This window comes from Plectropomus leopardus, chromosome 12 (assembly GCF_026936395.1).
Source record: "Plectropomus leopardus strain MGB_pleo_1.0 chromosome 12, ASM2693639v1, whole genome shotgun sequence".
In the NCBI taxonomy this organism is placed as follows: domain Eukaryota; kingdom Metazoa; phylum Chordata; class Actinopteri; order Perciformes; family Serranidae; genus Plectropomus; species Plectropomus leopardus.
The window spans coordinates 14,356,577-14,413,341 of NC_142187.1; the positions used below are offsets into that span (position 1 = coordinate 14,356,577).

The 56,765-nt window shown below is 42.2% G+C and overlaps 1 protein-coding gene across 1 annotated transcript; it reads left to right on the forward strand.

Annotated features, from left to right (window-relative positions):
• Positions 1-2,940: 2,940 nt before the first annotated feature.
• Positions 2,941-46,885, forward strand: ephb3a (eph receptor B3a). The gene is made up of 15 exons (XM_088085203.1): positions 2,941-3,512; positions 12,602-12,666; positions 17,527-18,199; positions 20,261-20,416; positions 24,358-24,693; positions 26,882-27,006; positions 28,933-29,089; positions 29,295-29,403; positions 29,686-29,738; positions 31,729-31,851; positions 32,540-32,787; positions 37,557-37,772; positions 38,030-38,179; positions 42,681-42,874; positions 45,184-46,885. The coding sequence occupies exons 1-15, from the start codon at positions 3,449-3,451 to the stop codon at positions 45,293-45,295; spliced, it is 2,781 nt and encodes a 926-aa protein (XP_087941329.1). The 5' UTR covers positions 2,941-3,448; the 3' UTR covers positions 45,296-46,885.
• Positions 46,886-56,765: the final 9,880 nt, after the last annotated feature.

The following is a 56,765-nucleotide window of genomic DNA, read 5'->3' on the forward strand; positions in this document are numbered from 1 at the left end:
TGAAGGGGAGCCTTGTCCCCGAGCTGAGACTACCAGCCAGCACACACACACACACACACACACTGACACACACAGTCTGTCTCCGCTGCAACCCACCAAGGGACAAAAGACTGTGTGGGTGTGGTGGAAAGGGACCTAAGGAGAGACTATGAGACAGAGACCACGAAAAGGTCAAAGTTTGACATGAACTAATGAGGGCAGGCAGTCTGTCAGACACTTTTTGCACTGAAGATATCACTTTGATGACTAAAACTGTGTCTTCTTTCATAAACTCCCTCAAGGGAAACCTGCTATATGTTCCAGAGGTGTTCCTGTGTGTCTGTGCTGTTTTCGTCAGATCTATATATAGACTTTTATTGTGGATTCAGGATTTCCACATATTTTCATGGACAAAATTTCAGTACTTTTCCATGACATTTCAAGGACACAAAATATATTTTTTAAGGTTTTTCATATAAGATAGACATATAAGATTCAATCTCTTTCAGACGTAATGCTAGTGTCCTTAGTGATGGGCTAACCCTTTTCTTAAATTTAAAAAAAAAACAGAAAAAAAACATTTTCTTTCAGTTTTCTATAAAAATTCCCAAATATGTTTTAAAAAAGGAGAAAAAGATTGCTGATTTTTGTTTTAAAGAAAACACACCAAATTGCCAACATTTTCAAGGACAAAAAAAAATCGCTGAAAAATTTTACAGAAAAACCCCCATACAAACAATAAAAAAAAACTGGCGGTTAAATAAATACAATACTTAGCCGGTTAAAGTTGTATGCCCCTCACCTAAATCAAAATGTGCTTAAAAAAAGTTATTTGAAATGCCTAGTGGGTGGACATGAAGGGAGAGACTGACTGTAGGAGAAAAATGAAGAAACTTTTATGATTAACAAATAAACAATAACAACCAAAACTTGTCATATGTCGACACAAAGACAGAAAATAAATTTATGGTTACGTCACATAAAAGTCATTCCATTTATTAAACACAACACATTTCCATATTTTTCCCCCAAAACATTCAATGATTGCTATTAGTTCCATGAATCTCCCAGGCCTGGAAAATGTAATTTTGACGTTTATGACTTTTCCAGGTTTTCAATGACCGTAGGAACCCCGTGAAATTGATCAAATGATGCTAAAATATTTGTGTGATATTAATTTGCATGATTTAATGGGTTTGCTTCAAACACCAAGAGTAATCACAGATGGTTATTATGCAGCATCAGTCTCAGAGGCCACTCACTAACCCGCGGGAGGCGCTGTCTGTCCATTGTCATCGCAGCTCACATAAACGTCCTCCGCCACTGAAACCAGTCCCTTTAATAACACCATTGATCGGTATTTATCGGCGGGGAGCGGAGCGTCCAGGACGGTGTTACCTGCTGCCAGGACGGACAAACACTGCGGGCTGGTGGCCAAACAAGCAACCAGCCTCCTCCTCCCACCTCCTCATCCTCGCGCCCCCCGCCAGCCGCGTCAAGCTACACAGAGAGGATCAGAGTGAAACCGGAAGTGTAGCACCTTTTACTTCAAAATAAAATGTCGGTAGGAACCATTTTAAAGAATAAATTAGCAGATGATTACTATCGAGCTCATTACCCAGTCAGTGATGTCAGAGCAGGGCAATTTGGCAGGTGTTCAGACGCACCTGCTACTATGATATCACTGGTCAGGATGAGGTCATTTTATGACCAGTACAATAGCTGCAGTCTCCGACCCGGTGTGACTCACCTTTGGATGACAAATTATTATTGATCTGAGGTGTAAAAACAAACAATGTTTCACAAATGAATGTTGTGACCACAGACTGAAATTATATTGTGACAAGAGCCATAAGGATGGTGAGATAGGCTTAAAATATTTGCTGGTCTGAATTAAAATAAGGTAAAATAAATAAGATGTCCAATTATTAGTGTAGACAGATAAGTAATTAGAAATTATAGAAAAACTCAAATACTATATACACACTAGAATACAATATTCAGGCAATATTATACATGACACAGGTCATGAAAAAAACATAAGTATACACCAAACATAGAAATTAAAAATAATAAAACTATTAAGAATTAATACAATGTTTACCATATTGCAAATACTGAGTTAATAATAGAATAGAGATGTAAATAAATAAACAACAGTATTAAAAATGATAAGATATTATAAGGTAATTCTTTATTGGTCCCACAGTGGGGAAATTTGCATTGTTACTGCAGGAAAAGGGAGTAGCGCAAAAACTGATAAAAAACAAACAAATAAACATATAATCAGTGAGTTTACAGAAATTGTTGAATGGCTGAATTCAAACTATTACATGCAGGAAGTATAGATATTTCTCAGAAAATATTAATGATAATAATAATAATAATACTTTTTAGAATTATGTTCTTTGCAGTTTCTGGCTATGATAAAATGAGTGATTTTAGATATTTTTCAAAAAAACACATCTTCAAAAACCATTTGCAGGTTTTAGATTCCGAGGGTACTAAAATGAAAACCAAATACAGGGCACCCACTGGTTCACCTGGTAGAGCGTGCACCCCACGTACAAAGGCTGTGTCCTCAATGGCCACCTGTGACCCTTTTGCTGCATGTCATGTTATCCTCTCGCTCCCCCTTTCATACTGAAGCTGTCCTATACAATGTAAGCAAAAGCCAAAAAATAATCTTTAAATAGCCTAAATAAACAAATGAATACAAAATACAACCATTTGAAATTGAATGCTCCTCCTCTACACCTACCTCCTCTCACAAATAACAAACACTCCCTAAGAAGAAGAAGAAGAGCTAGAAATTATATAAAATTCGGCTTTGGCTTTTTCTGGCTGAATCTAGCACATTTACATCGCATTGTTTCCAGGTGGTCTATCTTTAATGAATAGAAGATAACGCACAGCATGCACTCTTATTGTGAAAATCTTGACCGGAAGCTTGTTGTCCATTGTTTGTGCCTTGCCGCCTCTGAGTCCCCAGCCCCCTCTGTGTCTCTGTCCCAGTGTTGCCATTCCGACGCACATCCCTCACAGAGGAGCAACAGCCACACGGAGTTGGACAAAGTGGACTAAACGGACCTCTCCGCGGACAGAGACGCCCTCGCAGCCGGGTCTCCCTCCTCTGGCGGCGGGCAGCAGCCGGGAGATGCGCCCCTGGATAGACGCTCGCAGTCGGTAAAGTCACATAATGAGACTGAGAAAGGGCTCCTGTAGCATTCACAACTCCGGGGGAATAACAAGGACCTGATTGAATGCGAAATAAAGAAGCCCTCGGTTATTTTTGTTTGATTTATTTTATTTTTTTATGGTAATGGGTCGGAGAGAGCCCCCTCACAACTGAAGACATGAGAATTGGGAGAGGAACAAAAAGCTCGGCTGCGGTGCTCTGTGTGTGAGTCTCCATCCATCCGAGGGGTCCAGTCTGCACACCTTTCTTCATGTTGCAAACGCCTGGTTTATGACAATGGATTACTTGCTGTGGGTGTGCAGCCTCATTGTCCCCGTGGTGCTGGCTGTAGAAGGTATGTGGCTTCATATTTTTGATCTACTTTTGTCTCCTGTGGATGAACAATGGACTGTTTTATTTGGCACATTATTGCCACTGAGGGGAAAAAAATGAAGAAAAAAAAACAGTAAGGTGTATTTTATCTGACAGTTTGAATCATATTTGGGTCAGTCAAACCAACCAGTTTAAACATTTCATCAGTCATTCTTGCTTAAATTAGATCCGTAAACCAGACTCCGTTCATGTTTCGGCTAATTAAAGCTGTTAATATAATGTAGGCTGCTAAACAGGCAATTCCTCTGAGTATCAATTTGCTCTGTGATTGTAATCCATGTACACATGCATCAGCACGCCCCGTTCCCTCAGTGTGTGGTGCCCAGTGTTCCCATTGCGGCTGAAGGACTGCCCTGTTGCTATTGTCCCTGTTGTTGTCACACCCACAAGCTGAATGAGGATACCCACCTGCCCCACCTTTCCTCCTCCACTCAGAGGTACACAGGGGCGGCCCTCCACTGAAACGCCTCATATGATGCATGTCTAAAGGTTTGGAATCACAGCGGATCAATTCGGGGCCCCTGAAGCGCCACACATGTGAAACACATTAGATGGCAAGTGTGAATTAAAGGTCAGTGGCTTAACAAGTGTGCTGCAGCCCCCGAAGCTCCCTCCATCACCGAGGGATGTGTTGCTCAGGGAGAGAAGCCCACCATACCCACCCAGCCTCTCTGAGCTACATTTCTCTGCCTCGCCTCCCTCCCCGTCCAATCTGCCTCTCCTGGACCGTGGCCAGCCTGATCCCTCATCAATTCTGGTGTCAGCAAGTAAATCAATGCAGCGGCAGCAGCCCCTCCAAGTCCCAGCGGGCTCTCACGCCGCGATGATCAGCCCCGTCCCCCCCGCCCCAACCGGACCGCTAACTGTTACTCAAAGCTCAGGGGTTAACAAATGTTTGTCCTCTGAGGATAAACATGAAGGGCAGATCATCGCCGGGTTTAAACGAGGCCCCCTTTTTTTTCAGTTGCATGTCGTTTTATTGAGCTGCTTACTCAGTGGATTTCAACACATGGCTTGAATCTGGAATTTGTTTTTTCAGATTGGCAAGTGTTTGCGCATGGATGATGCAAAGCTGGACTGCAACTTGAAGTGCTTATTTACAAAAGCTACAGTGATGACTTATCTCCGATTCTCACCAACAGACTGCAGTAAAAGCCTCAGCAACTGTGACATTTTTATGCCGTATTACTCTCATTTACAGTCAGCGTTTACTGTACTCTTATTTTAAAAGCTCGTAAACTAGATGGATGACCACTCAGGAAGCGTTTTATAAACTAATCTGCGGTGTGTGCGATTGTGGGAAAAGCATTAAGCGTCAGGTTTGCTGATGAGTTTCACATCGATAAGAGAGCTTCATTCGCATTTCTGTACGTCAGAATATAAACAAGAATAGTTATTTGTTGACCTGTGATGGCAGATGCGAGCAGCCCCGAGGGGAGATTGAATTAGGTCAGCTTGACTTGTTCAGAAAGTGCTCAAACTGAGTTTCACACTCCGCTGTGATTCTATAGAGAGAGACATGCTCTCAAATACAAATGAACTTTGGCTTTGAAGGAGCCCAGAAGTCACATTTTTGGAGCCTGTTTTTTTGCACCTATTTATAGCCACACATTTGATACTCCTCCGATCACTGATGATGACGTTAATATTTCATATGTTTGCTTGTTGGCAGCGAGTGTCAGTGTAGTACAAGGCGAGGCCTCCCTTTCATGATGCACCCGCTCTCACAAAGTGAATAAAACATTAGCATGTGTGAGCTCCCAAAGCGCACTGGGAATGCAGAGTTGTGTGGCATTTTGGCTCCGGCGGGCGATCAAAAAAAAGAAAAAAAAAAAAGTTAAATGCCACGGGTGGTGATGCTCTAAAGTTCCCACTGCAGCATTGTTTTCTTACCCCAGGGGCAGAATGACTCCAGCGCTGCTGTAGTTTTATGGGAGATGGGGGAGATTTCTGGATTTGAGTTATAGCAGCGAGCTGATCTCAGAGGCACTGTAAATTTACCAGGGAGGGGGGGGGGGCTGTGGAACAAATGGGATCTTTTTCAATCTTAACTGGTTTCTAGGATTTAGTGAGTTGAAGATAACACACTTTGGTGAATAAAGTTGTTGGCGAACGATGTTCATGCTGGGATTTTAGTATTAGAGCCGGGGCGGCAGTAGCTCAGTCTGTAGGGACCGAGCTGGTTCAAGCATGGACAAAGTATGGATTGAGGACTGGTAGCTGGAGAGGAGCCAGTTCACCTCCTGAGTCCTGCCGAGGTTCCACTGAGCAAGGCACAGAACCCCCAACTGCTCAGGGTGCCTGTCCATGTGCAGCCCCTTCGTTCTGACATCTTAACCCTTTGAAACTTGACAAATATTGATTTCTTTCAAAACATGGAAAGAAGAAAATGAGCAACTTAACAAGAAATGGCCCAAAAATGAACGAGGAATTAGTAAAAAGTTAAAGAAAATTATGGGAAAAAAAGAAGCCAATAAGCAAAAGAAAACATTGAAAAACAAAGAAAACGACCCTAAGAAATTGCTAAAATATATATATTTTTTTCAGTAATATAATTTTAAACATATAAAGATTATAAATATAGTTTTCTGGAAATGTTCCCTCTTTTTTATATCTAATAATCCACCCACAGCTAATTTTAGAGTCAGTTTCTTGTAACCTTTTGCCAATTAATTTTTGCAGTGTAACGGACATTTCTTGCTCCATTGCTGATTGTCTTTTCCCCATGTTTTCAAAAGACATTTAAACCAATTTTCTCAGATTCCAGAGGATTAAATGCTTGTGAAAGGAGTCTGAATGCAGCTCAACAAAACTGAGGTAGATCCACAGTCTAAAGGGTTAATACTTCAGGCCCTGTTGTCGGTTTTGGGTTGGGGTTGATCCTCACATGACTAATAACCATCTCAGCAAATATCGTAGTGTCACGATATTACACAGTTATCATTATTATCCCTTTAACCCTTTAAAACCTGGAGTGACATCACTTTTCTTGTGCTGCTTCAGGACGCCTTTCAGAAGCGTCTAAACCTGTGAACTCGTTGCAAGAAATTAGTAGATTTTGAAAATTATTTTTTAAAAAAAGAGGGAGGAAAAAAAGAGAAAAGCTATGGAGAAACTGTATTTATTATTATCATAATCATATATTTAAAATTATGTTTCATTTATTATAATAATTTTAAAGCGTTTCTTTCCAGGCCATTTCCTTTTTTTATTTATATTTTTTAAAGTGTATTTATTCATTTATTTTATTGAATTTTGTATATTTACTTGTAGTTTTTACTTATTTCCTGCAGATTTTTGTGTCACTTAGTTTTTATTGCTCATTGAACTCCACCCATGTCTTTTAAGATCAAACTGATTTGCTCAAGTTTGTCCAAAGGGTTAAAGGAATGAAAACAGGAGGAGTGTTTGTGTTTTGGAGGAATTCAGTTTTTTGATTGGACACTCTTTACTGAACCATTCTTTTAATGGCGTGTGTGTAAAAAGTCTCCCTTTTAAAAATAACTAATGAAGGTGAGATTCTCCCTCTGGTTGCACTTTCCCCCTAATGATCACGCCACAGTACACTTAGAAACAGATATACTGTTGTAACCAAAGCGTTGGGTAGTTGGTAGTGGTCTTGGTATCCTGCACCGCTGGCACAATTTGGCCATTGTCGACTGTTGTTGGACAGATTCAGCATGTTGAATCAATGATGAGGGAAATCACTGTGATTGGCAGCTCGGCTCAGCGCACAGGAAGAGAGGCTGAGTGAGGAAAGCAAACATGTGACTGAAGTCAAGAGCGCGAGAGATTGAAACAAATGTGTTTCATTCATGGGCTGAGACATGGGGGCCCCAACATGCAGAAGGCCCCCACCACCTCGCCTAAAGGAGAACGACAGACTTTTTGGTGTCTTAGCATCTGTGATGTTGCTGCTGTGCATCTCTTTCTGTTGCTTTGTGTGTCTTTATGGTCATTTTGTATCTCTTTGTAGTTATTTTGTGTCTCTTTGTGGTTGTTTTGCCCCTTTTTGTTATCCTGTTGCATCTCTGAAGTGTCTGTTTCATTTTGCGTCTCTTTGTGGCTGTTTTGCCCCTTTTTTTTGTTGTTTTGCATTTCTTTGTTGTTGTTTTGTGTCTTCTGGTCTTTATGTGTTGCTTTGTAGTCATTTGATGTGTCTTTTTGGTAATTTTTTTTAAGCTGTTCTGTAGTCAATACGTGTCTCGTCAAGTGACATTTTGCAGGCAAAGGCCAGAAGGGGCCCCTAAAACTTTGGGTCCCTGGGCCTGTGTCCGGTAGGCTCATTGAGTAATCCCTCCATTGGTTATTTAAGTTAAGAGTTTTTTTTAGCCAATGAGCCCCTTAGCTGTAACAGTTTGTAATTGTTTGTGTTATTGTTCACTAGCACACGGTAAATATCATATGTTCTTTCATCATCAGCTATTGTTGGTAATGTGCTAACTGGCTAACTTACGTACTGAATCCTTCCTGTCGTTCTTTTGTTTTCGGTTTTTGAACGCAGACCACCACCGCAGGCTGCTATGCAGAGTTATTTCATCTCATGCAAGCACTGAGCGCACATGCCAGTAGGCCGTCGGCTGTATTTGTGATGTGTTCAGGTGTAACTTTTTGGCTGAGACACAGGCGACATGAGGCAAAGCAACGCTGCTTTCGTCACCGCTGATGCCGGTTGGGTGTGAGTCGGCCTTTATTTGTAAAATAACATAGTGAAAAAAAATTGAATTTCACCTAAAGGGACTAATAAAGGAATGCTTCTGAGCAGCACGTGTGCAGGGCGCAGATGTTCAGCTTGAGGATGTACATTGTCATCCACTCCTGCTGGCTAATAACACTTTTTGTAAAATGATTTTTTAAAAATCCTTGTAAAGAGATTTTGTCCTCTCTTGCTCCATGGGGAGGTCAAAGGTCACACTCGGATAGCAGAGCACCTCTCAAGCTGTTGGGGATTCAGTATCTTGCTCAAGAATGCTTCAGCAGAGAGGAATCCCGCTTTCACAGGGGCTTGAACCCGGCTTTTCTCCAGATGTAGGACGGTCAACCTGCTGCTGCCGCTGCATGTGCATAGCATGAGGTGAAGCTTGTTTAAAGGAGCATCAGCTCCGGCCTGTGGTTAGCTGAGGCTGAGTAATTCTGTCTCTGTTGCCCCCGGGGGAGACGAGGGACGGGGCGACGCACCGGATCAGACACCCAAGGGACGGGTTGGATCAGCGGCGTGTAGTCCGGGAGCGTTCACTCAGGCGTGTGCTACGGAGGGCAGAGTGTAGCCAAGCAAAGACAACAGCCGCTGATTTCCCTGATTAGTTCCCCCTCTCTGGCTCAAGTCGTGCTAATCAGTAAAACAACCTTGTTCACAATCGTACATTTGGGCTCGACAAGCGCAGTTGTTAACTGCCGTCGCTCACAAGTACAGAAGACCGAGAAAGCTTTCACAAATTAATAACAAGGCTCGCTTTTGTATTTAAAGCCCTGCCAGTAAATATACATTTTTGTTTGAGCATAAATATAATTCATTAAATATTATGCAGAGGAAAAAGTGATTTCCGTTGTCAACAAAGACGAAGCACTTATTTCTCTCTGAATTCAATTATTTTCACATTATGCAGCATCTGCTTATTTAAACTTTTCATCTCTTAAAACACTGTTATCTGCATGTAAAAGTACCCCAGCTACAAATCAGATGCTTCACTAATGCTCACCATTAAGAAATAATCAAGTGACCATGAGTTCGCGTAATTAGTTCATTGTTAATGGATCGTCACTTAATGATCGTTAATTCAAAGGGACTCCATTCTCTAATTTATTTGCCGCCAAATTAGCTGGAATCCAGTTACAGAAAGACTCTTCTCAGAAACACGCGAGTGATCCGCTCGAAAACAGAGCTGCACCTGTTCCCATAGAGATACGAAGATGTTTATATCAAACCCACAAGTAAACATGTTGCTGCGTGACAGCGAGAGACGATCCATTAAGAATTAACGAATTGTAAAATGGTGGTTTCATCGTTTCTTAACAGTGATAAACAGGAATTCATTATACATCAGGCATTAATATACGTCATACATCGACAAACCAAGTGTGGGACTCATAATGCTGAAAGGATACTGAAAACATTTTGATAAATGTCAATCTAACTTTAAAAAATAAACAACGTGGAATGAAAAATAACTCAAAAAACAGCTTCACCCAGTTATGTTGTTTCTTAGTCTTTGTTGTAGCTGCTTTTTCTTTTCTTTGTGTTAAGTTTTCCATCATATTCTGCCTAAATCTGCATAGCTTGTGACTTTGTGGTGACCCACAGCTGTCCCCGGTGGGAAACCTGCACTTGACCCACGTGCGCACAGTTTGATTGACATTTAAAAACAGCCCAGAGACGTCAGCCTTCCCTGCTTTCTTCACAGCCATCGGATGGGTCAGCCAGGGATAAAAATGCTGTGCAGATTGCAGATGCATAATAGGGTGAACTGTTCACCCTATTATGCATCATGCTATAGTTCGTATTACCTAAAGGACAGTTCAACATTTTGGGAAAGATGCCCTCATGTCTGGCCAGAGATGAGAAAATAAACTTCTCTCATAGAAGCGAAAAAACTAGCAGCTGGCTACCTTAGCTTAGCATGACTGGAAACAGGGAAATAATACTAGCTTTGTCAAAAGGCAACAAAATCTGCCTGTACTCTTACATAAACCCCCATAAAACTGTGACTTGTTTTTTTACACTTTAATGTTTGTACAAATTAAATAACCATAATGTTTGTCAGTGAGCTGTAGAGGTAGTTAGCAGATGTTAGCTGTTTCCCTCCATGTCTTTATCCGGTGATAGGTTAGCCGGCTCCTGGGATTGTTTCATATTTAGCAGACATGACATTGGTTTCAGTCATCTCAAGAGTGTTTTCCCAAAAGGTTGAAATACTAAGCCAATATGTCACAAATCTGATGTATTTAGACTCAACATAACAAAAAAAAGACTTGCAACTCGTCCTAGGCTGAAACAACAGTGACTTGTGACTTTACTCAGACATTAGCCTTTTGAATTGATAATAATTGATACCTCCCCCAAGCCCAAAGATTAAAAAGTGTGTTATGGAAAAATCATTAAAATTGAATGAATTTCTCTTGGTTTCCTGAATTAACTAACATTATGGCGGTTCATCCCCAGCAAGTCAATATGTAACTCCTCAGATCCACCTGGTTTAAAGTGAACTAACAGCATCCGGTCAAGATAAAGAGAGAACCATGAAGAACTACGGGCTACTTTAGTGATCGTAGTTAGAAAAAATGATACCGCAGATAATTTCGTTCACAACAAATTTTTAAAGGCAGACGTGATTTTTGTAAATATAATACAAAGTATATTATTACCACTGTCTTGCTATTATTGTTAAAATAGCATCACACTTGGTGAAGAGGGCACTATGACTTGGTTAGGACTCAAATTTAAAGTTTAAGACTTGGGTCTTACTTCTGACTTACAAAACAATGTAAAATTTATTTTATTTTTTTAAATCACATTTTCACGCTGTTTCACAATTATTATTATAATTACTAAACCAGTTTTTATGCAAGTATGCATAAAAAAAGTCCCCAGTTTGAAAATTTATGAAGGTGAGATTCTCCGTACAGTTGGATCTTTTTTCTCAATAGATAAGCAAATGTACATGGTATCATAACCATCCAGTTTCATATCATAGTATGAAGCGGTTGCACTCCTGCAACCCTATTATTGGGTATTTTTTTTTAGCCTTTTGCCAAGGTGGACCATGAACTGTTAACTTATTTTAAAGGAACAAAACAGTCTGAGAACATCCCATAAAATCACCAGTGCTCAACAGCCAACTTCTTTTCCATTTACATACAGATAGGCTAAGTTACATCCAAACTAAGAAGTCTTACCATTGTCCTTTGATCTCGTCTGTAGCTGCAGTGTGAACGTGACCACATGGTGCCCTACTGGAACACCACAGATGTAATCTGTCCTGTTGGATGCACAGATCACTATCTGTTATCTCTCGCCCTCTAAAAAGAAGAAACGCCATTGTGGTTTCTCTAATGAACACGCAGCACAGACTGTAAACACTGCGCATTTCTCCAGCTCAGCAGCCACAGATGGACCACTGATCTCTCCTCTCAATCAAACAGCAACACTGTACTGTAACTGTCTTTAAAGCAAAATGTCTGACAACGTTACGGTACCACATCAGCCATGTTTGTTGGAGAGAGCGCTGTTGTTGTTCTACACAGGTCGTGCTATTTGTTTACCCTCTCACACCCTCCCTCGGCTCCGCTATCAACGACTTGTGAGCAAATGGTGCACAGCAGGCGTCGTGTCGTTGAGTCTCCATGAAGAAAGTGTAATTGTTTTAGTAATTATGTGCTAACAGCAACAGAACAATGGGAGTCGACGTGGTCACAGCTGCATATAGAGAACCTAGAGAGGAGTTGCGTCTTCTGAGGTGTAATGAACTCGCTGGACCGCCAGTCAGGTGACGACTGATTGACACAACAATGCTCATTGATCCTGCTGTTTATTCTCCGCCTCTCCTGTGATCTTCTGCCCGGCTCGCAAACAGCTAGGTGAAGAAAACAACTGCTCGGATCACCTCAGATTTGTCAAATCTCAGTCGAGTGCCTTCACGCTCGCTGGTGTCTGGAGTGAAAGCCTATTAAACATCCCCATGCTTATATGACCTCTCTGAACCGCCGCAAGTTAATGGAATATTTCCCATCCCAAGGCATCTTGGGGGATGCTTTGTTCTTAGTTCCACAAATGAATATTGAAAGGAGTGCATTTGCGGGTGCCAAACACACACAGCGAGAAAGCCTTAATTAGGCGGCATCACAGATATGCCATGATTGTCAGTGCTTTCAAAAACTGAGTGCATGTGGGTGGAGGTTATGAAAAAGAGGGAGAGCGAAGTTTTACCTGTGTGCTTTTGTCAAGCAGAGGGAACCTGTGTGTGCTCCTTAATGCTGTGCAACAATTTGGTTTCTCCCCCTCCTCACACTGTTTAATTCAGCTTTGTCAACCTTCCTCCTACTCTTAATCTGCAGAAACCCTTATGGACAGTCGGTGGGCAACCACAGAGCTGGCATGGACCACGTTCCCAGAGAGCGGGGTGAGTTCTTGTGTTGTGTGTTCCCTGTTTTCTCTCTCTCTCTCTCTCTTCATTTAACATTTGTTCCATTTGCTTGTTAATAGAGCCCAGTCTGCCTTGAACAGCACACCTCCTACTGTTTTATATCTTTGTTTTTGCAGTGTATGTTTGCTTTCCTGGATACTAAAAAGCTAATGAGAAACACACTGTGTGACATTATGTGTGTGGAAGAAATCAGAGATTTCAGTATTTAGGGAAAAAAAAAAAAAGCTTGATGAAGGAATATTGTACTTTAAACAAACAAATGAGCAGAAACACAGAGCAAATCCCCACAGTTTGTAAAGGCTACCAGGTAGACTCTACCTTGCATGTCTCCCCAGGATAGAGAGCTTTATAATTGAAAGCATGTGTCTGTGTCTTTTATAATATGGGCCCAAGAGCGCATTACAGGCAGAAATTAAGGTTTTCGGTTGATACCCCCTATAGGAATGGTGAGAAAATAAAACAACATGAATTTGACCCCAGGGCTAACAGCCTGACAGACCTCCCCCACTCCCGGCCAGTGTAATTTGTCTTCGCTACGTGAGCGCAAAGTCAGTCAATGGAAATGGTGGGTTTCCATGGAAACGATCTTCGGCAGCCCTCCTCCTTCTTCCCTCTCCCCCTACAAGGGCCGGCTCTGAATGTCCTAGCATCCATGAAGTCATATGTCACGACTGGCGAGGCAGCCCCTCTCCTCGCTCCTGACAAGCCCATACGTTCGGAGGCCAGCAATTATCATATTTGTCAGGTAGTGCATCAACGTGTTGCTGGTGATTTACGACATCTAATGCTGACTCTTGGGCTCATCGTTTGGGAATAAATTGCACAGGAGCCTCAGAGACGTGAGATGAGTTATGCATTATTTTCTTCCAGTTGAAATAATCAATTTAGGGGACGCTCATTTGTTATGGAAACGAAGCATTCTGTCCAAGAGGGAATTAGGAAAAAAATCAAAAAAGATTGACTCCTCACAAGGTTATTTCCTAATGGACTAAATTTATTGACCAATGAAGTCATTTATCATCACCTGTAATGTTAGTTACCATGACCAAAAAAACCAAAAAAAAAAACAGTTTAGTTCTAACAACATATAAAACTCTGTACTGATGTGATTTTGTTCTATATTGACACACAGACAGAAGTCATGTTCATGTTACCTTAATCCTTGAAGCCGGGGTAGGCAGAAATCTGGAAAAGGCTAAAACAATGGCAGTATTTGAAAATACAACGTCCTCCTGCAGCTGTCCCTTCTTTGTCCTAAGCCCCTCCCACCAGACGACCATGGTCACATGCATGCACTTCATACAGTAACACAGTGTTTCCCATACATTGATTTATTTAATCTTACGTCACTGTAAAGTTGCACACGGCTCATTCCCTCAGCCCCAGCCACTGTTGCCAACTTTTTCACTATATTTAGCAACATTTCAGACTCTCCTTGCGACTTAATTTCTAACAAGCAACAAGCAACTAATGTAACCACTTATTCAGACCATCGGGGGGAAAAAATAACAAAAATATATTGTGATTCATTACCATGCATGTTGCTCAGAGTAATTGCAGTCCACGGCTGTTTAGTGCAGTGGGTCGGTGACAGGCTGGAGGGGAGGAGACGCCACTCTGACCGGAGTTCAGTTGTCGTGAATTTCCATGTTTAAGGTGAAGCTCTCGCTCTCTGCATTACAAGTGCGAGAAAGTGTTGCACTTTATTGTAACCGCCATAGCTCTCATGCCATTTAAATGGTTTCTTAGTATTTTTCTGTTGATTTTAATTCGGCAAAGTTTTAGGGCTTCCATTGATGCATCATGACATCATCTAGCGACTTTTGAAACTAGTGCTACTTGGAAAAGAGCTGGAGACAATGGCCCCTGCTTATCTCTGTCTGTTAATCAGACTACAGATGAGACAAGAATTAGCAGCTAGCCACCCAACAGCCTCCCGCCGCTGCGGACTGTCTCCGTAGGAGCAGCTCGAGAGACGCAGCTTTGGTTGGCGGCTGAAGCAGCTCAGATCCAGCCAGTACAAACCTCCAAGTGGTGCTGGTGTCACAGCGGGCTGGTAGCCAGTGGTAACGCAGGCTCTAACAGGAAGTTTACGGATCCAGCAGGGAGTCGGGGCTGTCTCCTGATTTCCGGAGCTGGGGTTAGTGCCGGCTGGATTTGGGTTGCTGCAGCGGCCGCTGACTAAGGGTCTTTCTCCAGAGCTGCTGCCCGCTCTCGTCTCACTGAGGTGATTTGTAGCAGCAGGGAGCGTGGTGTAGGACACACTGTGATTCCAGGCTCTCGCTAACGTAAGCCACATAAACCTGAACTTGAAACTGCAGCAGTGAGCCTTTAGCTCCAGTTAGCAGCAGGCTAAACTATATGTGTAGTGGCTATATCACCATACAACAGTTTCCAGGCCACTTAGTCTGCAAGGTGTCTCGGTTTTCACTGGCGTCCCTGCTCCATTTTGTAAATCCAAATACTTACGTGGGGAAAAAAAACTTTGTTTGTTGAAAAGACTTTAACGAGGTTTATTTTGCAATGCAGAAAAATACAGAAAAACACAGCAGGCTTCCATAATCACATCTCGTCTGGTCCACTACAGACTTGATCTGCTATTACTCACAAAAAAAAAGGTAAAACACATTCACGATAAAGCACGGTCAAAAACTTATATAAATCAACCCCTACGCAGTCTTCTTTTCATCTTCTAGCACAATGTCATCCTGTCCTCTTTTGTCATGCGTACTGCCTCACATATAACTTAGCCTGCATTTTAACAAAAATAATACAAGTAACTAAAGTTTAAGATAACTTTAGTTTAGTCTACAACTACGCAACATTCAAAACATACAGAAACCTTTGGAAAAACCTGAATATCTAAACCTATATATGTCAAAAACCAACATTAACATTTTCACCGAGAATAAAATATGTGATTAAGTGGCTCTTAGAATGTGCAGCATTTCATGTCGATCTCTGACATGCGTCGCCTGTAATGATGTGTTTTTTGTTTGGTTGGTTTTTTTTTTTTCATTTATTGTCAGACTCTCTTTTTATTGATAAGTCCATCTTTCTTTTTTGGCTTGCTTTGTAGTGTAGGCAGTGGTTTCCAACCCTGCAATAGCAACTTTTTCTGCAGGATTCTGTGACACTGAATCAGGCTTTCACCATCCGAACAAACATGCGTCTGCATTTGCTGAACAACCAATAGGAATGCCCTCTCTCTGAAATTACCTGTGATTGGCCAAAGTCGAGTTTGGCCAATCAATTAGATTTTCTAAAACCTGAAAACTTAGGATGTCTCAGCATGTCATTGGTATCGGCAGATATTGGCTTTAAAATAAAATATCGGAATCGAACAACATGCTGATTTTTGCTGATATGACAAACCTTTTTTTTTAATGAACAAACTGAACAAACATAAAACATCAACCCTAAGTTGAAGTTTGTTTTTTTTTCACAATGAATGAATTTTACATACTTCAAAAAACATTGTATTTTATATTTCTCCATCTGCTGGTGAGCCATCACGTGAGTATGCATTATTTGATGTTAATTACATCACAAAAGAGACTTAACAAGCCCTAAATTAAGTGGCTGTATTGATATTATTATCGGTTATTGGCCAAATGAGTATTTATATATTGGCATATCCAACTGCAAAATAAAAAATCCAATATTGTGCATGCCCACTGAAAACAGAGCCAAGAGGAGGTGCAGAAGTCTTGTGCTCTCTCAGACCACTTGGATTGCAATGTGCTCAATGATATTTTTGCCCAGTGAAGCCAAAATCAAACTGCCTACTCCAGCTCTAAATGATCATTTTCAAAGCTACATGGTGCATAAAGACATAAGTCTACCAGGTATATTAACCACAACAGATGCAAATATCTGCTCTCAGGCTTAATGTGTAGGCCTGGGAAATATATACAGTATATAATATATTCTGCATTATAACCTGAAGTGCTCAGGAGTGCTGCCATAGAGCAATCACACTGACAGCATTGCATTTAGATGGCCATTTTAATAAATAACTCACTGTTTGCATTATAGATATATGGGGAAAGTTTCCATTTAAAGTGAACAGTTTTATGCTCTCATCTCTCTCCTCGCTCAGATAACACATTTATATGATATAGAAACCAAATCTCCTCTCGGGGCTATTTCGATTGCTCTGCAGCAGGTTTAACTGCTGCTGCTTCCTATAGGTGTGTGCGCAGACTTTGATAAATGCCTATCGGACACATTCGTGATGATCTTAGCCGCAAAACATCCATCTTTTTTTACAAACCTGATCAGCATCATGACTGTTAGTCAAACAGGCATAATGCGTGAAATGTGTTTTAATGGGAAAATGTTTTCTATTAATAGTCCCTAATGATTGGAATTTTCTGAATGATTCATGTAATTAGAAGCATTTTAGCTGCAAATTATTCCTCACAGGCCACATGCACACGAACGCACTGTGGAAATGTGTGTGTTAGCGTGCATGATGTGTTGCATTTTGATATTCTGTTTATTGCAGGCATCACTTTGCTGTTTCGGATGCCCTCTATGCTTGAGTGGTTTGCATTAGGATGCACCGCGTTTAACATAGCTCAATTTTAATTAACAACATATTGGATAAGGGAGTTTCTGCAGCTCAGTTGTTGCTGAATGAGAAATAGAACCATTGTCGCATTAATAAAAAGAATTAGATAATCAATTCGATTTAGCCTCATTTTATTCCTAAACCTGCTCTTCTCTGCTTTGTCTTTATCAGTCGTCCACAGTGCTCACAGTATTTAGCTGCTCCAGACTCCCTGCTGTCATCTCTTCCTCTGTCACACTGTCTTCCTGTTGTCTCCACAGTGGGAGGAGGTTAGCGGCTACGACGACTCCATGAGCCCAATCAGAACCTACCAGGTGTGTAATGTCCGACAGCCCAACCAGAACAACTGGCTCAGGACGGACTTTATCCCCCGCAAGGGCGTGCTGCGCGTCTACGTGGAGCTCAAGTTCTCCGTCCGCGACTGCGCCAGCATCCCCAACATCCCCGGCTCCTGCAAAGAGACCTTTAATCTGTTTTACTACGAGTCGGAGGGGGACACGGCCACAGACACCAGCCCTCTGTGGAGGGAGAACCCTTATGTGAAGGTGGATACTATCGCCCCAGATGAGAGTTTCTCTCTGCTGGAGGCGGGCAGGATCAACACCAAAGTGCGCAGCTTCGGCCCCCTCTCCAAGGCCGGCTTCTACCTGGCGTTCCAGGACCTAGGCGCCTGCATGTCTCTCATCTCAGTCAGGGTTTTCTTCAAGAAGTGCTCCACCACTATCGCCAATTTCGCAGTCTTCCCTGAGACCGCCACGGGGGCAGAAGCCACCTCCTTAGTGATCGCTCCCGGGGCATGTGTGACCAACGCTATGGAGGTGTCCGTCCCTCTGAAGCTGTACTGCAACGGAGACGGCGAGTGGATGGTCCCCGTGGGCTCGTGCACCTGTGTCGCTGGCTTTGAACCTTCGGCTGACGGCACTCAGTGCCAGGGTATGTGTGTTTAACAGACATTTGGACTTTTATTTAACCAAACCTCCTTTATATGCTCAGTGCAAGTCACCTCAGTCTGTGCCCTCTTCTCTGCATTTATTGTGTGGCTCCTGAAAGGGGGTGAAGGAGGGTGGAGGAGAGTATGAATTAATGAGGTGTTGCAGAGAGGAGCAGCATACAAATATTGCGAGTGCAGGACGGGAGGGAGAGAAAGATAGGAGGAAGGCACAAAATAGAGAGCCGATAGATTTGTGCGAGGAAAATGCAGATAATAGAAGTCCAGAGAAAAGAGATATTAACAGAGAAAGGGAGATAGTGTGAGTTAAAAGGTGTGAATTGCCAAAGATGGGATGGCAACAGCAGCCAAAAAGAGAAGAATGAAAAAGGAGGGAGGAGAGGGGGGGGGCTGCAGGAAGTCAAAGACAGAAGAGCGAAGCCTTCTCTCACCTGGGCGTGAGAAATAGTGTCTAACATGCGCCGTAGAGCTCATTCGTTGCCATTTGGCGGCTCAAGGTTAAAAGCTTGCCGCCAGCGTCTGATAAAAAGCCCTCCAGGGCTTCAGCCAGCGGTTTGCGATGAGGAAGTGTAATTTCCTCCACGGCCTCCCGTTAGTTAATCTACAGGCGGCCACACTCATTAACACCATTCAGACCAACGTGAGCCAACACTGCCACGCTAACATTAATCACTCAGACATTTCATTTCTTACCTCAGTCTGGCCGCTCGCTCCGCAGCCAAACGCCGCATGAGATGGAGAGAAGAGGAAGAGGAGGAGGAAGAGACAATAGAGGAGGGGGGGAAACATTAGTGTATCGAAAACAGGAGAATCATCGTGCCCTCCAAAGAGGTTAATGGATTGAAGCAAGACAGAGGCGTGATTCAGCAGCCTCTCAAAAACAGGCTAGGAAAACAAACAAATAAAAGAAAATGATGATGCAGTGTGTAATAGAAGAAAAATAAATCAGATCACAGAGTGTATAGAGCCTAAAGGTCTTGGTGAATCATAGGAGGGAAAAAAAAATCATCTTATTGTCTTTTTATTGCAAGGTTTTAGAGCTACAATGCGGTGGCCATTAGCTGCGCTGATTTTCCCTAAAAGTGCCATTGTTGGGAATTAGGGTGGAACTTGTGTTCAAGCTGAAAGACCACTTAGCCTAACTAGTTAATCACACTCTATCTCTGGCTGGCTGGGGGTTTTATGAGCCCGCACGCTGACAGGACAGATGTTTGCCAGAGACCCCGCTTTTACACCACCAGTTAGGAATGTGGCAAACAGTGAAAAGTGGGGCTCTGGAGGCGGATATATCCAGACCTTTTGCTGCTAATCCCTTTTATCTGAATCCTTCTTTAGTGCGGGCTTATGCTGGTTTATCCTTAAGACTCGATATCAGCCAACCTTCAGCGTGACACTTTGGAATTCAAATTAATCGCTTGGACACATCGTCTAAAGATTACCCCACTTTGTATATTTTTCTGATAACTCTCCTGAGCTAATTTACGTCCGCTCTGATGTCCCCTTCATTTGAATTGATTTATTGGCTTATTATGGAGCTGTTTTGCATGCATGCGGAGGCCTTGTTTGTATGCAGCCGTGTGGTTTGGAGAGCTGAGGACACCACAGACACTGATTGATGGGTTTAGGGTGTATCCCTTTTCTCCCAAGCATTTTCCATCCCTGTTTGTCTGACAACAGCAATCTCCTGTCAGCGGTCTATCTTCATCTTCATCCTCCTTTTCCTCCTCTTCAACATGAGACTCAGCTGTCATCCCGGCTCTCTTTTTTGGGGGAGATTAATGTCACCCGGTGGAGGGAACGAAAATGAAAAGAGCACATGCAAATATATAGATAAGACCTTAAGTGTTCGCCATCTCTCACGCACGAATCAGCGTTTTCTGCATAAATATTGAGCTCCGCAGGTGCTTCACAGGAGCAGTTTTTGTTCCGTGACAGACGTGACAGCCGCTTGTCTTTTAGATAAGTGACAGCGCGGAGTGCCTTTGTTTTGTTTTGTTTTGTTTTGTTTTTTATTGTCCTTTTTGTTTTCTCTTCCGCCCATCCAGCTTGCATTCCTGGGACCTTCAAATCCAAATTCGGGGAGGGATCCTGCGCTCCCTGCCCATCCAACAGTCGCACCAGTGTACGAGGCGCCAACATTTGTCCCTGCCAGAATGGTTTCTATCGCTCTGACAGCGACCCCCCTGACTCCGCCTGCACCAGTAAGTCATCCTCCACTGCACAGGCTACACTCTTCAACTTGTGCTGAGAAAAGTCAGAGTAGTAGAAGTAAGATTCGGCAAATAATCAGTGCCAGCTTGCATCTGTCATCGTCTGTAAAGGAACATTTCAGCCACATCCATAAATTTCCTCTTACCTGCAGTGCTATTTATCTATCTAGATTGTTTTGGGTGTGAGTTGCAGGGTTTTTGTGATATCGGCTGAAGAGATGACATTTAGCTTGTGGTGCTCAAAGTTCCCCAAAAAAATTACATCTGAGAAACTTAGTAAAGGTACAGAATACCAGCCCTACTCAACAGCAGTGTCTCTTTTCAAAAACCATGCATCTACTGCTAGCTCAGCTAGCACCACTAAGCTAGTTAATGTTACAGCTCAGCCAAGGAGGACTTCATTAATGTTACACATCATGCTGTCACGAGCACGAGCCTCTCGTCAGATGCACGTTTCCTTCTGTGCTGTGATACGGTTGGCAGGTGTAGTTTGGTCGAAAGAAAAAAGTTTCTTCATGAAACTGCTCACAGCAAGGTCCATTTGTTATCTTTAATAACTGGGTCATGGTTTCTGGAAAGAGACATTGCTGTTGTTTTTCACATGTATTTTTTGGCGCTTTGAGCATCACAAGCCGAGTGCCATCTAGTTCCATTTTATTTTGAAAGAGGGCAGGCATCTTTACAGCTGATATTGCCAACACGTGGCAACTTATAACAAAATAATCTAGCCTTATAAACAGACTACAGGTAAGAGGAAAATATTTATTTTTGATTTGGGAGTGAACTGTCTTTTCGAAGTCCAACTAAAATCAAGATTTCACATTTTTGCTAAGAAAGCAGCACAGATGTCCCTGGTGTTTGTTTGTCTCTTCAAATAAAAACTTTAGTGCCTAGTTTTAGAAAGCAACAAACAAATAGGGCTGATTGAAATTAAATAAACGAACAAATTTAAAGCAGCTATAATTGATATTTTTAGACTAATAGAATGACAAATGATAAGAGAAAACAGTTGGACAGTGTGATGAGATCGCTCACAGTGGTGAACCTCATAGTTTTCAGGGTCTAAGGACAGAGGGATGCTGTAAAGCTAATAATGTGAGGCTAATTGTGATTTGTGATAATGGGCTTTAAAAAATTTACCCTTGGTTCAGCACCAGACTGAAGACAGACGCAGTCAGCGACTACCTGATGTACGTGGTGCAGTATTTAGTAGAGACAGACATTTCTCTCAGGAGTCGGTCCCTGTTTCAAACGGAAATTATCCGTTTGGTGGTAACTAGTCCGGTCTGGTGCTGACCGCAGCGTCCATGCTTGTTCTGCACGGACAGGCCTCTGAGAGAAGTTCCAGCAGTCGTGCTGATGGAGAGCGACATGTGCTGCCTTGACCGTGTAAAATCACCCCCCAGGGGCCTTCGCCGCGTTAAATGACACACAGGGCCCCGCAACTGTCTTCCCCAGATTCTCGTCACAGGAACACCGTGGACTCTGACATTGACCAGTGCACAGACAGGCGGGCAGGGACTCAAGCACCACCTCCGACTCAACACGCAAACACACACAAACACACAGGCCTGACAGTTCTGTCCCTGCGGTCTGTCAGAGCCTGTGCCAAGCAGCCTGTGCTTTGTGTTGGAAGCGGTGTGTTGCACAAGAGCGGCTCAGCCAGTCAATGGCCGGCAGCTTGGGCTCAGCGTGTGTTTTAGACGGGTGTCCAATTAGAAGAGCCTCCACTCTGAACTGTGTGTGCCTAATTAGAAAGGACAGGGCGAGTGAAACGCAGCTCAGGGCGAGCCGGCCGAGGAGCTGAACTCGGAGGACAGGCAGATCTGGCCGACAAGAGCTGATGGCCTGAGCTCCTCCTGTTCTCTTCCCTCTCTCTCTCTCTGCTTTGAGACAGGTTAGACTTTCTGCCGCTGGAAGCTCAGAGGGAGAGCCCTTCTCTTCTCTCACTGTTTAAGGATGAAAAGCAAACCAATCTTTGTTGCCTTCCTCTGCGGTTATCATACTTTATCCAGGTTTCAAACACTCTTCACTCAAAACGCAGCACTTCTTATTGAACCACGGTGGCCTTGGGTTATTCTGATACAAGAACATGAATTTCTATCAAGAGTGGATTAGCCGAGTTCCACGAGCACCGGTGGGGTTATGCATAGGAATGGACGCGTGCTACAGTGTGTAGGATTGTGCTTTTTATAAAGGAACATGACTCAGTGATGAACAGTGGTGTTCTGCTCGTGCATGACTATTTGGATTTATCCTCCTGTTTCTGAGTATGTTGATTAATTCATTTGCACCAGGAAGGATTCTTTCTTGCTGTTATGTTTTACCTGTTTACATTCACTTTTCTCCATTTTCAGGATTTGCTTCGGGGCATGTAAAGCAGTCTAACATGTTTATTTGTGAAAAAGGATTTTATTTAAGGAGTACTCTTACCCTATTGGGCCTGAGTATTATTTTAAAAATCATGATACCATTACCAATACATTCCCCTCAAGTAAAAAAAATAGAATACTTAATTTGATACTTTTTTTTCCTTCTTAATTTGACACCCATTGTGTAACGGAAGTATTCTGTTGCAGACACCATATGTGATATGCAGTGCGATATGTGATATTTCTGCCTTTTTTATGTTTTGGCAAATAACTTATCCTCATCTTAATGCTTTGTAAAAATAAACTTTATTGTAGAAGGGCAATGAGGCTCAGAAAGGGATGCAGTGTTTTTTTCAGCTGAGACACTCAGGTTGCATCTGATACAGAATATCTGCAGAAATAAAAGTGTAGAGGTAGAGTTCCTGCTCTAAATGAAGAGAAGGCTGAAGCACATAGCGAGAGAGGACAGACCCACCAATCTCTGTGGGTTCATTTTTCTCCTCCATTGTTGTTTTTATTCTGTAAAGTGACAGTCTTATGTGGTTTTTGTTCCACTCCTCCTCCACTGTGATTGGACAGCAAGGTAAAAAGTGACAGTGGTGAACAGTTACAGCGTTTTACCCATACACTGTATAAATAATTGACGTAACTTCTGCAATGACATCCATCAGTTTGTGTACTTCCGGTTTGAAGCCTCAAGGTCAGAATTTCGGCAAGTGACATGTTGGTCTTTTGGTGCCAGAAGTGACCGTTTTTGGGTGAGAGGGTGGAGCTGTGGAGGAGCAAGTGGTAGATCTGAGCTACAGACTGTAGCACCGCCTAGCAGACAGCCTGTCACTCAAGCAGCTCCACCCTTAAATATGCATAACTTTGGGCCTTAATTAAATATAAACAGGTGAGTTATATGAAATTTCACTCATGCACAGTTGTCATAAATGTCAAAATTACCTATAGAGACCAAAATCTTTACTTGTACTAGGCTGTACATGTTTATTTCTGCTGGGATTTACTTTGTTTTGGAGCCAGTCTCAAATGGCCATTTGAGGAACTGCAGGTTTTGGCACTTCCACATTGGCTTCATTTTTAAGCCTCAGGAGATACCGCTTGTCAACAGTGCAGTATTACAATACTGCAGTTATCGCAACAGCCCTGTCCAACCGTACTTGAAGTGTAAAATAATGGATCCAATCTATTAAGTCCAGCTGTCTGTGTGTGCAAATGTTTTAAATGTACTAAATGTACTTAAATCTGCAATTTTATGTCAATTGTTGAAACTCTGAGTTGCTGCTATTCTTGGCCTTTAAAAAATATTTTTGATCTCAGTGGGTTTAGCCTTTGTTTAACCTTGTTAAACAAAGGCTAAATCAATTTAAAAAAATATTTCTGCACATGAAATACTTCCATTTCTTGCCGTCTTACAGAGATATGAAAATGATTCTTGCACTGTTGAGGGAGGATAATGTAAGCACTGCATAGGGAACATGACTAAAGTCTCAGTTGTGTGTTTTTGCATTCTGCCTGCCCACCTTCTTAAACACCTACGTGTGTATGTTTGCACAGCGATCCCTTCTGCGCCTCGCAATGTTATCTCCAGCGTGAACGAGACCTCGCTGTCCTTGGAGTGGGAGGAACCCGAGGACACAGGCGGGAGGGGTGACCTCGTCTATAACGTGGTGTGTAAGAAATGCCTGCGGGACCGGAGCCCCTGCACACGCTGTGACGACAACGTGGACATCGCCCCACGCAGGCTGGGGCTGAGGCAGAGGAAGGTGGTGGTGAGGAATCTGCAAGCTCACACCCGCTACAGCTTCGAGGTGCAGGCGGTCAATGGGGTGTCTGGGAAAAATCCCACCTCCCCCAGCTACTCCACAGTCAACATCACCACCAACCAAGCCGGTTAGTAGACCAAGATCTGTCGATGACACTGGACGTGTCCGCAAACCAAGTTAATTCATAGAGATGCTCCGATCAATACCACTTAACGTTACGATGAAAGAGGCTGGTTAGTGGATCCTAAGTTCAGTCAATGTCAATGAGTGTCTTAATGAGCTCTTTGTATCCAGAGCAGTATGAACAGCAACGATAAACACTGTTGAAGGTGCTCAGGGCGAGCGACAGATGGAAAACTCTCAGGTGGAGCTCTGTTTTGCTGAAAGAGTTCCAGGAAAGGCAGATAAAATGTGAAGTTATATCTCCTCTGTCAGCACACTGTCAACCAGGCGTCTAACATTACATCACTGACAATGTCACCTTTCAGCATCTCCACTTAATATTTGCAGCGTCATCATCAACCAAACTGCTCAGCACCTTTCACAGACTGTAATTACTCTCCCTGTTAACCTGCACTTAATCCACCTTAGTGCAGTTTATGGACCCCGGACAATGATTGTCAGTCGAGTCACTTTCAGGCCTCACAAATCAATAAACTGCAGAACAGTGAAGGTGACACATGTACCGTTTTTCTTAAACCGTTCAGGTTGAAGGATTTCAACTAATAATTATCTTACTGTGATGGTTTGTGACTTCCAAAGAGAAAATCTTGGCAACTTAAAGCATCAACCCCCCCAATAACAAGTAAAGTAACTTCCTGGAACCTTAAAAGGACATTTCACCTCAAAATCAAAAATCCATATTTTCTCCTCTTACTTGTATAGCTGTTTATCAATCTGGATTGTTTTGGTGTGAGTTGCAGAGTGATGGAGATATCGGCCGTAGAGATGTCTGCCTTCTCTCCAGTATAATGGAACTAGATGTCACTCAGCTTGTGGTGCTCAAAGCAGCAAAAAAAAAATACAGTTGATAAGAGGGATGTTGATAGGTAACCACCTAACTGTCAACCAACAATTTACATTTTTGCAGATTAATACTATCATTTAAACAGTTAAAAAAATCAGATATGAAGTATAATATACTGCTAGAGATGATGAAACAGTGGCACTTGCTGCTGTGTATACTGGAGTTGAACACCGCCAGGGCAATGCCGTGATGTTGCTCCTGACAGACAGTCACCTCTCAACAAGTTAATGACCCAAAGGCAGAGATGCTCACCTGAATCAGAGCGGTCAGTTCAACGTCTGCCTGATTAGCATTCGTTAACACAGCAACAGCAGATAACATCCAAAACAGAGACATCAAACACTGTCAACAAACTTGTACTGAAATGGTTCCACTCTGTCATTTAACCCTTCAGGTAACATTAGCTGTGTGATGCAAACAGTTAGCCCTTTCACTGTGTGTGTGCAGGCAGGCCCGACTTTCAACACTCCTACGCAGAACTCACATTCCCGCAGCAGTAGTAGTAGTAATGATAAACGAAGAGAAAGAGAGAGAGTGACAGCAGGGCAAGGAAGCTTTGAGTAAAGCAATACGCCACATGCAGCTCTACAATGAAACAAGATTTACTTTAAAAAGCAAAACAAAAAAGAAAAGATAAGTCAATCTCAGCTCCCTACCTGCCAACCAAACCACTGTGCAGAAGGAAGCGTGCATGTGCTGCTAGCTAACCTGGCATCAAAGAGGTAGCAAACGCCAAAGCTCAGCCAAGGTGGACACCATTAATATTTACATCTCATGCTTTCACGAGCCTTTCGTTCATGAGTAGATGCATGTTTCCTTCTGAGCTGATACAGTTGGGGGGTGTAAATTGATAGAGAGAAAATATTTCCCACATGAATTTCACAGCAAGGTCTGTGGATTATCTTGAGTAACCGGTCATGATGTCTGGAAAGAGACATTGCTGTTGAGTTTTTTAAATGTACGTTTTTGAACATCACAGCTGAGTGCCATCTAGTTCCATTATATTAGAGAGAAGGCAGAAATCTCCATGGGCTCAGCAACGCACACTAAAACAATCTACATTGATAAAAACACTACAAGCAAGACAAAGAACAAGTGTTCTTGATTTTGGGGTGAACTGTCCCTTCAAAGTCTGACTGAACTCAAAATGTGAAATTTGTTGCTAAGAAATTGGCACGCATATCGTTGGTGTTTGTTTGACTTATTAAATCATGTTTATTTGCAAAATGCACAATCATACACACTACAGCGTATAATGAACTGTGTCCTCTCTGATGTCCACCCGCAGCTCCCTCAGCAGTGCCCACCGTCCATCTGATGCGCTCCACCTCAGACACTCTCAGCCTGTCGTGGCTACCCCCTGAGAAACCCAACGGGGTCATCCTCGACTACGAGATTAAATACCACGAGAGGGTAAGCTCTGACTTTTTAGCTGGTGCCTCAATGTAGGTCACAGTGCTCACCTTATTGACTCTGAAAATCTGCTTTTCCAGCCCTTTGCAGAGAGAAGCATTTTTATGGATGCTGAAAATGTAATATTGAAATGTGAAGTGCGTGGGGGGATTGGCAGAGGCTAAAAACGCCTTTTGTTGGAGAGTATGGGCTGGTTGGACTCAGCGACTGGTGATGTAAATGCTGCGGCATTGGTTTGATTAAATCCTGAGTAAAGCCCTGCAGATATAAAATGGCCATTTTACAACCTTTGATGGCCGTAAGCTGAGACCCTTACCAGGCGTTCAAACTGAAAACAGCACTGCATTAAAGAATGCAAGCGTCTGCTTCAGTTCTCAAAAGACCAGTTTTAGTAATTGGTCCTTTTTTTTAAGCTTTGAAGGCCAATAAGATGCATTTACATGTATTGATGTATTTTGATGAGCCAGTTTAGTGCTTTGCTGCATGACTTCACATTGAACTGCAGCAAAAAATTGAGCCACTTTTTTTTTCTTGGACAAGCAGGCATCTGGGGTCATATATTCAATATTCATATGAATAAAACCCCCCAAGCTAAACTGACTGTTGGATACCAGCTTGTTGCATCAGAGCTCCAGTCACTGCTGAGTGAAATATTGTGATATACATTACGTTAATGCTTTGTTTAAAACTTTTAAAAACAGTGAACTAAACATTGTATAGTGATGCCAATTATAAACGTAGACAAAATAGTCAATAAGGTACATTGTAGTCTTAAATATTTGAACTGCACTGAACTTAACATGATTATTCAGATTGGCAAAGTGATTCATTATTGATACTTTCTTCATAGAGTGCCAATGTCAGTCTAAACATGACTTTAGACTCATTTTTGCTATAATGGGATGGGACAAGAGAAGTCATACAATTAGCAAACTGACTCAACAATGTCTGTCCCATATCTCTCTTAAGCTAGCCAACATAAGCTAACATTAGCCAGCGTCAGGGAGAAGCTGTAGCAGCAAAAGCTATAATCTTTATAACATTATACGGCCATATAAATGAGAAAATGTGCATTTCGTTGCTCGTGAGTTTAACTTTTCATTTGTTGAGGGAAGATTTGCATGTTTTTTTATGCTAACTCACAATTTACCTTTGACCGTGTAACTTTTGTTAAACAGCAGCCATTGTGGTGAAAAGTGACAAAATGAAATTAATATACTGAAGTATACCATTACCATAAGAAGAGTCATAAAATTAGCTTACTCAGTAACGTTGGTTAGCAATATCTATATGCATATCTTTTTTTTCTTTTTTTTTAAGTTTAGCTTTAAACTGTAACAGCGTAACTTTTGTTAAAAAAAAAAAGCCAGTGTGGCCACAAGTGACAATGGAAGAAGCAAAAGAAAAGAAGTGAGAAAATTTCAGGTTACACTTTTGGTTATAGTGCAGTAAAGTTAGCTCACATTAGCCACCACAGGCTGCATGGGTCATACCAGACAGAGAAAAGCTGTAGCAGGAAAACCTTCAAGTCAGTTGAACTGAACAATAGGCCTTTCTCACAGCAGACATTTTCACTTGTCATAGTATGAAACGCACAGGTGTTACTAATAGCGATGGCTTATCTATTCAAGTTCTCCAGTGAGTGACAGTGAGCAAGCGTGCAGGATACCAGGATCATGAAACCAAAGCATCTAAATTGAATTAAGCCATCATTATTTTATCATTTACTCCTGTGCTGTTCTTACTGTAACATGTCAAAATGTCTCTGTGGTGTGTCTTACTGCTCATGAATTCAGCTTTTAATTTGTTACATGAACAGTGTGTTATTTCCTAATGAAATACTTCAGAGCCATCTAAAAACCAACAGTGAACACTTGGCTCTGCTGCGTTAATGGTTCTTTTCTTCTTTCTTCTTCTTGACTTCAGGGCCAGGCGATGTCCCACACCGTAACATCCCAGCACAGCTCAGCCAAGGTGGAGGGTCTGAAGGCCGCGACGCCCTACGTGGTGCAGGTCAGAGCTCGCACCGTTGCTGGATATGGACGCTACAGCAACCCCATGGACTTCAGCACCAGCCTTCACAGTAAGCACCCCCTGCCTCCTGCTTTACAGTCGGTTCCTGATGATCTGCTGCTACAGTTCTCTTAATAAGGGCTCAAGCTTCGTAGTTTTTACCACCGCCTTAATTGGCAGACATTACACTTGCAGTACAGGCCACCCTTTAATCTCTTAAATCCGGTGTCTGCTGTTATTTACTCACTTGTGTCTGTGTGTGGCACTCACTCCAGGTGACCCTCAGAAGTCAGTGCAGGACCAGCTGCCTCTCATCATCGGCTCGGCCTCCGCGGGTCTGGTGGTCATTGTTGCCTTAGTGGTTATCGCCGTTGTCTGTCTTAAGTAAGTCTTTGATTTTTTTTATCACTGAAAGCCTGAACTACATGTTTCATTTTGTTAGTTAGTCTCAGAACAAAGAGGCTCATTAAATTTTACCATTCGTTCAAAGGGTGTATACTTAATCTTTAGCTTCAAAAAGGAGCTCTCGAACAGGGAAAAAAATCAGGGCTGCCCTGTGAGTTTCATCTGATAGCCAAGTTAGATATTAGTTTCATTCGGCGTACCTGGAAAGGGTCAAGACTGATGATGTGAATGTGACTTTGTTTGTGCGCTGCTTGTTTACAGGAAGCAGCGCAGCGGCTCGGAGCTGGAGTACACTGAGAAACTGCAGCAATACAGTGAGTCTGTGTGTGTTCAGCTTGGGAAAGCTTTGGTCATGCCAGTACAGTTAACCAACTGATTCAATCAATTATCCAATCACCTGATTGAGTCAGGGAACCATTTCCCTATTTGCTTAGAGGAGGTCCTGACCACGCTGTCTGCCTCATGTTAGTCACAATACTCCTTCATACATGTGATCTTTGTGAGAAATGTTGTTTTACTGTATTTTTATGGTGTATTTTATACATTTGGCCCAGGACAGCGTATAAAAATTAGCCTTCAAGGTAAACTGGCTCACTCACAGTCCATTTTTTTCTCTGTTCTCAATTAGCAATGTCCCTGATTAGGGCTGTACGTTATATTGTGCTTTTATCATCACTGCATCACGGAAGACTGTAATATTATAACAACATATTTAATTACATTCTGTCTGCTATTTTCTCTGATACGCACCATGCTGTTAACTCTTTGGCCAATAAAACGAGCCTTAGCTGTTTAACATCGCCTGATTGGTCATAATCTGCATGCACGCATGTGAGTTTTATTAGACCGGTGCTGCCGTACTGCTCTGCATGGTTGTAGGAGGGAAGTGTGACAAGATGAGTGCAGACAAGCGTGCAAATACCAGAGAAAAACTCGTAATATTTTGGATGCAGGAGAGACAACATGGCACAAGCACAGGTACTGTGCAAGACAAGAACTGAGTACACTTTAACATCTGTTTATTTATCTCATGTGATATCATCAGCGCAATATTCAACAACGTTATCACTGATCACAGATATCGTGCAGCCCTATCCCTCATCAATAAACCAATACAATTAAGTAAACATCAAGCAGATCAGATGAGCTGTAAAGTTAAGAGAAGACAAATGCACTGTACACCTGGCCAGTGGATCAAAATACATTTTGGTAAATATGCTTATTTGATATCTTGTCGTGAGAAGATCAATACCGCTCTAATATCTCCCCATTAATGCTAAAGCAACAGGAGAGTTAGCTTAGCTTAGCATGGAGGCTAAAAAAAGCTAGCCTGCCTCTGTCCAAAGTTTTAAAAACCTGCATACCCGCCACTTTTGATGCTTACAAATTAACACATATCAAATTTGATTAAAAAAAACAACAAAGATGCCAGTTGCAGTAACTTCCTGAAGTCTTGTCGTCGCTTGTTCTGAAGGCTCATTATTCCGAAACCCCGATAGTCTGACTTGTTGCCTTCATTGGTTGGGTCGGTTACATTTAGGAATGAGGACAGAGAGTGAGCTCGGTTAGAGTTAGGATCAGAATATCAAGGTAAGCCAATCAAAGGCAGAGGAGGGCGGGTCGTGCTTTTGCCATAGTAGGAAAAAAAGTATTGTGGAAGCTGAGCTGTTGGACCTCCCGGTCTGATATTTAAAGCTAACAAAGCTTCTTCCCTGGTTGCCTTAATGTAGCAAATAACGCAGAGAAATGGACATTTGTTTTCGGGATAACGGGCTGTCATAGAAATGGGCTTTGGATCCAACCATTTCACAGACTTATGTGGCATGGCAGCATGAGTTTTCCAGCCAACTAGCCCAGATTTCAGGAAGTAACTGCACCCTGCCACAAAAAAGTCCAGCAAGCAACCCCGCAAAAATTGTTGTTTTTACACTCGAAATAAAATCTGACAAAAAGTGAACTTTGCGCAAGCTATTTTCTCCGTCTCCCAGTCCCTTTGCCAAGCGGAGCTAACCATCTCTTAGCTTTAGCTTCATATTTGACGTAAACACATGAGAGTTGTATTTATCCTATAATCTAACTCTCAGCAGGAAAGCATATCATTCCCTAAAATTATTCATTTAATGATATTAATCAAACTTAACATAGTTTTGATAATTTTATATTGTTGTTTTTTGTTCTCTTGTACATTTGCAGTGTTTTGTTGTGTATGGATATAATAATATTTGCTCTCAACATTGTGACATTGATTTCTTCCGTATACCAAGCAAGTAAGATGCTGACTTCTCTTTTTGGCTGCCCCCTCAGTTTCTCCAGGAGTCAAAGTGTACATTGATCCTTTCACCTACGAGGACCCCAACGACGCCATCCACGAGTTTGCTAAAGAGATAGACATCTCCTGCGTGAAAATAGAAGAAGTCATCGGTGCAGGTAAACAACGCCGTTGTTTTTGTCCAAGGGGACGGCGAGGGATTCAGGTTTATTAATCATTCATTCGAGCAGGAGTGTGCCATCAGGCCCTGAGGTCTGTTCTGTAAGAGAGTCCTCTCTGGGAGAAAAGAATTCACAGAGTGTGCATGAGAGCTGCTGGTGGGAAGGATTGAAGTGAAAATCTTCTCTGTAGCTCCTCTCCCTCTCTAGTTTTTTTTTTCCTCTCCAGCAGCATGTTGTGTCCTAGCTTCACCTCAGATGACAGTCTGCTCCTTCAACTTTCCTCCTTTCTGTCTCTTTCTCTCTCCCTTGTAAACACTCGTACTCAGGCACCAAATGCAGAACCCCCAAGTTCCTCGCCCGCCCTCTGTCTCCCTCCACCGCTCCCAGGTTGCACACTCGATCAATGCGGCTCACTCCCTCTCTCCCCAACATCTTCGACCCCTGACCTCCTGTCCTTTCCTCTTCTCTTTTCTAATCCTCTCCTGCAGTTGACGCTGACCCTCAACTCTTTCAAATCAGCTCCTTCACTCCCGAATCCGACCAGTAACGCTCCCTGCACTTTCCCCCAACTTCCTCTTCCCCTCCACCCCTCCTCTTCTTTCCTCCGCTCACTCAACCCCCCCCCTCTCTCCCATCACCCTCACCCCCCTTCTCCCCCTCACCCCCACCTTTTTTCTCAATCCAGGTGAATTCGGCGAGGTGTGCCGCGGACGTCTCAAGCAGCCCGGTCGCAGGGAGATGGTTGTGGCGATAAAGACACTGAAAGCCGGCTACACTGAGCGGCAGAGGCGGGACTTCCTTGCCGAGGCCTCCATCATGGGCCAGTTCGACCACCCCAACGTGATCCGGCTGGAGGGCGTCCTTACGCGGAGCTGTCCCGTCCTCATCATCACAGAATTCATGGAGAACGGAGCGCTCGATTCCTTCCTCAGGGTAAGCTTGGCGGGAGGTGCGTGCCGCAACACCTCTGACAGAGAAGATTACTTTCTGTTTGTATCAAAGCTGAGAAGAACACACACACACACACACACACACACACACACACAGACAGACAGTCATTCACGACACCTCTGGGTTATCGGAATGTTTTACTCTCTGTGAAACACCCTGAGGCGCTCACTTGCTGAGTGATAGAGATTAAATGTGCAATATAACGCCTGGAGACAGGCATAGTGTCTCTGCTTGACGTGACTGACTGATGCTGACAGGCTTTCCAATGCACAAAGTCCTGGTGGAAAACTGTCACACAGCAGACCTTTGGATAGGTTTGCTTCAGCGTATTAGAGAGTCTTTGTAAGACTACAGAATACATTACTGATCAGAGTTTTCTGTTCAGACCACCGCCACCTACACAAACGCTGAACAAAGGCAGGATGAGAAATGAGGTGTCACACAGTACATTTCCAGCAGCGTGGGGGCTATTACATGTCATTTACATTCAATGAGATGTGTTTTCCTGCATGGCTGCACTGTGAAGAAGTCTACTTACTGTTACAGTTTGGCTGGATGAGGCTGCTAAATGCTTCTGGTGAATCGATGCCACTCTGACGGTTTTAAGAGCAGTTTATCTTTAAGTGATATACAGCCGCTTCTTTGCATAGATGATGAATCAATGATATTGATGAGCTTGTTTTAATATCGCTTAACTTTTGTGGGCTTGATGCCATATGACCGTCAGTGGCTCAGCGCTGGCTGAGGACTTGTGTTTCGTACCAGGGCGGGATGCTGCCTTACATGTTTTGATATTTGTGCCTTGTTTTATGTAGGGATGAAATGGTTAGCAGTTCACCGTAAAAAACGATCAGTGCTTCCCACAGAATTTGAGTCGCAGCCCTGCTTTTCTTAATATATCTCTCTGTTAGTGTTTGATTTGCGAAACATAAACATGTTTTTAAGCAAAAAAAAACAGAACATAAATAAGTAAAGTATATAACTAATATTTATAACTTCTCGAATGTTAAATGTTATAATATAACGTGATGTGTAGCCTTATAGTAACTAGACTCAATACATTGTATTCTAAAATTGGCAGAATTAGAGTAAAGTTTGTAAACATATGATTAAATTAAAGTGAATAAGACTTCAATGCAGACGTAAAAATGTATTGACAATGGTAACAGCCCAAATATTAAGTCAATTAATTGAAATTAATTAGCAACCATATTTGTAATTGATTAATTGTTAAAGTAATTTATCAAGCAAAATTAGTTTTGCTGCTACTAACTAAAGTTCATGTGTGAATTTGCTGTTTTGTATTGTTGCTCAAACAAAGGGACTATTTCGACATAGCTCCAGCCATTATTTTCATTATTTATTTTTGTCCCACCTTGTCCTCAAATGATGAGTTATCAGTCATGCTCTTTATGACATGTCAGGAAAAAAGTGAAAAGTTTGTTGTTGTATCTGCCAAAGAAAAGCATTAAGTCCACACATTTGAGAGGTCGAAGTAAATATTAAACTTTTTTTCTTGACTTACCTCTTGACTTTTGGGATAAATCAATTATCAGATAATGGCCAATTAAAGTTTTGTTGGAAACACGGACACTATCCTATTTCCTGACATTTTATAGACCGGATAATGAATCTGTTATTTGAAGATGATTAATCGATAATGACAACAATCATTAGTCGCAGTCCTACATCTGAGAGTCCAGCCTGAGCCTCTTCCCTCCTTCTCACCCACTCCTCTCAGTCAGCTGTCCCACAAATAACACAGACAAACTCCGCGGCCTGTGCTGTCCTCACCCCCGCTCCCGCCAGTGTCACACTGCCTGTGACTCAGAGGAACTCGGAGTTCTGCTCCAACAAGAAGACTATACAGTTAACTCACTCACACACACTCTCAAACTCTCCATGTGTGTCACGAACATGAGACCTTGTGCTGCAGCTCCGAGGAGACACAGGCACACTTACACACACGACATATGCACATGTAGATCCATAACAACACACACACACACACACACACACACACACACACACACACACACACACACACACACACACACACACACACACACACACACACACCACCATGGCTTTGAAGGCCTGCTATGAATCATGGCTGTTTACACATCCATCCATTCCGCCTTGTTTTGCTGTCAGACTTCATCGGAGTGTGCCGACTACAAAGCAGAGTGTTTATGGTTTTGTCATGTCACGTCTTGTGTTCTGTGCCTTCTCTTTGTGGAGTCAAAGAAGGGATTGATTATGTCGAAAATAGATTTTTTTCTGCTTATTAGATATTCAGGTCATGGAAGAAAACCTCAGAGCATACTTTTAGATTCATCCTGGTCTCCAGAACCGCTCCCTTTTTTAATCACATAATTGTGTATTGAAATGCGATTGAATCATTTTAATTCTAACCAGGGATGCACCAGTTCAGCTGAACATCAGTATTGGCTGAGATTTGCTTTGTTGATTGTCATTAGGCAGTGGCTGAGGTTTTCTGTTGTATCGCATCAGTTTTGCTAATTCTGCATTACATTTACCTCAGAAGTTGGAGCTGGGAATGAAGTCACACCCAAATTTCCTGAAATCCAGCACAACCAGATGTGCAACCAAGATACTGTTAACAATACCAGATATAGCCAGGTTAAGCATTATTATCAATACCAGCTGATAACAAAGCATAACACTTTATTTTGCACATACAAATATCATAGCAACAGACAGAGGTTGGACAGTATTATGTGGACAACTTTTTTAATGAGACAAAAATAAGACAAAAGAGCTAATAAACTGTGTCTTGCTATAGCTCTGAATATTGTTGATGCGCGGAGCAGCCATATAGGATGTTGAGGTCGGAAATACAACTTCGGGGGCCTGGGTTTCTTTAATTTTACGAGTCAGAAAAACAACTTCAAGGGGTGTTGCATCTGAAATTTATGACTTCAAACTCCAACAAAGCAAATGTAACACAACTTAACTGCGTCCTGTTGTCCTGGAGACAATAGAAAATGTGTTTGGGTAGAGTAGAGCTCTTCATTGGGTGCCTTTCGGACAAAAGGACTCAAAAAAACTCACTCACGATCAAAACTCACTGTCTTCACATCGGAGAACACAGCCTTTTGTTTCCCTGATAAGGCTACATTGTGAACAATGAATCTGTGCTGAAACCAGCAGGAGAGATGATGAACGTTAGCTGTTAGCAGCTGGTGGCCATGTGACAAGTTAAAAAATAAAAATAAGCCTGTTTACTAAAAGCCTAGAAAGTTTAGTTAAACTTTTTTTTAGATATTTAATTCTTTAATATGGTTAAAAACATGCCTTTATGAGTAACAGTTTAGGAGGATTGGCTTAAAAGTTGTTTGTATTATACTGTTTACTTTATACTTTATTGCCTCCGTCTCCAACCACATAACTGCAGAAGTCGTGGTATTTTAAGCTCTCACTAAGGAAACATCATTTTCATTTATGATTATTATTTCCCCTTTTCATGGGCACAACAGCCTTGGCTAACAGCTAACTGAGGTTGCACGGAGTTACATTATAAAGCCTTCAAGCTCTTTTCAGTAAAAATGAGTATTGGGTGAAGGTAAATTATAACACTGTTGTGAAAATTTAGCTTTTGGTGAGAAAATGGAATAAATACAGTTGTTTGAAGGAGAAATTGGTTGATAATTAGACAGAAATGTAAAATATATATTAGAGAAGGGAATTATGATTTATAAAATGTAAAGGATTTGGAAACAGTTATTTATAGATGTTTTTAATGTAACAGGTTATCTTAAAATGTTTCATAAATGTCTATAATTGAATGTGTGGTCATTTCAATGTAGTATACTGAAGGGCTTAATTTATTGAAAACAGTTCAGTTATTTATTTAGTTATTTATTATTATAATGAGGATTTCTTTGTATCCCTGGCACAAAAGTGAGAACAAATATCAGCAACAAGCTATTGGCTAAATTGTGATCTTAAGTATTGGCCCAGAATTTATCGATGCACTCCTAACTGTCGCTGTTCAAGTTTCGTCACAAGCCCTCCACAGTTTGGTTGCTGATCTGGAGTTCATCCCACTGTGTCACGCTTCATACACGTGAATAATTGTACATTAAACCCTGAAAGCCCTAATCTCAGATTTGTTTCATGCTTCTCAAATGTTAACATGAAAGGGCCAAAAAATGTTGCAATTCAGGGACTTTCAAATAAGGAGAATAAGCTTTGAGCAACATGCCGCTTTAATTCAGTCGACGGGACGAATTCGCTTTAATGTTCGCTAGCAAAAAAATGCAAACAAAGCTTTGTGTTAACAACCGTGCACCTCCTGTACCTGCAGCGGGTTTGTAACTCAGTTGCAGAATGGAAGAAAAATACCTGCATTTGTCTGGTTTTGATTTCAGCGCTGCAGCTCCCTTTTTGTTTTTGTGTGGAGTCAATATAGAGCCTTAATGGGTTTAGTACGACAGTAAAGAGTCTAATTAATCAGCTAATTGGACAGCATGCGTGAAAAGGTCAGCTGTCAGTGACTGTCAGGAGCAGCCGTGAAGCGTTATGACAGATGTCATGTTTATGTGGCCTCAGTGACTGATTGGCTCTCTCAGGTGCTTTCTCCTCCTCCTTATCTCCCATACTCTTTGTCTGTTTCTCTATTTTCCAACACACCCTTTTTTTCAAATTTTTTACTCCTCCTCATTCCTCCTCGTTCACTCACCGCCTCTCCTGCTCTCGCCTCCCCTCTCGCTCATGTGTTTTTGTAGCTGAATGACGGGCGCTTCACGATGACACAGCTGGTTGGGATGCTGCGTGGCATTGCTGCCGGCATGAAGTACCTGTCAGACATGAACTACGTCCACCGAGACCTCGCCGCCCGGAATATCCTGGTCAACAGCAACTTGGTCTGCAAGGTCTCTGACTTTGGCCTGTCGCGCTTCCTGGATGACACCTCCGCTGACCCCACTTACACAAGCTCCCTGGTGAGTATATGTGTGCTAACACAGTGTTTGCACACTCAGTGCATGTTTAATTGGGCTTGTTAATCTGATCCCCTTCACTTGTTTCACATGTGCATATGGATGCATGTGTGACTGTTCATGTGTGCCAATATTTGCGTTAGCGTGCGAGACCGTCTGTGAAGCGTCTATTAGCTTCTGCATGCGTGTGTTGTTATAAGACTGTTGAGTTTCCCAGGATGCTGACACCATCCCCCCTCTGTGTGTGTGTGTGCGAGCAGGGAGGGAAGATTCCCATCCGGTGGACGGCGCCAGAGGCCATCGCCTTCAGGAAGTTCACCTCCGCCAGCGATGTGTGGAGTTACGGCATCGTCATGTGGGAGGTGGTGTCCTATGGGGAGAGGCCTTACTGGGACATGAGCAACCAGGATGTGAGTTAAGGCTGATTTATGAATGTGCATAGGCCCTGCGCTGTTGTGAGCATTTATGCTTGTGCGGTTGTGTGTCTTCGTTGTTCTGCAAATACACTTATACACAAATCCCTAGTTGGCGGTGGGCTTTCTATACCACGATTGAGTTTCTGTGAAGTGCACTTAGGTTTCACTGTTTTAACTAACTCACCTAAAAAACGTATAAAATATGACTTAATGGGACAATTTGCTGATATTGAACCAGATTTGTATAACAATGTGGGCAGTGCTGTATATGTAAATGAACTGTTGTAAATTTCCCTCCATTTTACCAGTGCCCATCTCCCCCCTCTTTTCGCTGGCTCTCAGGCTGTTGCTTGCAGTACACATTGTACTTCTTCATTTTTTTGTATGGCCACCCCCACAGATAAAGAGTAGAGAAGCGGATTGCGAAAGAGTACCACCTCTCTCTCTATTTGTCTCTCTCAAACTGCGATCAAATGATAAAACTTTGAAGTGCTAATCAAATATATACCAAGATTTTGTTACTGTTTTGCCTATTTCTCGCCTAAAATGTCTTCAGAAACATATTTTAAGTTTAGCTCTGTTTGGCTGTAATACAAGAATTTTTGAGCACGAAGTGGGCGCCATAACATTTCATGTTTTCTAAAAACAGAGGCTGAAAAAACTTAGAGGAAACAATAAAACTAAGGAGCATTGATTAAATATATATTGTTTGTTACCAGCTGATTAACACATTGATTCCTGTGGAAAAACAGCAAAGCTCTCATTACATCACCACCAGCGGAAGTGTTCATTGGTCCAGTCAGTGCAGTGCACTCTGGTAGTTGTAGGTTTTCTACTTCTTGAATGAAAGCACTCGCCGAAGCCCTTTTCCTCTGTTTTCTCTGGTCATGGAGCACCAATTTCAAAAGTATTTTTGTCTTTCTACTGCATAGACAGCCCAGTTTAACATAAGTACATTAGTCAGCTCCATTATAACTCTTAAGGTTCACCGACAAAACAATTTTGCTAGACACTTTTTCCCCACAAATACAACGTGCTAACGTTATTATTATTAGCCTATGGCATTTTAAATGACATACATTATCCCAGCTGACCTTTTCGCTACTCTAATGAACCCTGGAACATTGGCAACATTTAACAAAGGAAGTGTGACAAAATATGGCTCCATTATTAGGTCTCAAGGTCCACAGACCAAAAAAATACCCTTATACAAGTGACCCCGCCCTTATATACGTGTAACTTTAAACCTCAATAAAATGTAAGCAGGGGAATATATAATATAATAAAAGAATGTACCTGTCATACAGGTGTTATGATGTTACGATTAGCTATAGGGACTAAAACTGTTAAGTTGCACCAGGCTTTAAACATGGTATTTTCTGCTGTAAAGTCGGGCATTTTAACATGGGGATCTATAAGAACTGACTCTTGTTTTGGAGCCAGCTTCAAGTGGTCGTTCAAAAAAATGCAGTTTTTGGCACTTCCTTTTTGACTTTGTTTTTCGAACCCGGAGGCTGCCAGTTGGTCCAAGCAGAAGTCGGTTCAACGCAGAAGTATAAACCCCACTTCAGCCTGAAAGTCTCATGTTACAGACATATATCTATAGAACAAATGCACATTCGAGGAGTTTTATGTCTAAGTTCAAGGCCAGCTGAGAGTTTCTCTGAGCTGCTGCAGCTTTGATTTCCAGCGTGACATGTTGGACCTAGGCCTGTTCTGCTGTCTTTATCTCCTCGTTGCAGATGCTGTTGCAGCTGTGTGTCTGTGTTCTAGTTTTTACCACCTTATTTACAGCCCTAGCCTGCCCACCCTCTACAAATCCATACTGCAAAGCCTCCCCAACACACACACACACTCACTCACACACACACAAAGGAGAATTCAGGAACAGTCTTTTTTTTTTTTTACGGGCGTTGTTACCTGTAGGCTATCTGCTCTGCACAGACATCGTAACTACAGCAGAGAGCTCGCAAGGAGGAAAAAAGAAATCTCTTGGTTCCTCCTCCCTGAACAAAGTACTGAAGCAGTGTGTACACCTCCACTTTATTCTCCGAGGAATATCTGCTCTGTATTGTTCTTCAAAAAGAGAGTTGTAACGCTGATAGCAATAAAGAAAAAAAAAAAAAAGCAGCCCAAATGAAAAATGCCAGTAATGTATGTATAACTTTCATAACAAAACCCACATGCAGTAATGAAAGCATCAAAGTAGAAGCCCTCTATTGTTCCCAATAGCCTTTGTGCCACAGTCATCGCTCAATAAGCAACAGAGTCAACAAATGCGAGATATAAACAGAGGTACTCGCCGGCTGGAAGCACGACATAAAAATCAAAGGACAAGCAGCAGGAGAAGAGGGGTGCAGCAGAAATGTTTTATTGTTCCCAAATGGCAATTTTTTATTGTTGTGGGGAGTTAAAACCCATACAGAGCTTATGGAGGGAAATGCTGTTGCTAGGCGAAATCAAATCAATGAGCGAACGTTTTTGTCCTCCACTTATTGTTTTTCCTATCAATCATGCCAGTTTTGAAGTGACAACCTTGAGAATATTGTTTTTAGAGTTTTATAAAGATGCTGAAAAGAAGATTGGAATGTGTGACAGCGTGAGCCGAGAAACTGTCTAATGTAGGACATAATACAGTAACAGGGGATTATTCTTCCACCACACTAACAAAGGCCAAACAGAGTGAGCATAATACAACTGAGTCACAGCAGAATGTTAACACTTTGTAAAAGCAACACATAAAATGTCCTTAAATCCTTGTATGCAAGATATTCTGCGTTCGTATTTGCACTTCACTAAATGTGAATTTTTGTGTTTGTTAGCCGTGCTAGCAGCGCTATGTTGGTTGACTACTTTGTTTTAAAGTGAAATATCTTCACGATTTTTTGATAGATTGTGAATTAAATTACTATTGCGTTCCTCTGACTTTTCCTCTGGTGCCATGAGGAGTTGGACATTTGTGATTTCATTGATTGCCGGGAAATTAGCTACAGATTTTCAAGTTCCTCAGAGGATAAATTGAAATAACTTCGGTGATTTCTTAACTTGTCCCCTAATGTCATCCTCATGTCAAAATTGAAACGTGTCCAATACTTGAGACTGTCTCTGCCTCATACTACTGTTAGTTATTATATCATTTTAAAGACACACAAACAATCACAGCAGACAACAGAAATAAAATACATTTAGGGATACGGCCTGCTAGTAAGCTAGCTGAATGTTTGGCTTCCAGGCAGCAAACATTATTGGCATCAGTTGATGGTGAATTGCGAACTAGTTAGCTTCTGTTAAGACTGAGTTGGTACAAATGACTTATGTTAATGTATCACTAAGCAATTGGGAGTTTGACCCACTTGTTTAATCAAAGTTACAGATAATGGTTAAATAATTTAAGAAAATGATACTTGAGACCGAATGTATAGTAACTGATTTCACAAACTGGACAATAAAGCAGCCAGTAAAGTTACTGGGCAAAAAAATTAGGGGTCTGCAATCTGATTCAAGTCCAGCACTTTAATTTCTGATCCAACACTTATAAAACCAATGACATACCCACCATCCTCAGCTGCCCTTTATGATCAGTGCTACACAGCAGCTGTTAGCATGATAACAGGCTTAACTCAGATGATGAACAGTAAACGCTGTATGCCCAACATCAGCATGTTAGTGTCATCATGAGCATGAAGACTTTCAGAGTCCCCCTCCACTCAAAAACATTTAGTTTATATCCCCAAAAATGTCTGATCTTGACTCTACCGACTTGTTTCGGTGCAAAGTTTGTCACAAGGGAGGCGTTTTCACGTTCCTCTACTAAAGAGGGGGGTTTTTGTGTGTTCACTCGACTAAAATCTGAGATTCAAACATACGCCTGGCAAGTTGTATTTGGCACGTCACTAATGCCAAAGTAATTGCTGTCTAATACAGAAAACACATATTAACAGCAGACCTCAACAAAACACCAGCAAATAAACCTGAAACGTCCAACGCAGAGCGGACGTGTCAGTACAGAGAGCAGAGTTAGCATTAGCATAGTGAAAGTTTTGACAGCAAACATGGCAGATGGTGCAGTTTGTGGATGTAAACCGACCCTGGAGCTTCCCTTCACTATCTACCAAAAACCCCATCTAGTAGATAATATTGTATGTTTCACAACCACCGACACTCTGTGAGCTGCTGCCATTTAGCCAGCGAGCTAATAAACAATATAAATAGAAGACTCTAACTACACTTGGCAGCTCAACGCGTCTGCTAGTTGCCAATTTTGGTTCATAACAGACTCTTCATCTTAATCTGACTGAGACTCAAACATGCCTGACTAAATCTCTGGGATGTTTCCTTAAATGCTACCGTTGAAGCACACCTAGTGCAGTCAGCGGTGATGGAGTTTCTCAATGAAGAAGAGAGAGCAGATCTGTTTCTGGCCCCTTGTTAGAGCTGATACATACTTTTAAAACGTGTCTGGAGGGGTCTTTAAAAATGACTTCCTGTCCCTCAGGTGATGACGGCGGTAGAGCAGGACTACCGGCTGCCCCCGCCCATGGACTGTCCCATGGTGCTGCACCAGCTGATGCTGGAGTGCTGGATGAAGGAGAGAAACCTGAGGCCCAAGTTCTCCCGCATCGTCAGCACCCTGGACAAGCTGCTCCGCAACGCCGCCAGCCTCAAGGTGGTGACCAGCACCTACTCAGGGTGAGTCCACATGAAGGAGCAGAGGAGGACTGACGTAACTCTCTCCAACACTTTTCTTGAATAAAGGAAGAATCCTGTCACAGTTTGTGCCGTAGCATTGTTCTCAAATTGCCTCTCTTTCATTGAAGTGAATGGAGAGAAGTTTCAAGGCGGATGGAAAGTGTTTGCGCTTGGAAAATGTGTCATATCTCAGCTCTTTTTAGGAAGCACTTCACTGTTGCCACCTTGACAAGTTCACTGTGAGATTTAGCAACTTTTTCAGACAAACTTGCTGAATTTACTTTCTAAAAGGCTGCAGAAAAAAAAAAATCTCCCTGGGTTTCAAGGCTGTGTGTGGAGGGACACTTTCTTGCAACTTCTGACCATTCTGACGAATCTCAGTTCACAAAAGCAACCGGAGTTTTCAGCAAATGCAGAAGCTAAGAGCAGAAACGCTCAAATATTTGCTAACGAATTTTCAGTAACTTTATAAAGTCTGTGGTGTCGGCTGTGCAGTTTGTTGTGCTGTTAGCTGACGTGGCAGCTACTGAAGCAGACCTTTGTTAGAAATATATGCATTATTCTGCTGGGTTTTCCATATAGGCACTTTATGCTTTTGAGGGTTTTTTCCACAGTAACAGCTGAATGGTGCAAGCACAACGGGCGTGATGCAATTCTCTCTCTCTTTCACCTTGTGTGAAATTGCCCCCTGTATTGTATATGACGGCTGTGAAGTTCAGGATGAAGACTCCTCCCGGTGCAGAGACGAACGGCGCTGTGCCTCCGGGTTGTTGGAATAAGATGTCACAGTAAAACAAAATATGGCTGGCCTAAAGAGAGGCACACCAAGGTTCATGCTTGTTGGGTTTGGTTTGTTTTATGCTTTCAGTTGATTTGGGAGGATATTTCTTTGAGCTGTAGGCTTTTACTGCCAGACAAACGTCTGTCTCTTTCTCTCCAACGCCTCCCTTGGAAGTGTAGAAGTTGACTTATTCATAGGTAGCCGCCCTCACGTCGCCGAGTTGTTTTTCAACTTTGTTGTGAGCGCGGCGGCTGCAAATGTTCCAGCCATTTTTACTGACGTGTTTGTTCTGAATTTTGTTGGCCCGGCATCCAGTCAACAGTATGATTAGTGCTGGTTTTAGATGCAAGATCCTCGGCTCTGTAGTGATGTATAATGAATCAAGCGCAGATCCTCGACTGTGCGGCTCTGACTATGCGTTTCCTGTTTCCGACAGGCACAAAAGGCAGAATTCATACATACAGTATCCAGGTCTTGTGCCAGCTCCTTGGCTCACAGTTTCACTCCAACACAGAGCCCCAAGGGCGATTCCTATGCCAGGATTTGGGCTCAGTGAGGCTAATTGTGTGTGGAAATGTAATGGCTGACCTCAGTTTAATTCCCCCTATACTTGGCTGGATGCTGGAATGTAGGTGATAGGACAGACAGCAGCCAGAGCTGCTGATGTGGAAAAGCAGGAGGTGATGAAGTGTGAGTAATAAGGGAGATTGAGGAGAAGCTAAAAGAGAGGAATGTGTTTAATTAGGTTGCTAATGAGCTTTTTAATGCATCAGGGGAGGGCGCGCCCAATGCTGTGATGGGCGAATAGGAAAGGGATATACGTGCGTGTGTGTGTGTGTGTGTGCATGTTATGCTACGTGTCGCTGTGTGCAGATGACATGCCAGTGATTAATTTATGGCCTCATCTTTATGCAACAGCATGAGAGATAGACAGAGGAGCAGGAGGAAGAGGAGGGGAGAGAAAGGATCATGTTGTCAGAGCATGATTTAGAGAGTGTCTCCCGTGTTTGCGTGTGCGCCTGAGCGCTCGCCCCAGCTCACCTGCCATTGGCTGCGAGATGATGTTGGGGCAGATAACAGAGGGAGAGAGAGGATATGAGATGCAGCGCTATCTGTAGAGTATCTCCAGCCACGAGGGCCTCCAAAACAAGGACACTGGCCGAGCAACAAAGGACACTCGGAGGCTGCAGCGCTTTTTTTCAAAGATAGCTGAGAAAAAAAATCTGTTGAACTTTTATTAAATCTCGAAATGTGATGAGTAGATTTGGCTTTGAGTTTTTTTTATAGCAGATGAAGCTCTAGATCAGCAGATTGGAGCATATCCTCACGGTGCTGTATCTTTTATTGTTTATAACCATGAGGTCGTAGGTGTATAGATACTGTGCAGAATTTAGCTCCACTGACACTAAGATGGATTAGACCTTTATCCACCTTCAATGAGAGCACTTAGCGGCGTAATAATGAGCCGTATCTTTTGTTTAAAGTGGCTGTGAACCTGCTGCTGACCTGTGCGGCTTTGTGTTGGCAGGGACTTGCTGCGGCTCGGAGGGACGCTGCCGGGACACAACAGGAAGAGTCCGGACAGCAGTCAGGAAATCGTTCGGCAACAGATGAGCCAAACTCTCCCCATCCGAGTGTGAGAAGCGGAGGATACAGAGCCAATAGAAACTACCTAGAAACTCTGACGCGAAGAGCCTGTTGTAAAATAAAAAGAAGAAAAGAAAGAAGCTACAGAGAGAGAGAGAGAGAAAGAAACAGGACCAATTTGGAGATTTCCTTCCGACTGGACTGGAGACATTTAAAGAGAACTGTCCATCGCAGTGTGTGTGTTCATTACTTGACACTTGTGGATTTGTGACTATTGACATAAAGCCAAACTTCCTATTGCCCCCTCTCAGGTTGTGTTTGCATGTCTGCATGTGTTTTCTGCTGGTTGGGAATCAGTCTTTCCTTCTCGTCCCCCTCAGAGGACCGGAGAGCTCACACACACACACACACACACACACACACACACACACAGACACAGACACACAGTAGGATCCAGTGTCTATATGATACGACAGTGCCAAGATGAAGCAAACATTTGCTTTTAAAATAACTTTTACTCGACATCTTCAATCCAACCAACCCTTTTCCTTTCAACCCAACCTCTTTTATTTTGCTTTTTTTCTTTTCTTTTTTTCTTTTATTTCAGGAAACAAGAAAAAAAAAACCCACAACTTTCATCTGCTTCCTCTTAAATACCGTCTTCCACATGTACTGGGAGAAATACGTGTTACAAATCTGTACAAAGCATCCGAGTCTTCACACTGTCTCTCTGTCCGAGGAGAGACGTATAACTGACACTGTGCTGGACACGTCATGTGCATGCCAAAGTGGAAACTTCTTCATGAGAAAAGTACAAATAAGTTCCACATTAACTGTTGCTTTGGTGGCATTTTTGCTGTATGGACTTTAACGTCCATGTTTTCTTAATCTTATTTGATTCATATACGCATTGTTTTGAATGCTAAGTTATTATCTATTATTGCAGAGAGAGGTGTTTTTCTGTGTGTTTTTTTAAAACTTTTTTATTACAATGCTTGTTTTTTCACACATTAACAAACCAGACAGACATGAATGAGTGAATCCAGGAGTGAAATGCTCTGCTCAGACAGAATATTTATGACTGAAAAGCGCCTGTGGTCGTGCCGTGTTGTATATTTTACTTTGGCGAGTGTGTTGCAGATCAGTGGGAATTAAAAAGGTCAGTATCCAGATGATAGCTCCGTGACCTTAATATTGACCTGACCTTAATGCAGAACAAATCACTCATTGGTTTATTTCTCCTGACATGTGTTTCCTTCAGCACGCCAACTGTCAGCGCAGTTCCTATCTAAAACAACTGCCTGTAAATAATACTATATTTCTATTAGAGCGGTCGGCTCAGCATTTACACCCACCTGACCTGATTCTGGCCTCTCTATGACCCTTGTTTATATGCTTGTTTGTTTATCGTTGAGGAGCAAGCAAATGGAGAAATAACAGTTCAAATGGTCATTACATATCCGAAACTATATGTCACAATGAAAGAAGAAAATGTGTGTCTGTTAGGGCAGACTTTTTCCTGTGCAATTAAAGGTGTATTAGATTGTAAAAAGAACAAAAAATGCCAGAAAACTAGAACAAAAATAAGCATTTCTCTTTCAGTATTTTTACGATAATCATATGCAAATAAATTATTAAACGGTTCTGTGGTATTCTCTTTGATTTCTTGGCGGGTTCACCAGGATGAGGTTCCGGGTCTCCTCTCATCCGGACGAGGGATGAAAAGAAGAAATACCGAGCGCATTTTACCTCCTCAGTCGGAATATCACAGCAGCTTTGGACGAACTCATTAAGATTTCAGATTAATCGAAGGCTGGTCCACGCAGCTCGCCAATTAGCGAGACCACAGGACTATTCTGGGGATTTCAGTCTCTATTGCTGCTGGAGAGGCTTCAAGGAGGCAAAGTTAATCTGGCTTCACACCAAATGTCAGTGTTGTTTGGCTTTAATCCGTCAGCCAGGACACAAACCGGGTCTCTTTCCATACCAGTGCAGATGAGTGAAGCTGTCACCTTCTGTTTCCGCTGACTGAAAGTGAGCTCTTCTGTCGGGGGGTTCATATTTACCCATTTGTGACTCGCTGCTCAGACAGCAGCCACATCACCGGCCACCAAAGGGAGGACTGGTGATGTTCTCTACATGTTCTCTAATCGTTTCTGGCGCTCTCACAGGATGTACACACGGCGGGTCAACACAAAGGTCTCATGACGCACACAGATCGAAACGTGTTATATATGCAGAAACGGAGCCACTGAGTGTAATTCCACTGGGTAACCCACGAAGCGTGGCATTTATCATTTGTGTCAAAGCTTTGCAGCTAGATTGCAGATAAATGCTTTGCGGTGGTGCTGCTGCTCTTTTCGTTGATGCAAGATGATGATGTGCAGAGAGGCTCGACCTTGGAGGAGAATACTAGCCATACGAGCCTGCTGAGGGCCAAGTCTTTCCGTGAAACACTTTATTTTTCTTTTCTTTTGAATGGGCCAAGCTTTTAAAGGGACACTTTGATGATTTTTTACCAGCTATCATAATTGTTGGCAGTATGTTTGAAATGCATTTTGGTAAACTTTCCTCCATTTTCCCAGCGCCCAAATTTCCCTGCTCATTTGCAGTACTACTCAGGCATGAAAAAAGGAGGAAGTACAATTTGTCGTTCAAACAGCAGCCCCAAACTTAGGGAAAATTTGATGAATTTTTATTGGCTCTAGACAAGCCCCCAGAAAGTGCGCTGGGCTTTGAGGCCAATTTCCGTTGCGGCCAAACAGTGGAATTACATATGCCATGTTATGCTTTGTGGCCCAAAAAGACTTTTTTTCCCCATTGTCTTACATGGCCAAAGAGACATCTGTAAATTAGCGGATTCGTTAGTTACACATTAGAAATTGATCATTTGGGTCAGATAACATTTGAAAATGCCTTGAAAGAGCCACAAGGTTGAATGGTGTTGTACCCAATCAAGTTAGCAGAGCGCTGAACTGGCTTGGCTGGTGGACGTCTCTCGTGCACCTGCTCTGTGAGCCACACAGTACAGAAACAGTGCCATCTGGGGAATTTTATACACAGCAGTTGGACTGTTTTTGGTTTAATGAACCAAAGAGCAGTTTTTATAGGAATAAACTGGAACCTGCCTCCAATGCTTTATCCAGTTCTCTTTATACATCCTTGGCTTTAGGGCTGTTGCTGAAACTACAGATTGTACTCTCTCAATTTTGTACACCTGCCGACGCTACGGACAAAAAAACAACAGAAGCTGATCAGCCGCCCTTTAAACTCAGTCCAAACAGTAAAACTAATCACTTCTGTTTGAATATAAACCAAGATATTGTTATTGCATTTCCTTTATCTCACCTAAAATATTTTAAGAGACATGTTCCAGTGAATTGTTTGGCTGCAGTACAGGAGTTTGTGAAAGGGTAGTTGACACCATACTGTTTTCTGTATTGTACAAAATGGGAAGGTCTGTGTGCGGCAGGAGCAGCTGACTGCCCACCATACCTACACGATCAGCCCCGAAACTCCTTGGTGCTAAGTTTAATGATAAGTTATCCTATGAAGCATCAGGTTAAAAGAGAGGCAGTTAAGGGTAGTATCGCAGGGTATGTGTGACTTTTTGTGCTTGTATACGTATGTGGGTCTACTCCTCTCCTCACACTTAAGAATGCACCTTTTAGTCAGTTTGATAACTCACACCTGTGATGATAGGCGCACTGGCTGAGTGTGTGGTCTCGTCTTACACAGGTGTGTAGATGAGAAGGGTGGCAGCCAAAACACAGCGCGAGGAGCACTGAGAGGTGCAGCTAGACTAAGGACGGTGGTAACATGTGAGGAAAACCCCCAGTGTGAGCTAAAAATGGAGGCATTACCACTGAAGGAAAAACAGGGGGAACAGTGGATTCCTGTTTGGGGGTGAGTACGTCAACCTTTGGTGGTTCATTAGTCCCATTTAAACAATACAGGAAACACTAAACAGGGGTCCCCTGGGTCCCCAGGGGTACAAGGTGCAAGGCAGAATTAAAATTTGTTTTAAATCCTGCTACATCATAATGGGAAGGGTCACATCTTGGTATTTGTACAGTAAATCTTCATGTACAATGAATAAAGTAAATAAGTAAAGTAGATTATTGTTATGTTTGGCCTCAAATTTAGTCACTACAATGTGGCGTTGTAGAAGGGTTCAAATGTTGCGTTAGTGGGTTTGTTTTGAAAACTGAGATCAACAGTAAAAGTCAGCATTGCTGATCAATTAGGGAGCTAGACTCTGTTACTGGGTTGTCTATTTCGCTCTAAGATGTCTTCTGAAACATATATTAGTGCATTGTTTTGTTGTAATGCGAGATTGTTTGTTACCAGCTGGCCACTAAATTGGTTTCAAAGAGTTTCATTATTTCGCCCACAGTGTTTATTTGTGTAGTGCAGGGCAGTGCATTCTGGTAGTTGTAGGTTTTCTACCGCTTGAGCAAAAGTGAATGTCACAGCCATTTTTCCTCAGTTTTCTCTCGTCGTGTCGCACCAGTTTCAAAGGTATGTACGTCTTTCTGCTGCATAGACAGCCAAGTTTTGTAAAAAAAAAAAAAAAAGTTGATCTTTCCAGCACTTCTTTAATAAGGCTTTAAAACCCAAGAGGGGCCTGGCATAGATGTGTTTGCTTGGTATTTCCCGTTGCATCTGAGATCTGACACAATGTCAAAAGTGAGATTTTGCATCCTGTTTACCATTAAACATTTGAAGTGTCTCCAGCTTTGCAGGCCGCTCTGGCTCGCTGCTCACCAGAGAAAACACTCGCAAATCTCCATCTCCGCTGAGCAGGATGTGATGTTTTCCACAGCCACATCTTAAAGATGATGCAAAATGGCAGCAAACCTAAAGGAAAATATCTCATTATCGTATTACAGACCATTAAGCGATGAGAAATCAGCTGCGACAGTCGCTCACAGAGGTTTTAATGAGCGCGCTCGATGGCGGGAGGACTGGGGAAGTGATGGCAGGATGACAGACAGTTTTTATTTTGTGGCTGCTGGTTGCTCGTCAGTGACCAGACAATCTGCGGTTCAACGTCAAATCCCTACATCACCAGAGTGATCCCCGCGATTAGTGCGAGATTAACAGGGGCTCGGACGTTATACTGGATGTACATTATCAAGCACGAACCTCAGCCAAAACATCAGGACACTACTAACACAAATGCATAACTAGACGCTCATGTACACTCCGCACTCACACACAGATCTGCTGGATTGGCAGTGATTTGTCAGATTTAGCTGCATCTACTTGTGTAGGCCTCCTGAATGCAGCAGTCAGTTCTCTTCCAAGCTCAAAGCACTCATTTGCCATCCTGTCCAAAGCAAGTTTAATGCCTCCAATTACAGGGGGTCTGCAAGCAGGCAGATTTGGAGCGAGGAGGCTTGGCAGGAGAGTTTGCTACGCATCAGGGCCTTTTAACAGAGTAGTGATTTGCTGCTGCTGGTGCTGAAGCTGCCTGCGCCGGCTCATCAATGGAAAACTACCCTCTTTATGGTGAAGCGCATGCAGCACTAAGCCGAAACTGTGAGGAGAGACACAAAAATATCAGGCTTCTTAACGACATGGCACTGGCTCCTCTCTTCTCTCAGTGTGGAGGAATTTCTGCATCTCTGCACCGCAAGCACAAATGGAAATCAAAGTCTTTTCAGCAATCATTTTTATGTAAAATGGGCTGTATTTTAATTGAATATTCTAAGATACCGCAGCGTGTGATGGTGGGAAGGCAGCAAATGAAGGAAACAGCTCACACAGACGAGATAGCTGCAGTAATGCTGAGACATAACGTGACGCGGTGCATTAAATATATATGACAGTCAAGGGAAAACTTTCATCTCCAATATCTTCTATTTTTACTCAGATCAGCTTTGATTTGGCTTTGACGGTCACGCGTTCTTGAGTTCATCTCTAAAAGGTTAACTCTATTGTCTCTAAAGATTCGCATGCATAAATCCTAAAGTGGTGGATTTTTTCATCCATAATATCATTGATAATATGCAGCAGAATTAGAGACTTGTAGAGTAAATATCCATGAAGCTCACCCTCTGCAGGATCATTTTCAGCACTCTACATGGCATAAAAGATTAACTACTGCAGTTGTACTTTACTCTGACAACTTAAAGTTGTACTCATGTATGTAATGCCTCTATATTACTCACTTAAACTCACTGAGGACATTAATTTAATTTTTCCTATTCACATACATTAATTAAACATTAAGAAAATGATGTATAATTTCTAAGTTGTCCCCTGATTTCACACAAAATCAATAATTCAGAATAAAGCCACAAGTTATGAGACATTCTTTTTTTTTAATCCAAATTAATGGATTACATTTACCATTTCTTATAACCAGATTATTGTAATCTTGTTAAAGATAATCCGTTACTCCCTAACCCTGGTCTTCAAGTATTATATCTGAACATTTCAGCGAAGCAGTTGGCACTAAATGCAACTGTAATCTTTGCTGCGGCATCGCGTCTAATGAAAAGTATAAATGGGGAGCTGCAAAACATCTCATTACAGAAATACTCAATTTTCCCCTCAGATGATTTGTTCACATTTAATTAAAAAAGCTGCAGCGCACACGTAGTCACACAGGTCTGCGGTGGTAAATAATGCTTCCCAATTTCGCCTCTACCTCCCAGCACTTTCCTCATGAAAGCCTTCAGTGTTGCAGGGACGGATGATTAGCATGACAGTGCACTTTGTGCTCAGAGAGGCTTCCCCACCTCTGCCCGTCTGTGGCTTGATCTCTGCAGTGTGTGATCCATTTAATGGCCTCTGAAGCCCCCGCACAGTGATTAACGGGTGTCAGTACCCTGTTGGGTTTGAAGGACGGGATACTATGCATTAGGAAAGTGGCTGTTAGCTGTTGGCTTTTACAGCAGAAAGACTGAAAACGGCGGGGTACTGTGTCTAATCATTTTTTACACTTTTGTACAAAACCAGAGGTGTAAAAATGACGATTTTCCGTGTAACGTGGGGTTTATGTGCTAGACACCTTCTTAGCAGTGACTTTTAACTTCTTGGAAACTGGAGCTTCCAGGTACTATTCCCTGAGTTGAGAAAAACCTCATTCGAAATCCCACTGACAGATTTAACAGCACTAAAAATTAAATATCTACCTATTACCTAAAATGATATTTTTTGTTTTTTTTTTTTTTTAGTAGGGCTGTATCCAGTCAGTGTGTTACCGACTCGTTCGGGGTTTGGAGAAGCAGGCAGGAGTACCACCATGGAAGTTAAGCAATGTACTGCTGTGGGTGGGGCAGCAACACAAAGCTACCTGAAAAAAGTTTAAGCATACATGTTATTTAGAATATTTTCACTCGACAGGTAACTGAAGCTGTTATCTATGCTCTCTGCAAAGCCACCAGACTCCACTGACAGAAACAACAATTATATCTTGCAGAACACGAGAGCTGCTGGTCCACCGCTGCCTCGATCAGTTTGTTCAGTCACAGTCATTCGTCACAAAACTCCTGTGCTCAGTGTCAAAGGAGTCTGGTGAGTCTGAAGAGAGATGGATGTAACTGCTTCAGCTACCTGTCAAAAAGGGCTGTCTGACGGCAAGATAAAGCAGTGAAAATATTCTAAATACAGCCTACACTTAAACTGATATGGTTTATTTTAAGGTGGCTAAAATGCATTTTTCCACTGCCCCCGACAGCAGCTGAACATCTGTGGTGATACTCCTGCTTCTTCAAACACCGTCTACTGTTGGCTGATTACAGATAAGTACTTCATACAACGCCGCTTAAAAAAATCTGAACGAACCCTTTAAGTAAAAGTATCATGCAATCTATATTAATATATCAGAACATACTCGTTGATTATATTTTGTATTAATAACATTGATCTACAAAGGTACCAAACGTAGTCGAGTAAAAAGAACACTAAATCCCACTGAAATGTAGTGAAGTAGAAGTATAAAGTAGCATAAAAAGACAACACTTTATCAATGTTTAAATATCTCAAAATTGTACTGAAGTTGAACAGTTGAGTAAACGTACTGTCCCCCACTTGTTTGTTTTGTTTTTGAGATAAACCGTGTTAATGAATGAGTTTTAGACGTGCTGGTAGCTGGATCTTGGCACTAGCTCGTCGTTTCTCCCTGCGTCCAGTCTCTATGCTAAGCTAAGCTTATTGGCTGCAGCCTTCACTAACATATTTCCTCTACCTGACACAAGTGTACAATCAATCTTCCTCTCTAGAAAGCAAATAAGCTCATTTCATAAAATCTCAAACTGTTCCTCATCGTGACTCTGTCAGTGAGGGGATGTGACATTTCACAGCTGAGTTGTGTGTGTGTGTGTGTGTGTGTGTGTGTGTGTGTGTGTGTGTGTGTGTTCAACCAGGAGGCCATGACTGCGCTGTCATGTTGCCATGAGGTGGGAAAAAAACGAGAAACACTGTGACATTCTTCATTGTCCACTGTAAAAATATAACCAAATGCAGCCCGACGCAGCGTCCAAAGGAGCACATCTCATCTGACTGCCAGAGTGTGTTTCAAAGCACCACAGCAGTTGGTGAAAAGAGGGGCCAACAGAGATCATTAGCATGCATGTGAATGGGCTGGAAAGAATGAACAGATTATGCATTTGTATGTTTGCTGATGAGATAGAGGGGTTTAGGTCCCCTCAACCCAGTTTGAATGACAAATCCCCACCAGGGGAGGGGGAAAGGCCACGGATAGAGAGGAGCAGGAAGAGACAGACTTTAGGCTTTTGAGCAAACGTAGTGGGGGAATGATGCAGTGGTCTCAGAGCAGATGTCCCAAATTGGCAAAGAAAAGAAAAGAAGACCAAAGGGATCGGTGGATCCTGAGCTTAACTCCTATCTCTCTAAATCTGCAAAGTATCTGTGTGGAGCACTGGGGCGGATCGCACCGCCGCGGCTGCCAGTCAAAGTTTTGAGAGGTTGTTTTCAGAGCCCCTTTTGTTGTGGCCTGTGGAGCGTGTTAGCAACAAGGCCGTGAGTGAGAGGGCTGGCTTCAGGGACTCTCCCCTACATGTGGAGGGCTTTACAGTTCGCTGGGAAGATGAGGAGAGACAAGGAACAAAAACACTTCCGAGCCGTCCGAGCTGAGAGCGCCGAAGAGCCAGTGTCTCGTCCTGTTACGGGGGTCAATGCCGCCGATGTTGACAGTGATATGTGTCAGCACAGCTTTGTAATTAAATGGGAGGAGGGATGTTTGAATGAAATGCAGCGTGATCTCATTTTGTCTGCATCACAAACACACACACACACGCAGATTCTTATCGCCTGAAACTACCTGTATATTTGAAATAAATGGCCTGCCAAGCATTTGATGGGTTGGCTAGAAATCCCAAATGCTTATAGTGCCTTGGCTGCTTTCAAGTAATCATCCCCATGGTAACACCTGACACCAGCTATTCATCATGCAGCCCATATAAACTCCAGCATATTCACAACAACACGTCACACAGTCAACTTTTCAAACCTGCCGCTGACAAATAGCCACACAAAGCATGTCGGTGCATGATGATACGTTCCAAATCAAATCCCCTTATTAAGGCTTAGCTGCGTGTCTGCTCTGTGTGTGTGCGAGTGCATGTGTTGCGTTGCATCATGCACTTCCCTCAGCATTAATTGTCAGGCGTTAGAGTTAATATGGCAGGTGAAAGTGAATTTGTTGCGATGCCACTGAACTCTAATGTGTTGCTATAGTTTATATCAGGCGGCAGAGCGTGTAGCGTCACGTCAGTGGATGAATATTCAGGAATCAGAGCCTCATTTAGCTTCAACACCAGCAGAAGATGGAAATTCTTTTGGCTTTAAATGAAACTAGATGAGGATGCACACATAGCACAAATACCTACTGTATGAAGCTTTTTTTCCCCCCATCTCGCTTTCGCTGCGCTTCAACCATCTGTCAGTGATATTGATGTTTCTCACAGAGGGCTACAGGGGGCGGGATGGAGAAAAGGAGTGAAAGTGAGGAAATATTTGTGGGACGCAGTCATACACGTCTTCTCATCACTCCTTTGCACCAAGTCTGGGGGTTTTATCTTGACGCGGGACTTTAATCAATTTAAGTCGGTGGTGAAAGAAGATCAGATCTTTAAAGAAGTATTTCACTGCTGGAAAGATGGTCTTTTCATAGAACTAGGCTGTCTATGTAGTAAAAAGACACAAATACTTTTGAAATTGGTGCTATATGTGCAGAGAAAACAGAGAAAAGGGGAAATAGCATTTGGTTTTGCTCAAAAGGGAGAAAACCTACAACTACCAGAATGCACTGCATGCATCTTACTAATAAGCGGGCCTGCTCGTTGGTGAAACAATGCAAACTCGTCCATCTGACACAGTGGCAGCCACCTTGTTACAATCTTGTATTACAGTTAAATGGTAAGCTATGCAGGAATCATTATTGCGCCCAATTCCTGTTCAAAAACTCTCATATTACAGCTATCCAGTTCACAAAAATATGTTTCTGAAAACATTTTAGGCAAGACATGGGCAATGCAATAACAGAGTCTTGGTTTATATTCAATCATCACTGCCTAGTTTTACTGTTTGATTGCACTTTGTTCTGAGTTCAACAGAGAGAAGTCTACTGCATGACGGGTTTTTTGTTAATTTTCTGTTATTTTGAGGACTTTATTTGGTTTTTTTTTTGTGTTACTTCCTGCTTCTGTCTGTCTTTAGATTTCTTCCCATAGTACATCCCTGTGTTCATCACGTCATTCTGGTTAGTTTTCAGTGAAGTAGTTTTGATTCTTATTCCTTTTGGACTTCGAGTTTTGATATAATAATATGGTATAATAATAATAATAATAATAATAATGATAATAACAACAACAACAACAACAACAATAATAATAATAATAATAATAATAATAATAATAATAATAATAATAATAATAATAATAATAATAACAATAATAAATTAATAAATAAATAACTTTGACAACCGAAGCAAAGCAGAAATGGGATACATAGACGGTGATACAACAACAGAAAGCCAAATGGCCGTACTGAACACAAGCGAGAAGAAACTAGGGTATAGTTAGGATTAAATTAAAACCAGAGGACAAATAATGCAAAATGCAAGATGCAGGATGCATAATTTCAATATAAAAATAGTACAAAGAAATAGACCAAAAAACAACAACAGAAACAATAAAAGCAATCAAACCACATATAAAAGGATATGAAATAGTTAAAACATAAATTAGAGACAAAAAATAAGTAAAAAGAAACAAAAAGAAATAAAAAGTTCTTACCATCTGCTTGCCTGCCCTTTTGCATTTGGGTCCTCATTTTGAACTGCAACATAACAGTCTACTTCTATACTTGTGTGTCTGCGGTGATGACATAGATGGTGCAATTGGAAAATTTGGAAGTACAGCCTGTAGTGAGCAGCAGCCAGTGAGTTTTTTCTGGGAGGGGAGCAGGAGTATCTAAGCACTGGATGGATGGAGGGAAGTTTACCACAGATCATCTAAACTACTACCCATATTTTTATTTGAAAAATTT

Excerpts from the sequence above, each read along its gene's own strand:
- ephb3a (XM_088085203.1), top strand. The coding sequence starts at position 3,449 with ATGACAATGGATTACTTGCTGTGGGTGTGCAGCCTCATTGTCCCCGTG. Across the intron at positions 27,007-28,932 it reads AGATTAAATACCACGAGAGG|GGCCAGGCGATGTCCCACAC; the intron begins GTAAGCTCTGAC and ends TCTTGACTTCAG. Across the intron at positions 42,875-45,183 it reads GTGACCAGCACCTACTCAGG|GGACTTGCTGCGGCTCGGAG; the intron begins GTGAGTCCACAT and ends TTGTGTTGGCAG.